At 42.0% G+C, this 65,412-nt stretch overlaps 3 protein-coding genes across 5 annotated transcripts; all 3 read left to right on the plus strand.

The window, feature by feature from the left end:
• Positions 1–5,658: 5,658 nt before the first annotated feature.
• On the plus strand, positions 5,659–7,770 carry LOC307247903 (gap junction beta-2 protein-like; the record flags this gene model as incomplete). Its single annotated transcript, XM_080024040.1, has 5 exons — positions 5,659–5,829; positions 5,958–6,110; positions 6,646–6,803; positions 7,215–7,421; positions 7,699–7,770. The coding sequence occupies 5 exons, from the start codon at positions 5,659–5,661 to the stop codon at positions 7,706–7,708; spliced, it is 699 nt and encodes a 232-aa protein (XP_079880166.1). The 3' UTR covers positions 7,709–7,770.
• Positions 7,771–19,581: 11,811 nt separating this feature from the next.
• On the plus strand, positions 19,582–23,789 carry LOC307247745 (gap junction alpha-3 protein-like; the record flags this gene model as incomplete). Its single annotated transcript, XM_080023867.1, has 3 exons — positions 19,582–19,650; positions 20,424–20,995; positions 22,955–23,789. 3 exons carry the CDS (start codon positions 19,582–19,584, stop codon positions 23,787–23,789), a joined length of 1,476 nt encoding a protein of 491 aa, XP_079879993.1.
• A 5,978-nt stretch (positions 23,790–29,767) lies between these two features.
• pspc1 (paraspeckle component 1) lies at positions 29,768–57,291 on the plus strand. Of its 3 annotated transcripts, XM_079996872.1 has the most exons (10): positions 29,768–30,245; positions 30,637–30,786; positions 33,700–33,851; positions 34,182–34,277; positions 35,760–35,956; positions 36,058–36,142; positions 37,674–37,761; positions 47,654–47,711; positions 51,937–52,085; positions 53,219–53,901. In XM_079996872.1, the coding sequence occupies exons 1-10, from the start codon at positions 29,859–29,861 to the stop codon at positions 53,417–53,419; spliced, it is 1,563 nt and encodes a 520-aa protein (XP_079852998.1). In that variant the 5' UTR covers positions 29,768–29,858; the 3' UTR covers positions 53,420–53,901. The 3 variants fall into 3 exon arrangements, 2 of the variants coding, with proteins under 2 accessions (XP_079852998.1, XP_079852999.1); XR_013844057.1 differs by lacking the exon at positions 47,654–47,711 and having other exon boundaries at positions 53,219–53,352; XM_079996873.1 differs by lacking the exons at positions 47,654–47,711; positions 51,937–52,085; positions 53,219–53,901 and adding an exon at positions 56,776–57,291.
• The last annotated feature ends 8,121 nt before the right edge of the window (positions 57,292–65,412 follow it).

The following is a 65,412-nucleotide window of genomic DNA, read 5'->3' on the forward strand; positions in this document are numbered from 1 at the left end:
CGTTGACCTTCCAAAGCTAATCCCTCGCCTCCCAAAAGAAGCCGGTGTTTCCTATTAACAAGTCTCAACACTTGGCAGGAAATTCTCCGTGGGGCTACAGGAATACGAACAAAGGGGCGAGCCAAGTCCACCTACACCAGTAAGACCCCATCCTCAGTCACATGCCCAGGGTACTCTCCTACTCTGCGTGTGATGTGAGAGAGAGAGAGAGAGAGAGAGAGAGAGAGAGAGAGTGTGTGTGTACACATCCTGACACTGGCCCTCTCTGTTCTCTGGCTGGCTCGCTGACCAGGAGCTACTCTGTCAACCCTGCTCTCTCTCTCTCTCTCTCTCTCTCTCTCTCTCTCCCTCTCTCTCCATCCTTCTCTCTGCTCAATTTACCCTCCTTTCTGTTCGTCGCTTTCTTTATTTTCTCGCCGTCTTCAATTTCTCCCCCTTCTGCTCTCTCCTTTTCTGTCCATTGTGGCCTTCTCTCACTCCCCCCCCCCCTCTCTCTCCAACCTCCCTATCTCTCAAATTTGACTTTTGCGCAGCGAGAGTCGTGCGCTACAATTATATTACACTTTTTTCTCTCTCTTTCAACCCTCCCTCTGTCTCCCGCTCCCTCTCCATTCCCCCCTGTCATCCTTTCCCGCTACAATACATTGAGAGCCTCTGAAACCCACGACCCAGCCTCCCATGTGTCCTCACCTCTCTTTCCATCTCTCTCTCTCTCTCTCTCTCTCTCTCTCCCCCCCCCCCCCTCCCTCCAACAATAGTTCTTTCAGCCTCATCGCAGGGCATTGGTATCCATTCACTGATACGTATCAGGAGTTAAGTGTCGTCGTTATTTCGTCCCCCAATGACTCGATCACGATCTCTGTGACTTCCCGGCAAAGTCTCCCTTTCCTCCGACCTTCGGGAGCAAAAGCGTTCGTTGGGAGGTGAACAGCGTCCGGTCGGCCCGATCAGCAGGGAGCTTTCTTAAGGTTTGTCCGTCTTGCAGAGGGGACGTCACGGGCTCAGCCAGAGCGGAAAGCTTCCCTCCTCCTGTGCCCAAACTCATTATCGCTTCATCATTTAGCCTTTTGGCGAAGCGAGCCGCACTGTTCAGGTTTATCAGAAAAACTCTCGCCATGAATCCACCGCCGGAAAGACTCGGTCTCCCTCCCTAAACCCGAATTCCGTGGGCAGAGACTCCCACAATCCCCGTCTACCATCACATATATACACCATGACACTCATACCAATAACTTATCTTGTGCTAAGAAGTGCATTTGTGCATTCTGTATATTTTTTTAGATATTTCACTATTTCCATTTAAGGTCTACTTGTGTATATTTGGCAATTTTTTTAATCACCATGACATATTCCTCGTAATTTCCAATTCTGATTCTATAACTAACGCTTCTCATAGAGGCAGGTACAGACGTGGTTTTGGGACGGACCGACTTCCACCCACTCCGAGACAGAAAGTAATCAAATAATCTGCCATCAATTCAAATTTCAAACGCATCTGCCCTTATTGGCAACTCGAGCGCACGGATTTGGTACTTCTCAGCTTACACCTAAACCAATGAAAAACTTTCAACGGCCTACATGCGCGTACTATCGTCCAGTGTACTTTAGTATGCGAGTTCAGAAGAACAAGGAATTCTCGGACACACTACTTTTTCATTAAACTGTTCAAAAGGAGCACGCCGACCAGTTTTTCCGGCCTTTTCCTTCCAGCTTTTCTTTAAGCGTTGTTTTCGCTAAAGTCGGCGCGAGATGACATTACCGAACAATTCGGCTTCAGTTACCCGGCTGAAGTGTTTTCTTCATTTTCTTTATATTATTATTCTGTCACTCAACCTTGCATTACGTTATTCCACTTTTTCAGTTTGTCACCCTGCCCACCAAAAACTCGGGCCTAGCTGAGTGAAGTGAGTTCAGCCGCATTCATTTTTATTCAACGTCCAGCCACAACAGCCATACTGTGCTGTATTATCCCAAACACTACCTCACACTATTCACATTCACATGCCACTTTAATTCACATGCCACTTTAAATGCACATATCTGTATATACATAGGCATATTCCTTCTACCTATTCCATTTTATTTCAATTTATTTTTTATTGTATTTTATTCTATATATTTTTTATCTTATTCTATAAGTATTCCACTTACTGTATTACGTTTTAGGAGTCAGTTAGTCGGTCTATAGAAAGGAATTTTCTACTTTTTATTTTATTTTATTTTTGTACTTTTTCCTAGGACTTATTGTGTGCTATCACCAGGTGCGTTGCATTACATTTCACTGCATATATGTATGAAAGTATGTATATGTATGTGACAAATAAAAATCTTGAATCTTGAATCTTGAATCTTGAAACCTCAGAATAACACGGGAGCCGTTGCCAGGCAACAACCCCCGACAGCATCGGAGAGCCGAATCCGCTGCTCCTCGGGCCGATCCGGCCCCCCGGAGCGTCACCGCGTAGCAGGCCGCCGACAGAACGCCGTCCCTTACCGTCGGCCGGACTCCCACAAGGTACAACCAAAACCAGCCGCAGACACACCGGCACTTTGGTGAGCGGACACCAAAGTGCACTGTCCACAAACCTTGTGAAGTCGGATGAAACTTCCCAACTCTGATTCTTCCAATCTGCTTCCTGATACGAGTTTATGTTAAATGACCTTCCCTTTTAGATAAGTTAACTGCCCTTAGCGTGCGTCTTGCCATTTGTGCGTTGATGAAAGAGCCACGTAACTCACCAACCCTCACTATTGTCCCCGAGTTAAGGTTTTGTAACAATTTAAAATCCTCTATTCACCTGCTTATTTTCTTCATCACACATTCTACTATCATTTGATTTGTCATATATTTTTGTGATAAATTAAATCCCATTTATCAGTGAGAAGTGTGCTTGTGTTCCTCCTCTTGGTTATCAAAATAAACGTCATTTGCTTTGATCATTTAATAGTCTAATAAACCATTTAACACTACATAAATTGGTACCAATGTTTGGCGAGGGCAATTTTTTAATTTCTCAAGTCATTATTGACGCTACACATCAGCGCTCAAAGTGGGCTGGTACTCACCAGTACACAGTACACCGTACCGGCACTTCTACATTTCAACTTTGGCATACTGTGAGTTTTTCTTGCTTACCGGAACTTCTCACAAGCTGCCGGTACTCTGTTCTGCCCTCTAAGGTTGACAAATGAAGTGGATATATTGTAAAATATGTCATATTTCGGTGAGTCGGAGCACGCTCTTTCTTTTAGTTATTAGAACGCACAAGCTGCGAGCCACAGCTTAAATAGCCACAGTGAATAAGGGGAGTACTGGCACATACTTTTTATTTTTCCCACTTCAAGCGCTGTGTGTGTCAGTGTGGTACTTTCACATACCGTATTGACCAGAATATAAGACAGGGTTTTGTTTTGTTTGGGTTTTTTTTTACGGAAATACATCTGAAAAAGTGGGTCCACTAATATTTGGGGTCCAGACTTTTTAAATGTCAATATTCGGTAGAATAACTGGTTCAAGTGGTTTGTTCCCATAAAAAGAAGATTTGGTCTTTAAAAAGTGTTTTTCCAATAATGAGTTTCGCATTATACTCGGGGCCGTCTTGCATTCGAGTCAATAGGGTACTATGTCATGCATACTATGGTTGTGGACACACTACAAATGCTCATGCAAATGCTACCCATTTCCTGCGCTGTGTACCATAGTATGTTCGCCATGTCGGACACAGCGGTAGCTTCCTCTTTGCAATCCCTCAGGTCGCCAGGGGTCAGGTTCTTGGTAAGCTTAATGTGATATATATATATATATATATAGATATATCAACTTTTATTGAATACTTTGATGGTCCTAGTAAAGTGTGAGTGGACAGCAGGGTTGCTCCGTGCCTCCATGTTTCCTGTTCTTTGAGTGGGCCCGGTTCAGTACAACATCCTGAGTGGGCGGAGGGGTTCAGCGGTTCACACAGATTCTGGCTTCTTGGCATCCATCCTCCCACTCTCCATTCATTATTTTCCGTCGTCTTCCTCTTTCATCCCTCTGTCAGTCCTGTTCTCTCTTTTCTCTCTCTCTCTCTCTCTCTCCCTCGCTCTCGCTCTCATCTCATGCCGTGCGACTTCCCCGTCCGCGCGCACGTCCTCCCGCTCCCCCCCCCCAACCTGCCTCCGGCGCAGGCACTGGGAGCTGAGGCGAGCAACACTGGGATGTGAAGGCAGCATGGCCGCGCTGGGCGCCGCAGGGTCTCCACAGGCCGCCGTCCGCTTCCCATTTGCGCCGCTGGGCGGATCCGTCCGGAGCCTTTGCTCTTAGGGTTAGGGTAAGCAACGCAGGTGCAATAGGTTTTTTTCGTCGGAAATCATTCCAATTTTGTTCAATTTCTAGTCTTTTCGATGTAATTGTTATTCTACCCTTTTCTATTTTCATACTATGTAACACATGATATATTATTTCTTTTATTATTTCTTTTCTTTTTTTTTCCTGACCATTTTTTCCCGTGGAGGTGCAATGGTTTTCTGCTCTATTCCATTTCTTTTGTATCCGGTTTTATTCTAGTTGTATTCTTTTTTTATTTTGGTTCCATTTATATTCGATCCTATTTCTATACAATTATCTATTGTTTTAATTTATGTTCCTACCTGCTAGTGGAATTTTTGGGGGTGGGCGCAATCATTTTGTTTTCTATTCCATTTCTATTGTGTTCAATTGTTCAATTCAATTTATTTCTATTCCATTCTATTCTTCTTCTAGTGTTTCCCATGCTGTTTGTATTCCATTCTATTCTAAACTGATTCCACCTCTATTATATTCAATTTCTATACTATTTATATTATCTTCCTATCTGCTTGTTGGATGTTTTTGGACCATTTTGGGGAAGGGGGTGGCAGAGGTGCAACAATTTTTGTATTCTGTTCAATTTGGCTCTATTTCTATTCTAATTTATATCTATTCTATTCGATTCATATTATGTTCTATTGTAATTAGCTTATTTCTGTCGTGTTCTAATAAAATTACTATTCTATTCATATGCTCTATTGTTTCTATTATCACCCTATCTGGAATGCTAGTTGGATTTTTCTGACAATTTTTTGGATCATCTGGAAACAGTTGCAATAATGTATATTATATTGTCATTTGATTCTATCGCTATTCTATTTATATTATGTTGTATTGTAATTTGATTTAATTGATATTCTCTTCAATTTCTGTTCTATATCGTTTCTATAATCGCTCTATATGCAATGCTAGTTGGATAATTTTTTAAACCATTTTTGGACCAATTAGAATAATTTGGAAACTGTTGCAATAATTGTCTAACAATATTGTATTGTAATTAAATTCAATCTCCATTCAATTTCTGTTATTTTGTATTCTAATTTGCTTCAATGTATATTATATTTTCTGTCTATCATCCATTATTTCTATTATGTTCCTATCTGCACTTATTTTTTTTTAATTTTTAGACCATTGGGAAACCATAATTGCAATAATTGTGTATTTATATTCTAATTTGATTCAATTTCTATTCTATTATCTTGCGATGTGCTAGTTGAATTTTTTTTTTTTTTTTGACCATTTATTTATTTATTTTGTTGTGGTAGGTGAAAACTCAAAAATTGCTAAATTATTTTCTGTCCTATTCTATTCTATCCCTCCGTTCAAGCAGGATGTCGTGGAGTGCTCTGCACGCCCAGCTGAGCGGGGTGAACCGCCACTCCACCAGCCTGGGGAAGGTCTGGCTCTCGGTGGTCTTCATCTTTCGGGTAGCGGTGCTGGTCGTGGCGGCCGAGAGCGTGTGGGGGGACGAGCAGTCCGACTTCACCTGCAACACCTTGCAGGTAACAATTAGGGACCCCGGAAAACCAGACTGTGTGTCTGGAGGGGTTTATCCTGTCAATGAACCATACATAATCAATCAATCAATCAATCAGTGAATCAATCTCTCTCCCCCCTCTCTTTTCTCAAGCCTGGTTGTGAGAACGTCTGCTACGACCACTTCTTCCCCGTTTCCCACATCCGGCTCTGGTGTCTGCAGCTGGTGTTTGTCTCCACGCCCGCCCTGCTCGTCGCCATGTATGTGGCGTACCGTAACCACGACGATAAGAAGAGGCTTCTCAAGGTTTGGGAGTGTCTGTGTGTGTGTGTGTGTGTGTGTGTGTGTGTGTGTGTGTGTGCGTGCGTGCGTGTGTGCGTGCGTGCCTGTGTGTGTGTGTGTGTGTGTGTGTGTGTGTGTGTGTGGATTTGATTCTATTCAGGGCCAGACAAAAAGCTTCAGTGTGAGTAGTATCCTACAATAGACTAAATTCCTGATATGGAGTTACAATAGGGCCACCAGAAACTTCTAAACTTTTCATTTCAAGCATTCTTATTTTCTCCTAAATAATATTTTAAAAGTGAAGAAAGCAGTAAATATACTAGTTCAAAATTCCACACAAAACCTAACATCTTGCTATTTTACCTACACCAGCTAAATGTGTCTCTTCACATATCTCTTCCCAACACACACACATGCGTACACTCGCGCCCTTGGAGCGCTCAAGGGCACTCGGCGGCGATGGATGTATCAGCAACCAATGACCCCGTGGTTGCTGGAAAGGCCATGCCCCCCCCCCCATTATTTCATTCTAAATCTGACGCACCAAACCGCCCGGCAGGCTCCCGGAAGGGCCGGTTTCCTCGTCAACAAGGACTCGGAGACCCAGGAGGCGGAGTTTGAGAGCCTGAAGAGGCGGAGACTCCCGCTCACCGGTGCCCTCTGGTGGACGTACGCCGGCAGCCTGCTGTTCAGGCTGCTGTTTGAAGGAGGCTTCATGTGAGTGCGTCCGCCTCTCGCCCTTTGTCCGTCTGCCTGTCTGTCACCCCAACATCAAGTTGGTCAGCCGTGAGGGCGTTGTCATGGTAACATCTGCTGTCAAAAAAAAGTTGTTGCAAATGGTGAATATTAGGTGCTTGCGATCATACAATCATGGGCTTATTAGTTGTTCATCTATAGGACTGTTGTTTGTGGCAGCATTATAGTTGTCCGTCACATTAGAAGGCCTACTGAGGTTATATAACACCTCCTGCTTATCTTATCAAGGGCAATAGGAGCAATCGAGGCCCTAAAATTAAGTTCCCAGGTATTCACTCTGTGCAGGTCCACCGAGCTCCGCATGACCGCGGCGGGATCACAGCGTCTCCCTTCACACTCTGGCCCCTGACTCTTCTCTGTCCCCGGCTCCAGGTACACTCTGTACGCGGTGTACGACGGCTTCCAGATGCCGCGCGTGGTGCAGTGCGACCAGTGGCCGTGCCCCAACCTGGTGGACTGCTTCGTCTGGCGGCCCACGGAGAAAACCGTCTTCACCGTCTTCATGGCCTCCGCCTCCTGCGTCTGCATGGTCCTCAACGCGGCGGAACTGGCCTATCTGGTCGCCAAGGCCGTCGCCAGGTCGGTGGTGACCATACCAGAACATCAGAATATCAGTCAAGCAGAAATGGTGTATTTTCGACTGCGGCCTAGGGTTGCTGTGTAACCCATGGAATCTTTGACTCATACGTGAGATGGGGTCGACCTGATGGCGGCATACGAAAAGAAAAAAAAATCCCCCTTTTGAGCAAACCTATTTAAGTTACCTTTCGAGAATCTGTGACGTTCTCCCACCAGAACGTTGTGTCCATAGTGATGTTGGTTGTTTTTTTTCTCCGTTGTCTTCTTCCACTTCCAGGAAATTCTAAAAGACCACACGGGCCTTCCCCCCGAACTTTGAGTCAGATGAACAAGAGCGTTGTAAAACCGGAGGACCCAAACTGTTGATGTCCGACGGGACGGTCTCCAGCTTAGGCTCCTGCAGGAGATCTGGAGTTGTTGCCGCCTCACGCGCGCACACACACACACACACACACACACACACACGCGCGCGCGCGCGCGCACACACACGCGTGCTTTTATTTTGAAGAAGAGACTCTTCTATCTCCTGGCTGTACTTTGTGGAATAGTAAACCAAGCAATAGATTCAAAGTATTTGGTTTCTACCTGACACATATCAGATGGGGCTATGAAACCACTATAGTTTAAATATCTGTTATTATGGATATTTTCTAATACTTTACTAATTTATGTGGAGGTAACTAACTTTACACATCAGAGAAAGTGTTTTTATATGATATGTCTGTTATTGTGTAATGATGCCCGTACTTACCCTGGTTTAGCCTCCTTGTGTTTTCACCCGTGAAGATGGTACAGTCCAATGGGCAGGTATAAACAAATATTTTTCGCAAACAAAGCAGCCGCCATTTTTGCCTTGACTTTTGCAAAAATCGCAAAAAAATAAAGTATTAAAAATGTTTGAATAAAAAACAAAATGGACAACAACCTCCTGACTTCAGACGATGTCAGGTATCAAAAACACAGAGTGCAGTAAAAAAAAAAAGGGAAAATAGAAGCCGCAAACACGAACAATTGTCTATATTTTTATTTTTAGTTTCATCAAATGACACCTACAAAAAGATCATCTTTTTTTTTTTTTTAGGTCTGACCCATAGTGTCATAAACAGGATTTGCTTTGTGAAATAGCATTTTCATCTCTGTTTGATTTATTTTATTTGACTTAATAAAATAAATAAACAGAGATGAGAGACCTTGATTTATTTTATTTGACTTAATAAAATAAATAAACAGAGATGAAAATGCTATTTCACAAAGCAAATCCTGTTTATGACACTATGGGTCAGACCTAAAAAAAAAAAAAAAGATCCAATCAACAACGAGATGCCGTCAGGATATCAATATTTTGGGAGATAACAGACATCAAATCACGTAAAATACACCTACAGGAAAAATAAGTAGTAGAAAAGGGAAAATAATATTTACATTAACATTTACGTTTAGTCATTTAGCAGACGCTTTTATCCAAAGCGACTTACGAGGGAGAATAACAATCAAGCTACATTGCGACAGAGACATTAGTGTAACAATAAATACTGCTAGGTAGTGCTAAGTAATTGTAAGGTAGTGCTAGGTAGTGCTGGTATATACAATATACAATATACAGTATATATAATATATACAAATAACACAGAACAGAACATGCATTTTACATTATTCTACAGTAAAGAGTTTTTTCTGCTTTTTCATTAACTATTTTAATCGATGTGTCATAATGTTTAATATGAACCAAAAAAATAATCCAGTATTTGGGGTCATTTGTCTCGATGTGTTTTACTGAAATGGGATGGATGAGGCGCAACGCTGATCATGGCTGTAACGGGAGGCACGGCTCCCCCTGGCGGTGGGCGATAGAATTGCCCTTTCCAAATAAAAAACTCCAGGACAGTGCGCATGCGTCTACAATGGCGCTCGTGTTTCTCCCATGGGGTCTACTCCGACCCCTCGGGGAAAAAATGTATTAGAAAATACTGGTTGTCAACATTGAGGTGCCCTGCGCTGGGCACACGCTGCTACGTGTATGGGCAGTCATGCCGGGCGGGTGTCTGGTCGGCCGTGGGGCCGGGATCCTGCCGTGCCTTGCGCGGTCCATGCCTTGCGCCCATGGCCCGGGTTCTACACCAGCGGCTGCGTCTTGGTGCCTGCACCCGGGGGTTGGTTGTATGTGTGCGCCCCTGGGGTGCGGGGTCTCCTCGTGCTCCCTGGGACTGGGTCATCCTCCTCGGGGCTGGGCGTGGGGGTTGCTCCACGGCCCTATGGCTTCTCTGGGGGCCCGGGGGTCTTCTGTGGCCACAGGGCAGGGTACTCGGGGCTTTCCTGCAGCCGTAGGGTGTCCACAGGGCTGCAGAGTTCGGGGGGCTTCGGGGCCCCTTGCCCTGCTTGGAGGCGCCGCAACATATTACCGACCTTCTACACCAATGCCAATGGGGATAAGTCATGTACATTTACCGGTGGACATCTTACACACACACACACACACACACACAAACACACACACACACACACCATCACACCTTCTTCAAGTGCACCCCAGCACCCTCCTGGTTGCAATCCTCTCCTTTCCTTCCTCATTTGCTGCCATAATTATGACTGATTATGAGGCCACGTGACCAGTTGTAGTTCCAGTTTTCCTGGACTTAATTCGCTGTTTTTCAATACATGTTGTCGTCCAATGTTCATGTTTTTGTGTAAATGTTGTTTATTTCTATGTTTATTTGTCTCACCCGTGGTGATTCTCCCCCTCTTGGAGTAGTGATCAGTAGTTTAAAGACCCAAACATGATAAATAGTTCTCCAAAGAGAGGGTTTGGTGGTGGTTCTCCATAACCAGAAACTGTGCTCTTGTCATCCTACAGGTCGTCCACAGGACAGAGTTATTGCAGCAGTTCTTGATGATTTAAGAATGAATAAAGAGTTGCATTGCAGGTTGAGAACTTGAACTCCACTTGCAGACTAACTCTGTCCTGAATGCCATGGCATACAGCACAGGTTAAAAAAAAATAAAAAATAATAAAAACATTTCATTATATATATATATATATATATATATATATAGCCTGGTGTAAATTAAAGGGATTAAAACAAGTTAGTTCCTAAAAGTTAAAAGGCAATTAAACTGAAATTAATTTAGTTTATTAAAGATAGAAAAAAATTAAAAATCAAAAAATAAATAAATAAAAAGACAACACACAACTATGGAAAGCCATTGGGGGAAATCCGTCTGGGGGAAAAACACTTTTACAAGACAAAATAAACGCGTTCAAAGTACCCGCGTTAACACGGAAGAAATGGCGGCGTTTGGGCGGCCAAAATGAACGCCTGACTTACACAGCGATTACGCACATCAGGGTTATATTCATGAGGTGATCGAGTATCGCACCCGGGTCTGGACCACGTGATGCTGAGAGAGAGGCGCACAACGCTTCAGTCGGCGCCACATCATCGTCGCCTTCCTTACTCCACCCCCTCGTGGTCGGGATAAAGGAAAAGACCTAAACCATTTATCCAAATAAGCATGGCCCTTCCTCGCTTTGCTTCGAGTTGCCAGTGGAATTTTTCGAAATGCACGAGGCTGGCTTTGTCGGACAATGTGCAGACAGATTATTACAATTATTTATGAATCATAAATAATTCCCTCTTGGCCAGACGATGCTCCGACACAGCCGACCTCAGTGGGACCGGAGGCACGGAAACAACGACGGTTAGTCAGTCCAGGTTTAAATAAGCATTCCAGTTGACACAATTTCGATAAGACATAGGAAAATATGAGTGTATGAGAAGGACCTCAGAAGAAGCCACATTCATAAATATGCGGTTTGATTTGACTCGATTTGGCTACGGACAACAATGTTGAGGTTATTTCACGTTGAATAAAGGAATGTTCGTGGCCCGATCAAAGGATGGAAAATAACCTTGACATCGGTTTACAATAATGGTTTACAAAGCCATGGGCTGCACTTGAAATTCAGAAACACTACAGCATCCTCATGCTCATTTGTAATTAAAACCAGATCAACCAAAATTGGCCTACTGGCTTAATTTAACACAAATGGTCAACCTTTGTAACTAAAACACAAAGAAATATTGTGTCGGAGGCTTTCGTAGCTGTACAAATTCTCCAACAACATAGGCTGCCGTTTTAAGGCATAGCCTCCGGGACGGTTTTGTCCCCGATGGCTTTCCATACACGATACATTTTAGAGACATGGAGGTGCATATAGAGATGCTCATTATATATTTGTGTCCACAGAGAAAGATTGTTGATAATTAGAAGAACACCCTTCTTGTGCGTTGTTGGGTCTCTTCGTTTTGCTGAGAGACCCCACTTGAGTAACAACACTACTAATGCAGGAATAACTCTGTGGCGGACAAAGGGGCGTGGTCAAGCCGCGACGGCAGCATGGCTCCCTTTCCCGCGGCCGCACCGCTGCCTCGAATCAGGGACTCGGTGCAGGGAGCTTTCTTAATGTTCGTCTGTCTTGCAGGGGGGATCGGCGCACAGGCGCGTCACCCGACCAGGAGGGCAGTTCGGAAGGCCGTTCCTCCTGCGCCCAAAATCATTAGTCTTTATTACTTAGATTATATTATAGTATATTATTATATAATTTATACTTGTGGCCAGCGAGTCTTTTTGTTCAACGTTATAATAAAAACTCTCGCAATGTCGCCAAAGCCACGGCCAGAAACACTCCTTCTCCCTCCTTAAACCCCTACCTGCCTATTGATGAAGAATGAAGTATGAATACCCTTTCAAGTGTTAAAACTCATCAAGTGATAACATTCAAATTGTTCTTTTTTCTGTCACGATCCACACATGGAACACCAACATTTACAATTTGTAGCGTATCAAACTGCTTTTGCGATGCTTATGGATGTTGAATTTTAATATTAATTATTAATATTTAATATTATTTAATATTTAATATATTAGGCCAATGATAATAATAAAATTCACTAGTTAGTCTTTAAATGGCCGATCCATAAAGCCGTCCCTATTGGGTGGATTACACTGCACGTCCCAGAATTCCATTCGAAACAGCAACATCCGGGCAACAGGGTGGTCACTACCTTTTCTCCGAAGTTTGCCTTCTTCTCATCAATTTCAGATTTTTTTCCTTTCTTGGTCACGTAGGGCGGTGGGGGTATGTTTTCATTCGAGGGGGGCTGTTCTTTTTTGACACTTTACTAACAACAACTGGCTACACTGCTTCATATTCCCCGTGGCTCCCTGTCACTAATTTTCTAATCTAATCTTTGCAATCTTGCCAGCAAAAGGCAAACCCAACATTAGTGGAACCAAGGTGGAGCACATACAAAAAAAAAATACACTGAATGGCTGTTTCTTTAAAGAGTGCCAGCTAAAAATGGATCAAATATGGAATATTTTTCCTTTATGAAAATAATTTCCACTTTCCTTTTGCATTTTCCACCTTTTCCCAAATCACCGATAAACTGTCCAAATTGTTCTGTCCTTTCCTCATCCTGTCTCTAGCCTGGAGTTCATGTTGGAGTGGGGTGTATGTGTCTGTGTGCGTGTGTGTGTGGATGTGTGGATGTGTGTGTGTGTGTGTGTGTGTGTGTGTGTGTGTGTGTGTGTGTGTGTGTGTGTGTGTGTGTGTGTGTGTGTGTATGTATGTAGTGTATGTGTGTGTGAGTGTGTGTGTGCGCGCGCGTGCATGTAGTGGGGGGTTTGTTACAGTTAGGTGCCCCCCACCCATCCACCCCCGCCCCCCGTGTGCACCCACGCATGGGTGACACAATGTGAAAGTGGCGATGGCCTGGCCACGCAGCACGCAGCGGCTGCGCTCTGCCGGACCCCCAAACCACAGGTTCCATACGCGCCCTTAGGACTTATTTCGCCTCCTCTCTCTCTCTCTCTCTCTCCCCCTCTCTCTCTCTCTCTCTCTCTCTTTCTCTTTGTAACTCTCACTGTCTCTCCATCTTACACCCTTTCACCCCTTCACCGGCCTCGAACCCCGTGGGAGAAGAGGAGAGAGAAGAGAGAAAAGAACCAGAGAAGCACGCCTCCCCGGGGCTGGAAGTTTCCAAAGAAGAGAGGGTAAGCACTTTGCTGCTGGGATGGTTTTAGGGGGGGAGTGAGGGTTAGGGTGGGGGTGGGAGGGAGAGCGAGAGAGAGGGGGGGAGGGATCATCTTTCCACCTGTCCGAGTAAGTCATTTCCACTTTCAAAATATGGATGCTCCTCTGTGCCCACCCTGCGACCGCCGTGCATCTGTGGGTGCCACCGAGGCTTGGATCCCACCGGGGCCGCGCCTTTGGAGAGGCGCGTCCTCCTCTTTGACGCACGGCGAGGAGATGCACCGATTGGGAATGAACCAATTACACTGACAATAATCATTGGATTAAAGTCAATGGGACAAATTAAATATGCTTTGAATTGTCAAACCTACATTTTTTTGAAGTGTTCTCAGCTTAAATTGAATGTTTAAATTCTATATTGTAATTTCTCAATTTTTAATTCATATAAATAAAGAATAATATAGGTTTAACAAATTAAAGCTTTTTTTTTTTTTTTTTTTTTTTTTGGTTGATCCAATGACTCTAATGCAGTGACAGCCCCCCCAGTGATCTTCGCGGTGTGTTTATGGGAACAAGCAGTGGAGAGAGTTAACCTTTCTGTTTGTTTGGCACACAAAGAGCTCTGATCCGTCCACAGTGCGCGCCGGGCCGGATAAAGCGCGTCCAGCGGATTCCCCATTGTTCACCCTGCCCGTGGAAAAGATCAACATCACGCGCGCACGGCTTGGAGAGAGAGGCCCATGAGGGAGGGAGAGAGAGAGAGAGAGAGAGAGAGAGAGAGAGAGAATTGCGTTCTGGTCATCCAAAGGGGGGGGTGTCAAAGACATGGTCCGCGGACCCGGATTCGGCCCGAAGTCGGGTCTTTTCTGGGTCCAATAGTGAAAAAAAGTGAAATGTGTTTATAAATTATAAATTTTACTTATAATTATTATTAGTAGTAGTTTTGTTATTTTCGTATAATAGTTATTTCCATTTCCGTGTAGTTATACCTATCTATATAATATCTGAATCACGCTGAATCGGTCGCAGTGTAGTTGAGGTCTTAAAAGATTTTAGAGTCAATCTGGTCGATCGTGATAATAAAATCAAAGAAAATTCTTAAAATGAAACACTTAGCGGGAGCGCGAGGGAAAAAATATCTAAATTGATGCCAACTTTAACAACACAGAAAGTCACGTGCATCCAGACAAAGATCTGCCCAACCACACACAACGTAATAATGCATAAAATGTTTCAAAAAGTAAAAAGATTAAATCCATTAGTTGGTTTCTTCAATAAGCTTATAAAATGGACACACCATTGGATATTTGTATTTGGGGAAATCAATTGAGTAAATCTTAATCAAAATTTTCACAAGTCTAGTTGGAGAGTTGAGTTCACTCTTAATTTTGTGGGAAATTTGAAGTCGTACGTTGTGATGCTGAGGTCCTTCAGACATGTGTGGCTATGATTTCTTGAATGACTTCATGGGAAAGAACTCTGCTACCGCTGCATGAGGGAGAATACTAAAGTGTGTATAAAGTGTGTAAATATGTGCACACGTGTGTGTGTGTGTGTGTGTGTGTGTGTGTGTGTGTGTGTGTGTGTGTGTGTGTGTGTGTGTGTGTACTTGCGTGTGTGCGTGCGTGCGTGACTGTGATTGCACAATGTCTGCTGATGGCAGTTTGATGAAATGTTTGTATTGGGGTGTGTTCAATGTAGGCTTTGATAGGTGTGTGTGTGTGTGTGTGTGTGTGTGTGTGTGTGTGTGTGTGTGTGTGTGTGTGTGTGTGTGTGTGTGTGTGTGTATGTGGGCGGGTGCGTGCGTGCGTGCGTGCGTGCGTGCGTGTTTGTGTGTGTGTGCGTGTGTGTGTGCGCACCGTGGCCTGTATGTGCCTATCAGTTGATCCCAGACAAACATTTGTCCCCTCAGCGTTTCTGCGATGTGATGAGTCGAGCATTCAACATGGTCGACCTGTTATCCGCTCATTCACTGTAGCACAGATGGCTGGCCATTGTCCAGCCACTGCACTGTGAAAAAAATGTGTGTGCGCGTGTGTGTGTGTGTGTGTGTGTGTGTGCGCGCACAAGCGCAGGGCTCCATTTCTTATTTCTTCTCTCTAACGCCACACCAATATACAGTACACACACTCTAAGAGACGGAGGCGCATGAGTTTGTTTTTGTTGGTTTGTTTCAACTATGTCCTGCCCTGGCAACGCAGAACACACCTGTTGCTGTGAAGAACACCTGTGGATGTTTTTTTAAGGCTTTCCCTCCAGATCTCTTGAAAGTTGACCACTGTTGATTGCTCTGGTACACTTTATAATTCCTCTTTACCTATCTATGAAGGAAGGAATCTCTGTCTGTATGTTGTATTTATGTATTTCTATATATCGTTCGAGTATCTCGACAACTGTTCATTTACTTCACACTTGGCGAGTGTATTGATGGGGACACGAGGACGTGCAGTACAATTTGGACAGGCCACATGTGTAATATGAATAAACTTTGAATAAACAAGGCAACAGGTACCGGGGGTGGTGGAGTGGGGCGATTTTGTGACATCATCATCCAATATGTGTAGCGCGACACGCATGCCTGGCAGGCAACACTGTGCACATTGCTAACATGAGGGCAGAGGAAGGGCTGGAGATGTGAGCCGAGTGCCGGGCGCGTGACCTTCAACGACACACACGCACATGAGAGGAGGAGACGTCTGCGCAGCGTCTGTATGTTCAGGAATCTGTCTGTCTCTCCGTATGTATGGCTGCATGCATGTATGTATGTATGTATATATGTATGTATGTATGTATCCATGCATGCATGCATGCATGTATGTATGTATGTATGTATGTATGTATGTATGTATGTATTTCCTTCGATTATGTCGACCATTCTGCTATCTACTTCACTCTTGGCGAGTGTATTTCTGGGTACACAAGGACGTTTGGGCGAGCGACACGCGTAATGTTAATAAACATTAACTTGTGTGACTTTTTTGTTGTGAATAAACAACAAAAAGTCACACAAGTGTCTTTCCCCGGTGTACGACTTTAACCGACGGTTTCATCTTCCATTGTGTAACACAGGACTGAATCATTCACATTTTGTTAAACTGGGCCAATAAAAAGTCCTACAAAGTCTTACATTTTGAACCGGCATGCACTAGTTTTATAATGTAATGATGAAACACACATTTAGGAGTTCGTAATCAAATGCAATGGAAATTAATTTTGAGTACAAGGCCAGAGGGCATATATATATATATATATATATATTTATTATTATTATTATTATTTTTTTGTTTTGTTTTATTATGTATGACATACTGTGTGAGCAGTAAAGTGAAATCTTTCCTACCAATGATTCTGACACAAATTTTTATTCGTCTGGCCGATTAAAATCATTTCCATTCTTGTGCGTTTATGCCCACTGATGGTGTTGTGATGCTGGACACATTGTGTCTTGATTTATCCAGTAAATTAGTCAAATTAAGGTATAAGAGATGATAACAATGTATTTAGTGAATTCCTCCTGGGATTATTAAAGTATTTCTGATTCTGATTCTGATTCTGATTCTGATTCTGATTAACCTCATGGTGGAAATCAAGTGTTACGGCAACAGAGGTGGACAAAACAGTGCAATTCAGAATAAGAGATAAGGTATCAAATCAAATCAAATGAAATAAAATGTGGGTATAAATATATTACTTGCTGATACACATTGGGCCATCTTGTAAATGAACCTATTAAAGGAAGTAAACCCAAGCACATTGCAGGTGTCTAAGCAAAGGCATGCTCTGAAGTGATTCTTTGACCATCCTTGGTCTGAAAGGTTCTTCGTGGAACCGGAAAGGGTTCCTCTGGGGCATCGCTTCAAAGAATATTTTTTTGTTTGGCACCTTTATGTTTCTGTTGGTATTCTACGCTCGTAACAAACTCACGACAGATACATGTTCCTGTAAAACTAGGTATTTGTGAGAATGTGAGATTTCCTCTTATTCTGTTCACACATCAGGTTAACAAGTTGTTTTTACCTCTTTTTTTTCCCCCAGATAAAATTTTATTTTCTTTCTGGTCTCTGGTCGATGGATTTAACACTGAGAATACAGCAGTATTTTAGTAAGTATATATTCCGCGTTGTTTTGACTGTCTTTTTCCATTTGCTTTACAGTACAGTATTTCGGTACGACAGCATTTCCTCTGTCGTGCATCGTCATCAATCGCCGACACAAAATTTGAGCTTGACATTTCATTCGAATTGGTTTGCCACATGGAAAGTGTGGGAGACTTTTGTTCACTTTTCTGTGCCAGAGTTTTGAATGTATCCTTAGGGGCAGGGGCCAGAAACGCTTGACCACATCATCGTAGTTGAATTACATCATTGGAAAGGAATGACGCAAAATAAACAGAATTGATGATGACGCCGTAAACGACGTAGAACTTCATGCAAGTTCAAACCTCACATTATGTCAAAAGCCATAAAAAGTGTAGGTAAATACAGTAAGAAGAAATCCCGTGCACTACTCTTGAATAATGGTCACACTTGGGCCTGGAATGAGCTTCATCAAAACATTGAATTGAACGACAAACTACTTAGTTTAATAACTGGACTCTGGGATAATGGTTGCTTTTAAAGTTTTGGGGAGTACAGTTGGGGCTAGAACATTCAAATAAAAAAAATGTTTTTTCTCTCCTTAGCTCTCGCCATAGCGTAAGGACAGGCTCGATATTGTGATGCGGATGGGGGATACATATTGCCTGGTTTCCTTATTAGTCTGTAACTTCAGGTTAGAGCAGGGGTCGGGAACCTTTTTGCTGGGAGAGCCATAAAAGCCAAATATTTCTAAATGTAGTTCCTTGTGAGCCATATAATATTTAATAAAATTGAATGCAACTCAATGCGTGCATTTTTTAAGTAAAGCATACATTTTTAACGTATAACACATCTCTGAGTACTTAAATAAGCGCTTTATATAATACATCTCTCTTTATTCTTCTGAATGATATTGTTGTTAAACTGCAGCTAACCAATAATAAATGAAATACTTTTTACCATTAATGTGACTTCTGGTGCTGCATGGGTTTGCTGATGGTGGTCCGGTTCATACTTTGTGAGGTAAAGCTTCATGCAGGCGTTGAGGCCTCCATCAGTTAAACGTGAGCGTAGCTTGGTCTTAATGTTTCTCAGATGCGGGAAAGACTGCTCCCATGCGTATGTAGAGCAAACATGGTCGATACGGCAATACTCACACGCTGCTTTGTGTGGTATGTGAAGGGAAGCCTGTTCCAAGTTTTAAGAATCAGCTGGTCTTCAGGTTCAAGTTCCAGTTCAAGTTCAAGAGATTATTTGTCACATACATATTGAAGTTTTTTCCATTTCTGTCCACTTATGTTCAGCTGATTGGTCCGACTCGAGGGGGGGAGTTTTCTTAATGTTGTCTGTCTTACAGAGGGGATCGACACACGGGCTCATAAGCAGCCCAGCAGTGGAACGCCATTCCTCCTGCGCCCAAGAGGATCATTATTATCCACAATTATTATAATAATCCTCAGTGATACACTGTATATAGTTGTGGCCTGCGTGCCGCATATTGAAATGAACAATAAAACTCTCCCCATGTCGGCGCACCACGGCCAGAAAGACTCCATCTCCCTCCCTAAACCCTTACCTGTGGGCAGAGACTCCCACAAGTGGCGCCTGAGCAGAGACCCGGGAGGGGCAGGGCGCAGAGTAAAAGGCCCCCCGGAGTCTTTCTGTGGTCCGCAGCCGGTGCTTGACTACGCCCCTTTGTCAACCACATCTATATTTTGAATTTTATTTTCAAAATTGTAATTTCTCTTACCTGTTTTACTTTAAAATGACACAGAATAATTATTTATTGCTTGTTAATTGTGATGAAAAATTTTAGCTCAAAATTGCCTGCGAGCCATTTACCGTCATCAAAAAAGCACCATCATTGGCTCGCGAGCCATAGGTTCCCGACCCGTGAGTTAGAGGAATGAAAACTTAAACATAATGCCCGCTGTTCAAATTAAGCCTTCTGCTCCGCTTTGCTTTATGTCTCAGGGAGAACATGTGCTCAGTCTGGTGCTGTTAACCCCAGGCTCTCTTCTCCTCCTCCAGGCTAGAAACGGTGTGAAGCATGGGTGACTGGAGCTTCCTGGGGCGGCTGCTGGAGAACGCTCAAGAACACTCCACTGTGATCGGCAAGGTGACTGATCTGATCTGAACTGAACGAATAATTGATTGATTGGTTGATTGATTGATTGATTTATTGACTGATTCAATGGTTGATTAACTGGCTGTTTGTTCCACTCTAAGCACACCTCGGATACCAAATGTACACATGAAAACTTAGACCTCTCCCCCAAGGTCTTTTAGAATCTAATTTATAGGCTGGGCTGAAATACCATTTAGAAATAGTTATACCTTCTTATCTCTCCTCCCTTAAAGGGGAGAACTGAATGAGTGAATTGAATGAATGACATGTATTGAAAGTGAATGTATTACTCTATCATGTCATTTTGCTCATCCCTCTCAAATTTGTCATGTCTACATTTCTAGAACTAGAGGGAGCAATAGTCTATCATAACCTGATCAATACAAACCAAGCATACCAAGTAAGAATCCAACTGGAGCCCATCTTGTAAATGCTAGTCCAATGCCTGGATTTCCCCTTCGGGTATCAATAAAGTAATATCTTATCTTATCTTATTCTACTCTTTTCTCTATCTTTGTCTTACTTCCCTTAACGCAAAGAACAAGGTGGTCTGTGTCTGGTTCCATGCATTTCACAGAATCCGCCATCTCACTACTTACACCGAAAATAGTCGGTGTCCAGAAAGATTGAGAGCCGATAGAATGAGCGTTGCAATAAACTCAGTCCAGCCAATTTAACCCAGCGACCATATTATGATGTTTAAATGTTGAGGGAAATGAAAAATTCGATAGGAATGTCAATAGCTTTAATCCTACACTGTCCAGGTTTGGTTGACTGTCCTGTTCATCTTCCGGATACTGGTGCTGGGCGCGGCGGCGGAGGAGGTGTGGGGCGATGAGCAGTCGGACTTCACTTGCAACACGCACCAACCCGGGTGCGAGAACGTCTGCTACGACGAGGCCTTCCCCATATCGCACGTGCGCTTCTGGGTGCTGCAGATCATCTTCGTGTCCACACCCACGCTCATCTACCTTGGCCATGTGCTGCACATTGTGCGCATGGAGGAGAAACGGCGGGAGAAGGAGGAAGAGCTCCGCAAGGCCAGCCAGCACCGCGAGGACCTGCTGCGACAAGACGATGGAGGCGGTGGCATTGGCGCCGGTGACGGCGACGGAGGAGGAGGGAAGAAGGAGAGGCCGCCGATCCGCGACGAGCACGGGAAGATCCGCATCCGCGGCGCCCTGCTGAGGACCTACATCTTCAACATCATCTTTAAGACGCTGTTTGAGGTGGGCTTCATCCTGGGACAGTACTCGCTCTACGGCTTCCGCCTGAAGCCGCTCTACAAATGCGCCCGCTGGCCCTGTCCCAACACCGTGGACTGCTTCATCTCCAGGTTAGACAAGTGATCTAGCTCCCCAACATGCTGAATTCACATTTATACATTTAAACGTTTGTGGTGTGTAACTGGGGATGACAGTAGTGAACTTGATGTTCCCATTGCTGTGGTGATTTGGAAGGTAAAACACTTTGTTAGCTCCCAACCATGGCCACATCAGCTATTCTGCACATTTGTTTTGCACAAACCTTCTTGACGTAGTTTAGTTTTGGTCTGAAGTGCGTGTCTGATGTAATTATTGTGTTTGAACTTATTAATTATTTATTTGTTTTATTCCTGTCAATTTTGCTCCAGTTTCTGTTGGAGGGTTTGTCGTGCAGTATTCCACGCTGTATAGCTTTCCATCGCTGCCTAATTGAAAACAATGAATATCCAGTTTGCTATTAACCACATTATGGGGACTATTTTTATTTTAAAATAGACACCTTGTCACCATAACCAAAGTAAGACATTTCCCCTATATTATTTTTTAAATTCGTTTTAGGCTTTCTATTATTAATTGATTATTCTCTTCACCCTGTGTCCAGTAGACACACAAACATGTCAACCAACAACTATTACCAGGCTTTTCGCAGGCTAAACATCAATTCTCAAATAAATTTGACTCAGTAAATAAATTTGAGGCACCTTTGGTATAATGCATCGTCACAGGCATTACAGTTTACACACACACACACACACACACACACACACACACACACACACACACACACGCACACACACACACACACCTTATTTAAGAACATAGCTTTGAACAAAAAGTAAGTCTAATTTGCTTTGTCCTTTCCCCTTGCCTCTACCCCAGCATCTCCTGGGTTATCCTTATTATGAGCATCTTCTCTCACATTCTTCTCTTACTTTGCTTAAAATTTCCATTTCAGTGCACCAGCTCTCCATGTGAGCTCTGGTTGGTTACTGGTTGACCCGCTTGACTCAACGCTTGGCCAACTCTGTCCTCACCTTATCAGACAGGGCTGGCCACTCAGCGGGGTTGACAGGTTCTGCCTTGATTAACTCATGGGTGGCTACCTACGTTTCCTCAACCCTATGTTCCCTCAGCCTTCAGCCCTTTGTTCGCTCAGCCCTATGTTACCCCCGCCCTATATTCCCTCAGCTCTATGTTCCCCCAGCCCAATGTACCCTCCGCCCTATGCTCCCTCAGCCCGATGTTCTCTCAGCCCTCTGTACCTTCAGCCCTATGTTCCCTCAACCCTATGTTCTCTCAGCCATATGTTCCCTCAGCCTTTTGTTCCCTCAACCCTATGTTTCCTCAACCCTATGTTCCCTCACCCCTATGTTCCCTCAACCCAATGTTCCTTCGGCCTTATGTTCCCAACTTTTTCTCACCGATCACATAAAGGTGCAGGTACCGCTGAGTGAACATAAGACCTTAATTTGTGCTGAGGGAACATCAGGAACCTAGACATTATCCTGTAATAGTAGATGGGAGAAATATGTCTTTCTCTACAGGCTGTACATACAGCTATATACAGCTCAAGAAGCTATATATTCAGGTGGGGGTGTGCATGGTGTCCGGGCAAAGTAAAACATACATGCATAAAATTTCAACTACTGTTGCTATGTTGTTATATATAACCTATCGAAACAAACATGTTATATGTACTGTAATACTATTGTATTAGGCATTGACCGAGACTCACTTATTACAGGCTTTTGCAGTGCCAACAAAGCATGAGAAATCTATTTCACTGCGATCTCGATCAATTTCAGTCTTCCCATATCTATCTACAGTGTATTTGTGTACAAGGACTAAATAGAGTGGAGCTGAAAAGTGTGAGCAGTTCAACAACAAATATAATTGTCCTGTTGTGCAAAAACTCTTTGTGGCTGGGCTAAACATTCATTTCGCTAGTTTACTTGTCTTTAGGAAAATTGGAAAATCCCAAACTTTCCTTAACATTCGAAACTTTCCCATTATCATTCCTTCTCTGGCAGGCCTACAGAGAAAACTATCTTCATCATCTTCATGCTGGTGGTGGCGTGCGTCTCCCTGCTGCTTAACCTGCTGGAGATCTACCACCTGGGCTGGAAGAAGGTCAAGCAGGGCGTCACCAACGAGTTTGCGGGTGACTGCGAGTCTCTCCGTCTGGGCTCCGACGAGGCCGTGGAGTCTGACACCATCCCCGAGCGCCTCTCACCGCTGGAGCATCGCTGCCTGTCTACCTATGTTGGTTCCAGCACAGGGGAGGGGGCCGCTGAGGGTGCTGGCTATGTCCCATCTGAGAGCTTCCCCTGCGAGCTCATCCTGGGGCCCAATGTGGCTCCCGGCGCCGCCATGTCACCCGAGCTGAAGTCCCAAGACGACGTCCCACTGCCCGTGGCCTTCTATGGCAGCAATAATGGCTGGGCCGACAGCAGGAGCTGTGGGAGCTGTGGGCAGCTGGCGGCCATGGAGCAGAACTGGAGCAACGCCGCCCTGGAGCTGAGCGCCCTGCAGAGGAAGAGCGGCTCCACCGACCTCCCGCCCCACTCCCTCCCATCGCCTCCCCCCGCCTCTGTCTCCTCCTCCTTCAGCCCCTCCTCCTCTTCTCCCGCTACGTCCTCCCCCGACCGGGAGAAATTCACCCCACCGCCTCTTCTGCCCCGACCCTCCCCGCTCCCAGCGGTGGCTGGGGCTGCGGCCTGGGCGCAGGTCCCCGCGCCCGGAGTGGCCGCCGTGGTAACCAGGGCGGAGATGCACAGGCCTCCTCCACCACCAGAGGTACGGAGGCCGCGGCGCATCAGCAAGAGTGGCAGCGCACGGGCGCGACCCGATGACCTGGCTGTGTAGCTTAAACACACACACACACATTAACACCGACACGCGCTCGCACGTATGTGGGTTTTTAAACATGAGCCTTGAAAAACACAGTATTTCTCCTCAGTCCTTAATGCCAGGGGCACACGTCACGCTCCCCCTCTACGTGCACACTGGAGCCTGCGGCAATTTTCTATCTTATTTCTGTAGCTTGGGTCGGCGGGGACAAGTGCAGGATTGGTTATTGATTGATTTGATTTTCACACATGCACACACGCTAACACGGATGAAATCCAGGTGTTTACAATGATGACGACCTAAATCTTAGACTATATTAGACTGACTCAAAAGTTTGGGAGCTTAGAGGAAGTTTCATTGAAATTTCCCTTTCTTTTATTTTTTTGGAGGAAATCAGAGGAGAGGTTTGCACATTTTTTGTTCCATTTTTTATTCCTTTCTTCTTTTTTTTTTTAGACAACACTGAGCTAGGAAGTTAAGGCCGTTGTCCTTCAGCTTCAGAGAAGAGAGGGATGGGCTTATAAAGCTAAAGTGGAGGAGAGCAAAAGGCAGTGGAAAGAGAGGGAACGTTCAAATTAGTACAAGAAAGTCCCGCCCTGCCACTGTCTTGAAGCTTCACAGATCTTGTTTGTGTGTGTGTGTGTGTGTGTGTGTGTGTGCGTGCGTGCGTGCATGCGTGCTTGCGTGCGTCCGTGTGTGTGTGTGTGTGTGTGTGTGTGTGTGTGTGTGCGTGCACGTGCATGCGCGCGCGTTCGTGTGATTGGTTGTGTGTTTCGTTCCCATGTTTAAAAAAACATTTTCTGCAGTTACATCAGGGTATTATACACATATATATATGTAAATATCATGGAAGATAGGATTGATAGGTAGTTTATATCGATGCTATACAGAGTTACATAAAGCATATTTAAACACAATTGTTACTTTTTGGTCAAACTGCCAGCGGGTCTAATATATAGATCTATATCTATATCTATATATTCATACTCACAGGAATGCTGTGAGCTTTTTTTTGTCTTTGCAGTGCAGCCAGAAAGTAACAATGGCGTCACTTCCCGAATGAGTTTGCAGTGCGATACAGATGTGCCTTCATTCACATATTGTAAAGATTTCAGTTTTTAGTTTTAAGACTGGGGCTAGAGCCAAGTGTTCACTAAACAGCATCTAGAAGTAGAAGAGTTATGGACAGTAGATTATTGCGAATAAGACACTTTTAAATGAAGAAAAAATATATATATAAAAATTATATATGCACTGTGTATATATATATATATATATATATATATATATATATATATATATATATATATAGAGGAAAAAATTGAATTTGAATTTGATTTGACATTGAAAGTCAGTCAGAAATTATAATTAATCTTCAGAATTTTCCTAGTTTTGAATTCTTAAAATAATTTGTTACTACCTTTAAAAAAAAGTATATATATATATATATATATATATATACTTTATTTTATTTTATTTTTTTAAATTAATCGATTTTGAATCAAATAGCTTACTAAGATAGTAAGGGTTAGGTAAGATAGTAAGTCAAACTGACCATGATATCGTTTCCAGCAAAACCTCTAAAATCCTCCTAAAATATCATCCTACTCATGTTCCCAATTGACCACAGTAACATTATATTTCACAGTAATATTGCAGAAATATTTTTCAAATCACGTCATGGTTTAATTCTAATACCAACTTTATCACAGTGGTAACAATGCTTTATTTGGTCATTTAAATGATGTATCTTTTTCTAACTAACACAGTGGGGTTTTTTTTTTTTTGCTGTAAGCTAGTTGATCGCATGCTTAACGTTGGAGTCAGTTACTAGTTTAACAATGATATGAAACCCAAAACTATGGAGAATTCATGCGAGAACAGTGTGAGAGGGTTTGCAAATTAGGCAGATTTTTGTGCCTCCGTAAAACAGGAAAAGGAATATTTATACCCTTTATTTTACACACGAGACTTGGGCATTACATCTTGATGTCGGTAATTTGTGCCGTTGAAGATGAAGATGTTTGCGTTACGACGCCAATGTTGTGGTCGTGCCAGCTAGCATGCTAGCTACAGTGCATGGCTAGTGGACTTGGATCTTCAGAGAAACACTTTATATGACACTTAGCTCTTTGGCCTCAAGCGGCAAAGTATTAACTTACAAGAAAAAAATATATAATATACGTTCACATTGATTTTCAGACTTTGAAGTCTAACTACCTACCTATCAAACTGAAGTGTACCCCTTTTATTTAGCCGATTTTACAAACAATTCTAATTCTCAACAAACAGGTAAAGGATATCAAAAGGTTATTTATTTTAAAGTGAGGCTCTTGTTCAAATCGTTGTTTACTGAAAGAAGTTATGGAGTTTTTGGCGAAGATGGCCGCCTTTCAACATAAACTGACCTCCGATAGAGCTCTGCTGTTCAAAATATTGTGATTTGGAAATTAAATGCATAATCAATGCATCGACGCTAATAGACACTTTACCATGGGTGCCAAAGCAATACGTGTCATCAGAGTCAAATGCGGGGTTAAAAAGTCCTCCATGACATTTGGAGCCAACCGTTTCAGTTAGCTAGCTAATTAGCTAATTAGCTCATTACCACTGTGGTGCTACTTACAAGCAGCGGATCAAAACAGGATTGTGTATGTTCTCCATCTCTGCATGTCATTTCCTTTGGTAAAGCCGGAGCTTTGAAACCAGGACAAACCAGAAACTTGCTTTGTCTCTCGCAATTTCGAGGGGACCTATTATGCACAACTAAATTTTCAGTGCTTGTGCACACACGTTGGTGTCTCTGATGGGCCTGCGAACACAAACACCGTGAAACATGACAACACAATCAGTTTCGTTTTTGATGACGTCACCGAGGGAGTCATTCTAATTAGAACCGCCCTCCATCTGAGTAACTCAACAAATAAATCGTTTAAGAGAAAGAGGAAGTAATGCCAACTATACACGAAGAAAGTGCTTACAAAATATTTACAAAATAATTCTGCTGTGAGTTTCTTCATAAAATAAATATAGTATGCAGCACATAGACTGTAGGCTGCAAAAAAGCAATAAAAATAGTGTTTTTATTGACGACGCATTTATTTTATTCCATCCGACGTTAACATGAAACAAAAATGTCCCTGTGTCCCCCACAACCTTGAAGCACGTCGACCAAAGTCGGAACAAACCTTTAAATTAGGTCTTGTAGATCTAATATGAGTGAAGTTCCAGCAACTGCATTACCACTTATTTCTCACCTCAAATTTGTTCGAAAACAGATTTTGATGGAGCGACGAGGGTGAAATCAGCGAAAGTTTACGGCCTTCATACAACGGAACCCGGAGGTGAAGCTCAAACCCCATTGGCTCACAGAGCTCAGGGCCTCGGGAGGGTGGCTCCCTCCCACGAAAAACGGCCGTTCAGGAACAGTACGGTTTAGAGGCACGTTAGAATGGCTAGAACGCTTCTGCACCTGAGCGGTATTCTCAGAACAAAACTTGAAGACGTGTTTTGGGGACCTCAGAGACCTATATCAACTTGTTTAAATAAGGAGCATAATAGGTCCCCTTCAAGATTTCACCTGTGATCTGTGTGACTAAACCAAAGATCGTTTTCGTGACTTTTGCCAAATAGGCGCGGTTGCATTTGGTTCAAAGGAAATAACCGGAATATTAGTTATTTCGACTCTTATGTCATAGATATACCATTCTGAAATACAATTCTGTTCCAAATGAAAATTCCTGATCCAAACACATGATGTAAATCTTTGTCTCTCACACTTTGTTTTGATGAGTTTTCGTTTCAGTGTAATCTGTAGTTTGGATATATAAATATACATATATATATATATATATATATATATATATATATATATATATATATATATATATATATATATATGAAGCTGTTCCTGGATACGACTTGGATACCTGGATACGAAAAACCCACCTAATTAATAAATAATGAGGCGAGAAACCCTTTCCTGGAGAGTGCGACGCCTTTTATTATAATAAGCCTATTTCCTAAAGCTGGAATTAAATATAAGCTCCACCTCGGCCCTAGTGTGTTGATTTCACTGTCCATAAAGAAAGTGCCTTACGTCTGCTCTTTATTGTTGAGGACATGTTGATGTAAATGTTCATTTACCTCAGATGTTTACAGTACTGTAACCAAATAAAATAAATTTTGTACCACAATTCTGCTCTGTCGCTGTAAATGCATTGCCATCTCTGTCGCTCTGTCGGATTAAAAATCTGAATTTGTTTTAAGGATTTTGTCCTGTACGGAGGAACTGGGAGAACCTGTCCCGCTTACCAACGTGTTTTTGTTGATTTTCCCTCCTTTTTAAACTATGTTGATAAAAGCCGACCGCATATTTTACAAATTTTGATGAGGCTCATTGAACACAGCAGTTAATTTTCGACCGTTTCAGTGAAACTAGACTACGTGGGTCTTCATTGATTGACAAAATAATAATAAATGTGGCGCTGCTGAATTATGTTTTTCTTACTGCCTGCTACTGCCACCTACTGCTGCTTCAACACACATATCCTGTGTGTGTGTGTGTGTGTGTGTGTGTGTGTGTGTGTGTGTGTGTGTGTGTGCGTGCGTGCGTGCGTGCGTGCGTGCGTGCGTGCGTGCGTGCGTGCGTGTGTGTGCTTGCTTTACTATACTTATCAGGACCGGCCTCCAAATGTATTGTATTTTGGTTTAGAAGTGCACCAGAAACATGGGTCCTCACTTACCAGGTTTATTTACCTCACTTTGATACCAGTACAAGAGTGTGTGTGTGTGTGTGTGTGCGTGCGTGCGTGCGTGCGTGCGTGCGTGCGTGCGTGCGTGCGTGCGTGCGTGCGTGCGTGCGTGCGTCCAACCCAGGAGGCTTTGCCGAGGCCAGCACTTTCTCTATGGCGGCGAGGGTTGAGCCGAAAAAAAACGTGCTCCAGGCCCCACATGAGAACACACATACAAACATTCTTCCCCCCCTGGATGACGTTGGATGTACAGGGTGTGTAGGTATGGCAAAGACGTGTCAGATTGTTCACATTTAGAAGAAAGAAAACACAGAAACGAGTAGACAGAGAACCAAAAATCTCACTCACTGACCTTTCCATTTTTGACCTTATTTCCATTATCTATTCCAACCATAGTGACCTTCTCGGACCTCTGACCCCAAAACCTAGTAAATATATGCTTCCATAACAGTGTGACACTGCATCTACAAAAATACATGGGAGGAGGTGAAGCACATTTCATACATTAAAACCAAAACATGACAGTAGTGTCTTGAACATTTTTGATTGCACAATTGAGTAAAATTAATAACTGCTCTTGGTGATCTGGCCCATGGCAATTTTCTTTCTTTCTTTCTTTCTGTCTTTATGTCTTTCTTTCTGTCTTTATGTCTTTCTTTCTTTCTTTCTTTCTTTCTTTCTGTCTTTATGTCTTTCTTTCTGTCTTTATGTCTTTCTTTCTTTCTTTCTGTCTTTCTTTATTTCTGTCTTTCTTTCTTTCAGTCTTCCTTTCTTTCTTTCTGTCTTTCTGTCTTCCTTTCTTTCTTTCTTTCTTTCTTTCTTTCTGTCTTTCTGTCTTCCTTTCTTTCTTTCTTTCTGTCTTTCTGTCTTCCTTTCTTTCTTTCTTTCTTTCTGTCTTTATGTATTTCTTTCTTTCTGTCTTTCTTTCTGTCTTTCTTTCTTTCTGTCTTCCTTTCTTTCTTTCTTTCTTTCTGTCTTTATGTCTTTCTTTCTTTCTGTCTTTCTTTCTGTCTGTCTTTCTGTCTTTCTGTCTTTCTTTCTTTCTTTCTTTCTTTCTTTCTTTCTTTCTGTCTTTCTTTCTTTCTTTCTTTCTGTCTTTCTTTCTTTCTTTCTTTCTGTCTTTCTTTCAAATCCCCTGCTCCGTACACTTCCGTCCAGTAGGTGGCGGTGATGCGGCCAAACTGCTGGTTTACTGAAACGGAAGTAGATCCTTCCGCCATTTTGCTAACAGCGCTAGCCCTGGCTAACAGTGTCGCTCAACCGGTCCCGGTTGTGTCGAATCGTCGATAAAGTACACGCCGTTGGGTTTGCGTCACCCCATACAAACAGAATGGCCAACCGAAATTTGAAGCAAGTCAACATGCTGGGCGACAGTACCTCCCCCCAGACGGGGAGACGCGGTACCGAGTCGCCGGCAGAGCAGAAGGGGCCAAACAAAGAAGGCCCCACGCCGCCTCCGCAGGCACCAACTGCGGCCAGCCCGGCGGGAGCAGCCGTCGCCGATGACGGCAGCGGGGAAGGCTCCCTGCGGATGATGCTGGACCTCAAGAGCTTTCGGAAACCGGGGGAGAAGACGTTCACCCAGCGCTGCCGCCTGTTCGTCGGCAACCTGCCGACGGATATAAGCGAAGAGGATTTCAAGAAGCTTTTCGCCAAGTACGGGGAGGCCAACGAGGTGTTCATCAACCGGGACAGGGGCTTCGGCTTCATCCGACTGGTGCGTTGACTGAACACTCGCTCACCTCTTTATTTTTCCACAATCTTGAGGAGGAATATTTGTGCTATTTTATGTGTGTGTAAACTTGCACTGTATTTTTGACGGTGTGAATTGTTAATACAGATGTTTTTTGACGATCTCCAGGTTTTTATAATACTATATTTTCTATTATCTCTTGTCTGTGAACAGCATATGAAAGCGCCAATATAATGATTATTGTAAATGTACAATAACACATTTTTATAATTACCCTTGTTTTCAATTGTTTAGAATTATGCCCATTGTTGACTTTATGGGTAACTATAGCGTAGGGTGATTTGGAGCTGATATTGAAATGAGATTGAGCCACGCATGTGACCTTTAACCTTTTTAAATCTCTTGACCACCACAGGAAACGCGCACACTTGCAGAAATTGCTAAAGCTGAGCTCGATGGGATTATTTTAAAGAACAGACCGATCAGGATACGGTTTGCCACGCATGGCGCTGCCCTCACAGTGCGCAATCTGTCTCACCAAGTAACCAACGAGCTTCTGGAAGAGGTAAGGTGATCACGCTAAACTTTATTTTTGTATACAAAGAGGTAGGGCTGGGCCATATATCCTTATAATATCTGCATATGAGACAAAATTTTATAATATCGTAATATAGTTACATTTATGGCTGCAGTTAAGTAATGCAATACTGACAACTGACATTCATAGACCATTCTAGGTGTTCTTACCCCTGGGCCACACCGGCAGCGACATGTCAGCGTCACAAAGGCAAGGCTTCAGATCTGCTTTTATGTTAATCAATGTGGAGGGTCACACCAAGCAGAAGCATTAGCGTCGTGAAAGCGGCATGACGCGGCATGGCTCCTAAACCCCTTGCATTTTTTTTAAGGACTCGCAAAGCGTAAACTGAGGGTTAGATTCCCATAGCGGTCAATTCAAAAGATGCCTTAAGTGAAAATATAAATATAGAATTACCAAACCTGGTATGCATCACACACGCAAACACACATAGATACATATATCAGAGTTTCCGTTTCTGTAGATTTAAGTCTGACCCAAAGCAGACAGTAAATGTTCGTTGTATAAAATGTGACCCACCGCAGATTTTAGGTACATTTCGTACTGTTTGACTTTTTTTTCGCATAATTTGAAAGCGAAGAACCAGAGCTTCAAAACAAGGTGTCACTTGTGCGAATCAAGCAAATATCTTGAAAACTATGGCTTGTTAATGACGAGGGTGCGGCATACTGTGTTTCTGAGATAATCACCCTCAAAGTTTTCCACACTCTTGGATTCATTCAGACAAAATCTAGAATGCAAATGGGTTAGAGGACCAACAAAGCCACATGGCTACTTGGCACCCTGCTGAATGTGGCAATCTCTGCATTATTTTAGTGTTTTGAGGGAATGTTGAACAGCATCATCGACACACAACACCTTTGTTTTCAAAAAGGCTTTTATTTTACAATAAGAATTAACATGTTTTATAAAAGTGGAATTATTTAGAAGTTTACACAGTGGTACTTTGACTTACGAGTTTAATTCGTTCCGTGACAGAGCTCGTAATTCCATCTGCTCGTATAGCAAATAAATTTTCCCCATTGAAATGAATTGAAATGCCATTAATCCGTTGAAGCCCCCAAAAAAAACTCAATTTTTTTTGTTATGTGTTTTTAAATAAGAATGTATTTATAAATAACTAATATTGTATAAAAACATAAAAAAAACATAATAAAAAAGAATGTGTAGATCATTTTTGCCTTCTTGCAGATGATACCCTCCGTCACGCTATCTGCTGTGAGCTGCTTCTCCGTCAACCATACCAACAGCAGATTCTCCATCTTTTCATGGACAGCGGTCCACAGCTTAGACATTATTTTAAAGCCCTTGGCTCGGGTAAAAAAAAAAGTCAATGGACATCATCTGCTTCATCCGCACTTGCTTTTTTCGGACCCATGGTTCGAAAAAAAGATTGGCAAAATAACTGCACAAAAATCACAAATCGCAAGCACCAAACACAAAAGAGATGCTTCCACGCTCAAGTAACCACCTGAAGTGAAGGAGTGAGACGCGGGATGCCTGGCGCATTCGCTCGCCACGCCCACCAGCGGCGGTGTACCAAAGGCTCGTCTGGTGACAACAGTGGCTGATCCATAGTGCCCTCCTTTACGTCTCCAACATCATTGGCGGCCATCATTTCTGCTCAACGTGAATCGACTTTCATCAGAGAACAGCACTGAGGCCAACTGGTGCCTCGTCAAGCGTAAATACTCCCTGGCCCATGCAAGACGATGATGCCTGTGCCTGGTGGTGTGGTCAGGTACCCTTGCAGGTTGTCTTGCACACAGACCTCGCTGATGTAAACGGTTTTCAATGGTCTGACGTGACACTTGGGTGCCTCTCACCTCCCTTAAATGTGCCTGGAGTTGAGTGACATTCATCATCCGGTTCCGCCGGGCACTGTTCACAATGAAGCGCTCATCAGCGTGGGATGTGGTCAAAGTACGTCCACTTCTATGCCTTTCTGTGACTCTTCCAGTCTCTGTATCTCTGTTGCAACCTGCTGATGACACTCTGTGACGCTCTAAGCTCAGTGGCCACTTCCCTCTGAGAACATCCTGTTGAAGCCTTGCAATGGCGAGGTACTGTTGATCAATTGTTAGGTGTCGTCTTGGTCTCATGATGTCAAAATGTGAACAGCATGATGAAGACGACTGTTTATATACCAATTCTAATCAAACCAGGAAATGTATTGGTCGATTCATGGATCAAACACCTGTTGTGAATTTTGCCGTTCAGCTTCTTACATTTACATTTTAGTCATTTAGCAGACGCTTTTATCCAAAGCGACTTACAATTATTCAAACACCGACGGACGCAGCCATCAGGAGCAATTAGGGGTTAAGTGTCTTGCTCAAGGACACTACAGCATGCTAGCAGGTGGAGCCTGGGATCGAACCAGCAACCTTTAGATCACTAGACCACCAGCTCTACCGCCATGTGCATTCAAAAGTTTAGAGAAGGTCAGATTAAGTTCACCTGTAAAGGTTATAGTGCATTTTAGGTTCATCCTGAAATCCCGAATATCCCTAACTTTTTGTGAGTAGCGTGTATACGAAATTCTGCCTCTAGCTGTTTGGTCATAATATCCACATTACTGATTATATCTTGTGTCTAAGTATCTTATGAAAGCACAATAATCGAATTATCGATAAGAAGGTATTTGTCACCTTACATAAGGTAGAGAATTGGCTGTATAAAATTGGTAGATGGTCAAATTGATTGATAGTGTGATGGGTCATTAGTGTAATGTCATCGGTGATGATTTCTCAGATAGACATAAGTTGCAGTATCAGCTACCATATACCATTTACACGTCATCTACATTTGAAAGCGAAAGCCAATGCCAGTGCGCTATCCTGTGTAAACTTTACCACATGACCTGTCCTCACCCTCCAGGCCTTCAGTCAGTTTGGGCCAGTGGAGCGGGCTGTTGTTGTGGTGGATGACCGTGGCCGTCCCACGGGGAAAGGCTTTGTGGAATTTGCAAACAAGCCAGCGGCACGCAAGGCTCTGGACCGCTGTTCTGAGGGGGCCATGCTGCTCACCAGGTAAGAGGCTCGTTGTGTGGCAATGTCACACTGGTGGCGGGTTCTGATAGCAATATTCATTTGTATTTATATTTTCTTTTAACAACTCTAAACATTGTTAGGCTGAGAGAGAGACTTGCTCTGGGATTTTGTTGTAAGCTACAAAAGCACAAATGGTGAAACAGACTTTTAATGGTCAGCCTATTACTGAATATACAGGTCCTTTTAGTTGTAGAAACTTTCTGGCATAAACATCGATGCTTTGCCAACAAAGTTAACCAATATATTCTGGTTCATGTTAAAACAAAAGCTCTGAGCCCATTTAAATGGACGTTGTCCCCCTGCCTTCAGCACCCCGAGTCCAGCAATTGTGGAACCCACGGAGCAGCTGGATGAAGAAGATGGACTTCCAGAGAAGCTGTTGCAGAAAAGTCCCATGTACCACAAGTATGTATTATGCTAATTAACCTAGCTCCTGGAGTTTTGGTTTAAAAAGTACATCTTTTGATTGATTCCTGGAGTGTGTGTTGTAAAAATATTTGGAATAAAAACAAAAAAGGAGATATGTGGCTGTGGCAGATCTGCCTGCCACACACCACCCGAGTGGCGTTTCAGGGCCCTCCAACACAGAGACACAGGCGATGGAAAACACACAAGTTTATTGTAGCGAGTGGGCTGAACAAGCCGTGTGTGTGTGTGTGTGTGTGTGTGTGTGTGTGTGTGTGTGTGTGTGTGTGTGTGTGTGTGTGTGTGTGTGTGTGTGTGTGTGTGTGTGTGTGTGTGTGTGTGTGTGTGTGTGGTTAACCTGTTGCTCGTTTATTACTCTAACGAGCAACAGGTGACCAGCAAAAGGCACACTAATCCTGGGCCCAATTACCTCGAACCAGGACCGATGTGGTTGATCAAACCACACCACCCCCACACCACAGTGGCCATCACATAGCACTTTTGTCAGTGCCCTGTGGGCAATATGCCATTCTTTTCTCATGATAATATAACAGTATGCTGTTGGTTATTATATACAAGGTCCTAGTCAAATGTATTTGATATATATTATATATATCAGATATATTTGACAATGAATACGATATATACAGAGCCTTATTCACTCAAATTATGCTCCTGAATATACTGTGCAGATTTGGCCAACAAATGGCTGCGTTGGCTTGAATCAACACAGTGAATGCGATGCAGTGAACTCCAACTGTTGTCGCGCAACTTTTGACCCTGCTTCCAGAAACAATATGGCCTCAGATTGGTTACTGCAACACTTAAGTTTTTTTATAGGCTGTTGAATTTTCATTAAAGGCAATGCAATTTCAAATGGCCTCCCTCCGCTTGTCCCCCCACCGCAACCATTAATGGTGGGTTCATATATATATATATATATGAAGCTGTTCCTGGATACGACTTGGATACCTGGATACGAAAAACCCACCTAATTAATAAATTAATAATAAAATAATAATAATAAAATCATGGATCTACTTTTCCTCTTCTTCCAATATTGAGCTTGTGCCCACTAGGGGTTTCACAACTAATGATTTTTACTAGTTGCCAAGTTTTTCATAATATTCATCGACTGGTCATCTTTTACCTATTATATAAGAAAGAAGCAGAGAGAGGGGTTTTAGGTAACAATGAACCGGGATCCAATCAGCGTTGACATCACTGCGCTTTGCTGTGCAGTATGCGCACACTAATGCCTGGAGCGAGGTGGCGTCAGGAATCCTTGTCCATTTATTTCCCAACGCAGCACCTACACATATTTGAATTAATTATTTTACTTATACAATAATTATTGTAAATCTAGTCCACTGCTACCAGCAGCACCGAGTAGTGCTTATAGTAGTTGACTAATTGGTGAAACCCCTAGTGTCAGCATGGAGGGTTGTCACCAAAACCTACATCTCATTTTGCTTTGCCCAGGGAGCGGGAGCAGCCCCCCCGCTTCGCCCAACCGGGGACCTTTGAGTTTGAGTACTCGTCGCGCTGGAAGGCCCTGGACGAGATGGAGAAGCAGCAGAGGGAGCAGGTGGACCGCAACATCAGAGAGGCGCGGGAGAAGCTAGAGGCCGAGATGGAGGCGGCCAAACACGAGCACCAGCTCATGATGATGAGACAAGGTAACGCAGCGCCGCTGTCAAGGTATCATCTTTGTTCCAGCCTCCCCCCTGATGCTTTAACTGATTTAAGATTTTCAAAATGTCTCTTTCTCTCAACCCAGACCTGATGAGACGTCAGGAAGAGTTGAGGAGACTGGAGGAGCTCCGCAACCAGGAGCTGCAGAAACGCAAGCAGATTGAAATGAGGTGTGTGTGTGTGTATGGAATAAAAACTGATTAATTGTGCAATTGAAGCTCAAGCTGTTATTTACTTAATATTTGACTTTTGACTTCAAACGTTAAGCAACTCTTTGTGACTCCTGTTATAGCCCAGGTTTTCCCCCACTGTATTGCAAGTCCGGTGGTCCACCAGGCTTAAGTTGACCCCCTGTTGGGCCTAAGCATCTGCGTATTTTTAGTTTTCTATGTATTTTTAGGATTGTTTAAAAAAAAAATTTTTTGAGCTGCAGTACCAGTGAGGTGGCTCGGTTGGAAATCTAGATATCATGATTAGGCATGCCATAGTGAGGAATTTTTCCCACCGGTTAATAAGCTCAACACCAGTGCTACCGGTAACACCAGACATTTTACAAGATAAAGAATTCATAGATGAAGCTCAATATATGAAGAACCTACTGCATGTCTGCACCAAACTCTGGGTGCCAGACCTGGTAAAATATCTGGAATATCGCACTCAATGGCTTAAATAAAAATTGTGGATTGATATAATAGTTTTTTCTATTTATTAATTGCATGGAGGCTGTTTGGTGGTTGTAGCGATAAAGCAGATGGAGGATTTGGACATGGTGGTCTCGGGTGGCGTGGTTGGTCAAGTGATTTAACCTTGAGTTGCAGCTCCACATTATCATTTGTATAAATTCTTATATTTCATAACAGACATGAAATATATTAGATTAAAGTATTTTATTCTTTGTACCTCACCATAGCAACATATCGTCATGCTTGTTAAGAAAGTGCCGCTACCGTCTATCGTGTTAACGTGGGCACCAATATGCCAAAATGAGCTAATTGGGTTATATAATCAGTGTATGCCCGAACACAACACCGCTTACTGCGTCAACCCCAAATGGTTGGAAAGCTCACCAGCGACATCTGTTGCCTGTCTGTCCTCTCCTTCATGAGCACTGATCTGAAGAGAGACTGGGTAGATTAATGCAACATGGTAGCAATACCACTTGGCTTGCTTTCACCTACCCAGTCTGTTTTTGACTCCAGTGCTCATGAAGGAGTGGACACAATTATAAGCAAATGGAATGCACAGAGTTACGTTTTTCCTTTGGCCTTAAAGTGATCATTTTGGATCTCTTGGTTGATCTTGCGCAGCCATTCAGGGCTTTTATTTATTTATTTATTTTTTATAAAGTGCAAAAATGTACACTGTCAGATTCTTTAGAAGACTGTGCTATAGTTGTTTATTTTTTAAATAAATGACTTATTTATAGCAACATATTACATAGTCATATTTTTTAATCTTTAGTCAGCTTTTAGCACCGACTTAGGGATGGAATGGAATCTGTATTAAAGCTTTTCTCAATTCCATGATTCCAGCTGTGATTCTGTTATCACAGAAAGTTTAGGGTTAGGGCCCCTGTCAGAAGATACTTGCCACCAGGCATAACAACTTTTCTGGAGAAAGCCTGTAGTGTTTAGATGCCCCTCTGCCATTCTTTTTTTTTTTTTTTTTGAAACGATCCCCCCTCTGTGTTTGTGTATGTAGGCATGAGGAGGAGAGGCGGAGGAGAGAGGAGGAAATGATGAGACACAGAGAGCAGCCCGAAGGCTTCAAACCTAACTTCATGGATGGGGTGAGTACCGCCAGATTAAAGAACTCCCAACCGTGCACGCACACTCAACTGGCCGGTCCAGTTCCACTCACACTGTAGAAAAGCACTCCCACAGTAAACAGTTTGTTTGGATAAGCCTTAGTGATTCCTGTTTGCTTTTGCAGAGGCAAATCAAAACATTTTTCATTATTTATTTTTATATTATGAATTACAAATGAGAATACAATGGGTTTTTTCTATTCATCTGCAAAATGTTAAACCTAAAAGTACATATTTATGTTTTAATGTTCTCAATAATTTAATTTGTTGTTGTTCATTTGTTACAATCAAATGTCTTAACCAAATAAAGTACATTGTACACAGCCTCAAAGTTGTCGCCCTAACATAGGCCCTATTTACACCTGCCATTAACATGCGTCTTGGGTGATTACCAATCGAATCCGATCAAGTGGACAGCTCTAAGTATGTCTGTTCACATCAGGCATTAACATGCGTCCTGGGCGATCCAATGACATGTGCACAGCTGTTTACGTCTATTTACACCCGGCATTAGAATGCGTCTCCACATGCGTCTCGAGCAACCACTTGTGAACAGATCTCACTTCCCCGCTCTATATGCAAATAAAGACGTACACCATTTCCCTTTGCAAGGACCAAATGCGTAGACCTTGGTGCACCGGCAACATCAAAGCAATACAGACTGAAATGTTGAAATGCCGTGTGTACTATACGCAGCCCAATGTTCAGGCTGAATAGATTTATTTAGTGTCCTGATTTTCTTACTTGTATGGAAAATGAAAAATGTGAACATAACTCAGAGAATTGGAGTGGAGCTTCTTTTCTCCTCTAGACAGGAGCGCCGGTTTTCCTCTGTTTTTATTTTTGTTTTATTTATTTTTGTTTGTTTCCTACTAGGGATGCAAACTCAAAGGAATTTCCTTAATCGATAGTTGTTAACTTTAAACAATCATCGATTAATTCATAACATAAAAGCTAATGACATCACCAGGGTGTGGCGCCATGACACATGGGGACCCGTGCAACGTCACGCACCTCCAAAATTTTGTGACTTGGTGCGAGGAGCGTTTCTCCTCATTTCATTTAAAAATGGAGATGTTTGTGGATGTGGAGATGAGGCAATTCAGGGCTCCAGACTGCGACCATTTTTGGAGATCGTGCGACTAAATTTTCTAACTACGAGCACCAGCGTGACTTGCAGACCGTTTTTTGTTTTTTTCTGATCATCGTATATTATGTGAAACACTAGAAGGGATCGGGATTTGCTGTGTGGTGAGTGATGGGGAGAGATGGAGAGCTGAGGCTCCAATTATTATTTTTTGACTATTTAAAATGGGAGAATAGCCCCTCCTCTCCGTTCACATTTTGAATCAGCTCACAGCTTGGGGGTTGTAATAATTTAAAGAGAAAGTGTGCTCCAGTTCAAAAGAGGAGAAGAGACCCACTTGCAGTAGTGTGCGCCTCTGTTCGTCTCTGTGTGTAAGTTTGTCTCTCTTCAGTGAGCCGGCTCTTACAGTTTCCAAGCATTTCTTTTAACTATGAAATTGTATGAAATATTTTGTTTATATTTATTCCAATACAAAAAATAACATTAATTATGATTTAATGTGACTGGACTTATATCCTCCAAAACTAATTACACAATTATAATGAAAGCAAGGCGTTAAATGAAACATATCCTATCCTATTGTTGAAATGTAATGTTATTTTCCCAATACTTTTCTCGTTCCATTGTCTTCTAACAGCGAGCATTTGAATGGTTTAGTTAGAGTTCTCATTTAGCTTTGGTCACTGGAGAGATCTATACCTCTAAATAGTAATTGTTTACTAGCCAAGATTGCTTTTAGTGAGGTAGATTTCGGGGAGGGGGGGGCTGCAGATGTAGGTGATACGTTCCCCTCAATGAGTAGAACACATGCGTTTGTCCCCCCAGTCACGTCAAAAATAAAATAAACACAAGATGAATTATTTAATAAAAATGAATAGAGTCCTACTCCCCCTGCCCCCTGACGATCGGCTCGTCTATCGGCGATCTTGAGTAGCCACGATTGGACAGTATGAAAATATAAACCATCACCCAACCTGTATATATATACTATACTGTGTATATACTGTATACCTTATTTATTGCAATTGTTACCTGTTAATTGTATGTTTAGTAGTTCAATAAATTATAATTATTTATTAGTTTTATTTATTTTTTAATAGGCCTACATTTTCAATTTCGGACAAATACATTTGGCTATCGGGCAAGTAAAATATTTCTAATGTCAAGCCTTGGGCCCAGACCACCTCCCAATGTGGTCTGAGCAATTGGATCTTGGAGTCCTCAGTGTGTTTTGGGAGCATTTACAACTGTACTTCCAGCTGCCCACTTGTGATCGGATCACCCAAGACACATGTTGATGCTATGTGTAAACAGGGCCATGGAGATGCCTAGTTGTAAATAGGAATGTATTTTATGTAATCGCGACCACATTCTTAGGCTGAAGCTGTTGTCTCAATATAGGATCAATTGGAAAGATTCTGATACCAAGCACCTGACTCGCAATGATGGAAATTGGAAAAAAACGTTTTGTTCAAATTATACCTGACTCTTCCTTTAAGTAATGCGGGCATTACAACCTACACCTATGGACCACTGATATTTTATTGATTCTTTTACTTATTTATTTTTTCAGATTCACCATGCATCTTTGCCTGTCTTATATCTTCTCTAGTCTAGGTTTCTGTATATTTTGTAATTTCTCACTCCTAATGCACAGTAGTTGAATATAGTCTTCCACAGAGATTTGGACCTTGCATTTGGAGAAAGCTCAGGGGAATTTTTACTGATAATAGTATTGTTTAATTTCAGATTTTTTTTTAAAGCAACACTATGTAACTTTTTTACCTAAAAATAATAAATGTTAAATATTTTATGGTACACTGACTTATATTATAATATGGAGATTGGCACCTCTCACCTCACCAGCCCTCACTGTCATTGCGCCGCGGGATTTGTTTCACCCTCTGACTTGCGCTCGCGAGCCGATCTGCCAGGCCGAGCACATCTGGTACCTTGCCCGGTAGGAGGGGAGTGAGGCTCCCCCGCAGCCACGGGGGAGAGAGGCGCTGTGGACTGAGTGCTCTCTGAAGCGGTGAGGTCTGTGCAAGGGGCGCTGTAACCTAGGTGTACATTATATTAGTATTTGCATTTGTAACATAGACTGTTATTGAAATGTGACCGATAAGGTTCGAATTTGTCTGGTAAAACGAATTATTTTCGGACACCAGACCGAGTAAACTACTGTAGGGGCGCCAATGACCAAAAGTGACATAGTGCTGCTTTAAATCAAGGAGGACCTAAAAAACGGGTTTAATTTTATCGTTTGTGCATTATTAATGCCTAAGAAATCCCCATTAAGTTATTATCGCATAAAAAAGCAAAGGAGCAAGTTTAAGGAGATTGTTTAAAATCTAATTTGAGCTTGCGGATCAGTTTGTGTGGTTTTGGAGTAGACAAGAAAAATGTAAGTATGTTTGAATCCATTTGCAGCAGCTGGTTTCATATTGTGGTTTATTTTTTTCTCAACCATAATTTTTGAGAAGCCGTGATATTGACACACCCGCAGTTGGATGGGTGATTTTTGCATAAAAAAATTATATTGAATTGCAAAGTGTGATTGAAATGAGTTTTAATAGTTCCCAAACTATTAACTGCTTTTTAAAATTCATTGTTGACAAAATGTATCTCTCCTGCAGATCTTTTCTTTTTATTTGAAGTGATTTTAATCAAAATATTTTGCTTCACTCTGCAAGGCTGGGTAGTAGAGCTGTCACAATTATTACATGAATACATTATATGAATTAGATGAGTTTCCATCATTTGGGTTGAGGCAAATTAACTGTGTAGCTAAATTTTATGTTTCAATGTCGCAATAGATAGACATGCATTATTACACTATAATGAAGTTATACACCAATAGGCCACAACATTTAAACCACCACTAATAACCACTAATATTGTGTGGAGAACCAGCTCTGACCCGTCGTGGCATGAACTCCACAAGACCTCTGAAGGTGTCCTGTGGTATCTAGCGCCAAGACGTTAGCAGCAGATCCTTTAAGTCCTGTAAGCTACGAGGTGGGGCTCCCGTGGATCAGGCTTCTTGTTCCAGCACTCCCCATGGATGCTCCATCAGATCGGACCCTAAACCGGCCATCCACATGATGTAGAAGAAAACGTGATTCATCAGACCAGGCCACCTTCTTCCATTGCTCCATGGTCCACTTCTGACGCTGACAGACAGGGGTAAGCATGGGAATTCTGCCTGCTGCTACACAGCCCCATACACAGCAAGCTGTGATGCACGGTGTTCTGACACCTTTCTATCGTAGCCAGCATTAACTTTTTTAGCAGTTTCTGCTACACGAGCTCTTCTGTGGGATCGGACCAGACAGTCTAGCCTTCCCTCCCCACGCGCATCCATAAGCCCATGGGTGCACATGATCCTGTCGCCGGTTCTCCAGTTGTCCTTCCTTGGACCACTTTTGGTAGTAACTAACCACTGCATACCAGGAACATCCCACAAGACCTGCCACAATTTGGCCCTTTTAAAAGTCGCTTATCTGTTTTTACTGCTTCCAACACATCAACTTCAAAAACTGACTGTTCACTTGCTGCCTAATATATCCCACCCCTTGACAGGTGCCATTGGAACAAGATGAGCAATTTTATTCATTTCACCTTTCAGTGGTTTTAATTTTGTGGCTGATTAGGCAACAATGATATATATATGTATGTAGGTAGCATAAAATTTACATTTTTTAAAATTGTTAATCAAATTTCTTTCTATGATTATCGTCAAGTAAAACGTTGCACTACTCAGTAGAGCAGAGACAATCTCTATCCTATGATGACATGATGGGACCCAAGGATTTAGTTGTTATTGTTTGAGGTTTTCAGAAATAGTTTCCATTTCTATAACAAATTGAGTGTACTGCACAGCAAACCACTAATCAATTGACCTGTCTTTCCTGGTTCTTGCATATCAGGACTTGGATTTTAACACTAAATTTAATTTACTATTGTCTTGAAGTTAATGCAATGGCGAATTTCTTCAACAGATTTGGGCAGAATGATTGCTGCCGAGAATTAAAAACTATAGTTTAATTAGAGAGGCAACCTTAATTGTAATTTGCAGAATGATAAAAGAAACCTTAGCAGTACTGTTTCCCGGCTCTGACTGGCTCATTCAAGTTTCTACCTGATACAAAATAATGATTAGCCCATACGTGGTATTTGATTGTTGTTGCCATTTGAAAATGTTTTGAACAATTCACTTTCCTAATAATTTCCTTTTTTTAATTAACATCGATAAAACAAATAAAACCCCAAATAAAGAATATATTAGCTCTCTATACTGTTTGCTGTCAGCTCTGTTTGCTTTTAAATTAAAAGGAGAATTAAATGATGTGTGAACATCTGAAATCAGAATCGTCTTTATTGCCAAGTGAGTTCACTCGTACAAGGAATTTGTCTTGGTGTTCGGTGCATACATGAAACAAATGTAAAGTAGTAATAACTAAAATATGTGTATGTATGTATTTGTGTGTGTGTGTGTGTGTGTGTGTATATATATATGTATATATATATATATATATATATATATATATATATATATATATATATATATATATATATATATACACACACACAAACAACCATATTATTATGTAAAAGTGTTGTCACCTCCCCTCAGTGCTTTTTAATGTCAGTCTGTAGAATTTAGTGGCATCTAGCGGTCAGGTTGCAGATCGCAATCAACTGAGAATTTCGCAACATGGCGGCCTCCGTGGAAGAGACGGTGCTCACGAAAACGCAAAAGGCCCTCTCTAGAGTCAGTGTTTCGTTTGTCTGTTTTGGGCTACTGTAGAAGAAACATGACGTGCAACATGGCGGCCTCTGTGAAGAGTACCCTGACCCATGTAGATAAAGAGCTCATTCTAAGCTTGAAAAAAAACCACTATTCCCTTTTTCATGGGATGAAAGACTAAAGCCCCGTTCCCATATGGATCCATAACATTGCTGGATAAAAAAATATTCGGCAAAGGAAGTAGGTAGTCATTCTACATTGGCCCCCTTTACGTAAAAGTTCTGTTTGATAGACGTATGAGTTCCAGATACTAGGCAACAGAATCGGTTTGGTTTTTAGACTTGTGCTTCGCGCTCCCTCTCCCCTCCTCACCCATCTCAGTTCCCTCTGCTGACAGAGACCCTGTCCCCAGACGCAATAACCCTTACCCAATGTTATTAAATCAGTGTGATTATTTTCAACCTGTCCTACACTCTCTGCCTCCACAGAAGGAACACTCTCCACCCGTTTTCTCTCGCCTTGTCCGGTCGCTCGCTCCCTCCGGTTCTGTGCTGAGGTGCAGCCGGCGGGCAAGTGTGTGTCCGATGTCCTCGCACCCTTAACTGTAAAAAGACACGTCCTGGGTCTGAGTGGCATTTTTTAGTAGAAAAATAATACAATTGAAGAATTTAAAAAATCTGTCCCCGTAGAGAGTGGATGTGTTTCAGTTCGGGTTTTGTTTTTTTCCAAAAACCCTTTTTTTTAATATATATATATTTGTACAAAATAAATATTCGTAAAAACCAACTGTGGCAGTTCCTCCTACCACAAACCACCCAAATGGTGTTTCCAGGGCCCTCCGGCACAGAGACACAGACAACGATGCATTGTAGACATCATTTTATTGTAGAGAGGAGGCTAGGTGGAATTAGCCAGGAGCAGATGGAACATGTCATGACAGGGCTCCTATTCTGAGTGAATGAAGATGGGGGTTTTAACCTTGCTGCTCGTTAGACCAACCAATGAGCAGCAGGTATGCAGCCACCCTGACCCAATCACCTGGATCCAGGTCAGGTGTGGCTGCTCAAACCATCCCATCTCCACACCACACACACTATTTGTGCTTTATTTGGAAGCAGCTCCATCCCTATTTTATGGCAATGTCAGTGCTTCCTTTCTCACGCACTTCCATTGACAGCCGTACCCGCATTTTCCCGGAAATTATACTTACTCAAGAGTGGGGAGATTTACGGAACATCGACACCTGATCCCTTTGCCACATGATGCCAATATGGAACATTGCCAGTAGATTTACGGCTATCAGTGCAAGTGGGAAGGGGGCTTAATTAAACATACTTATGAATATATTTTATTTCTGCCAAGCCTGTTCGGTAAATTCTACACACTGCACCTTCAAACTTACTCAGTTGCACAGTTATCAAGATCGTTTATATTATTATTGATTATTCAAATTTATTGTCAAATGTATTCCTAAAAGACGGTTACATCCCTATTTATGATGTTATAGATTCCTTTGTCACTTCTCTGCATATATAATAACTTCTCTCCTCTGTTCCTTTGCTGTGTTGAGAGGTCCTGCTGGGGTCTGACCGCATCTTTATTTGCAATGCTTTTTCTGAGTGACATCAGGAGTGATGTTTAATGGCCCTAAAAGTAAAATTGTAAGAAGCCATATCTAATTTGAATTATGTCAGTATTTCAAACATATTTATTCATCAAGTATATATTTGCATTTTTATAATTCAATTTAAGCATTTGAAAGAACCACAAGTACGTCTACCCAATTTGAAATGTTTTATTCATTAATTAATGTATTTTTTACTGCAATTCTACATTGGATAATGTTTTATTTCCACAAAATTATTTTATTGAAAATGTGCTGTAAAAATTAGAGCTATGATATGACTTCAAAACAATATCCCATTCAAAGCAAAACATCTAAATTGACAAATCTGATTTTGGTCACCATGAATGTTGATATAATTGACATGCATACTTACATACAGAACTGTGGGATGTTATCCTTCAGATGAGAAAAAATTGCTTCTAATGGGATGTCAATCCAAATGCTTTGTCATGGCCTCAATATGGAGGCCAAAGAAACCTCTAAAGTGATTAATATGCAGGCGACCCTGATTGCCGGCAGTGTTGTCATCTTATGTAGCGGAATCATTCCATATATTTTGATTAAAAAATAATAATAATAATAATAAAATACAAGTATTTTATATATATATATATATATATATATATATATATATATATATATATATATATTTGTGAACATTTGTTCACATACCAATATTATTTATTTTTAACTTACAGGGAATGCTTTTTTTCTTATATGATTATTGAAAGAACTTGGTACTCTAATGATTATTTTGACTATGGTTGAACACATTTGCGTGAGTTGAATGAATGAAATGTGTCAAATTTGTGGGTGAGTAACTGCTGTTGTGAGTAATGACATTTATGTTTCAAAAGGTAAGTATATTTAGGTGAATATCAGAGTAATTACTCACTTCTAATAGTAGTTCTTGAATGTGCCACATTTAAGTGCAAATAGAATATTGTCCTAGAGTCGAGACAAACATTTGTACAAGCAAATTTAATGTATTGGATTGAAAATATATTGAAATGGAAATCCTTTTTATATTTGAGAAATTGTATCATGATTGGAAATAGAATATTCTTTACAACAAAAACTTAAAACAATTATTCCAATTTGCTTAATGTAGTAGCATACATACGTTATGTTTTAGTTTCATATTTGTAGATGCTTCTTTTTGTGTGTGGGTTTTCAGTAGTGTCTGTTACACCATTGCATTTGCCTCCAAAAATGGTGTAATACCTATTTATTAAACAAGGTACTGCAAAAGTTTACGCAAAAGTGTCGCTGCACAAGTGGAACCATGTCTATAAATTGTGTTTTTCTAGTGGCACATTACACTCAAAAATGAGGACTAATGAAATTATCTTAAAGGTTCAAGACACAAAAGACGCATGGGACTGTTTGGCTTTAACTTGGTCCCCTAAACTTTTTCTTTGGACATGTAGAGAAACTTCAACAAAGCCTGGTGTGTGTGTGTGTGTGTGTGTGTGTGTGTGTGTGTGTGTGTGTGTGTGTGTGTGTGTGTGTGTGTGTGTGTGTGTGTGTGTGTGTGTGTGTGTGTGTGTGTGTGTGTGTGTGTGTGTGTGTGTGTGTGTGTGTGTGTGTGGCTAGTGGGATTCCTCACTAATTGTGTGATGTGAGTGTAATTTACATGGAAGGGCTTATTGAACACATGTGGCAGCATCCTCATACTGTCTTTCTTGGTGGGGTTTTGTGTGTTTTCTCAATGTGTATGTTATAACCGAGATTGTCACGTTGCTTTCACATTGGCTTTGTTGCATAAACTAATGATAAACAGTGTTATATTTCATATTATTTGTAGAACATAAAATATATAATTGCCTCTTTGTTTGTTTTATTTTCTCCTTTCTATTACACAATCATTTGACATGAGTGGGATTTTTAACTGTTCTTAATTTAGAAAGGTCCTGTATTTAGAACTACAATAGGTTTATCAGCCCAACAGTCTAAAAACAAGACACTTTACAGGCCATGCAGGAAGCTAAATGTAGTTTGGCGGCTAGTTGCAAAAACATGGTAGAAACAAATCTACCCGATCATGATTAAGACGTAGCCGTGAACCCAAATTAAGATATACAATTTTGATTGACACTAGAGAGGAATTAATTCAACAGTTCTGGCGTGTCAGGCGATGTAGCTGGAGAACTTCATGCTGAAACTGTTGAAATCCTATTTAACTTCTCTCGGCTCTATACAAAAACAGCATGTCATAATAAATTGTGAAGATTAGATCACCACGTTTAACATCGTTTTTCCGCCTAGCCGTAGATTAGCCACCATGATGTTCTCAGTACTGTGTGCAAGTCTATCCCCTGAAGTGTCAGTGCTGAGCAGTAAACGACCCACAGAAGAGCTGGTCTTAAAGGAGGGCTTTGTTCTCAAGTTTCTTCTTCACTTCTTCCAGAGGGAACAGGAAATGAGAATGGGTGATCTGGGCCCTCGTGGAGCCATTAATATGGGAGGTAGGGGCATGACCTTCTCAGGACTGGTCTCTATTGACAGACCCAGATCAGATAACCCAGTGTATTCAATGTCATTTTTCACATCCCAACTAGCTTCATTTCAGCCAGCTCTGCTGGGAATGCAGTTCTTGTTGATCTTATATCATTAATGGAGAAGTTTTACTTCTGTCCTTTTGAGTAAAGAAATGGAGTTCCTTGGGATTGAAAGCGAAATGTAAACATAAGCACAAATGGTACAATATATTTTCACTTAGAAAATGAAGCAGAGAAAACGTGTGTACTCTGTATGCTCTGTATTGTTTGGGTGGGGTTTGGGTTTCGTAGTTAAATAATCTGGCCTCTGAGCGCTCATCCTCCAATGTTTGTAGATGTGACGCTTCATCCATGTGGAATAATTGAAGTGTGCCACTACTCAGTATTTAAGGCTATATGTAAATCAATATTTTGTGGATGCTTATGAGTATTCGGTAGATGCTGACTACTTTATTCAAGACAATTTTAAGTCACACAATTATCATCTCTTCCAACCCTGAGGTTAATTTGTGAACATTGCATGGTGAGGGCCAGGGGCCAAGGCCAGGCAGGGACATACTGTAATGAGAACGGGAAGAAACTGTGAGGAGGTTCATGGTGGTTTTCACCAGATCAATACTTCCACCCAGGATTGCACATCAGCTCTATCAACAAAACTTGTATGGTAATTTATCTTAGGTGATCTTAACCTGGAGTCGAGATAAATATGGCAAATTGCAACTCTGAATGCTGTGTCATATGTAAATTGTGTATGGAGGCTGAATGCTGCTTGTGTGATTGATCTCTTTCACTTTTAATGGTTTGGAAGTGGTTAGTGTTGAGTGTTATTCCGTCAAACATCCTTCAGCTGTGTTTGTGTCTCGGGAGTCAAACACTTGGTTTAGTGGAAAGGATCTTACCTTGAGTTTTATGCTCTGCCTCAAATTGAATGAATGTTATATTGACAGATCTAAAAGGAAAATGGTGCCGTCTGAGGGGGTGTTCTTTTTATCACCTGAATCTGTGACCAGGGTGGTTACGTGTTAGAATGCAAATATTCAGCGTAGGCACTGTTCTGTTCTTGCTGTAAAACACAGAATCCGGTGGCATATACTGTATACCGAGCATCACAAGAGTAGGAAATCAGTCACAACTGCTCAAAAAAATTCTCAGCGATGCAAATTTTGTCCTACTTTTAGGCATTGGAGTAAAAGCGACACCCGATATTTCTTAACCTAGCAAGCTACTCTTACGTCCAGGAAGATTTGGTAAAGGTCCAAAGCTGTCCATACCCCAGTAGGAGTTCCCAGCAGATGTCCTTCAGCCATGTACATTCTGCGCAGAACAGATGTGTTGGTAGCGCTGGACAGCAATTTCACCATCTACAGGCAGATCCGTGCCCCCTGCAGAAACAAAGCATTATTGTAGCATTGTGTTTTTTGGACACAGGGAGGACCCAACTTTTTTTACGTCAACAATTTAGGTCAATCACAGCCAACAATTTCCTGAATCATCGATTTCCCTTACAGTGCCGATGATAATACAAAGATTAATTGATTTCCCAACACTTGTGTGTGTGTGAAGTAATGCAAAAACAAAATATTCACGCAAATCACGGGTCTCCCAGGAGTTGTAGTTGTCACACACTTGAAAAAAAATCTTTGTTGACAATCATTTATATTACTGAATGAATGGTCGACAGTCACTGAGAGTGATTCCATAACATCACTACTAAGGTTCTCATAATAGTTGTGACCAGTCGTCTTTTAGCTATTATGTAAGAAAGACACAAGGAGAGGAGTTAAAGGCAGTCTCAGAAGACATTGGCTACCGGTCTGACGACGATTTAGCTTTTTGATGACCTTATTTCAAAGTTTACTACTTGTGAAAGAGTCCGGTCGTCGACGTTTTCCCAGCTCTGTTCTCGCGTCTCAAGTTGCTAATCAGGCTGTCAACAATGACGGGCACACGGAAGAGCAAGTCCTGACGTGGAAATCCACTGAAATATTGGCAATTGTATCTTGTAAATTAATTAGAACATAGCTGAATTAAGATATTCATGTAAATACATATTTAAAAAAATATTTTACAAATACAATAATTATTGTCACTCTGGTGACATTGACAAAAAATGTCGTCCGCAACTACTTAACTGCTGCCATCAGCGCCGAGTGGTTATAGTAGTTGACTAGTTGGTGAAACCCCTACTAAGCAGTGCACTGTATTTTTTTCATGTGGTTTTGGATAGAATAGAATAAGGTATCTTACATGTTGATTTTCAAAATACCATTTATAACAGACAACCATTAACTAGTGCTGTTTGAATCAGTCACAACCTTTGTTTGTGCCTCATGCAAAATATCTTTCCGTCTGGAAAGAAATACTTCTGAATGGGGCATTATTTTTTACAGTTTGGTATAAGGCATTGTTAACAAATGCAGGCACAGTCACATGCTCTCGACTGGTTCTAGCAACATAGCGTGTTCCCTCACCACCACAGCGCAGACCGCACAATACTTTTTATCATACAAATTTTTCAACACTTTTTGTGACTTATCACTGGTTCTACTTGCTCCGTTGATCCATTAGCTATGCAACAGAGCTTTTGATTTATCTTATCCAGATTAAGAATTTTAACAAGCCTTACTGTAGTAGATGTTGTGTATGAAAAGTGCTCTGCTTATAAAGGTTATTATTATAATCATTATTATTATAATACTTCCACAGGATATTGCCTTTGATCAAAGTATTCCTTTGACAATGTCTATGCTCCTCTGATGTTGTGATGGTCAGCGTTGTCATGTCCATCTGATTTGCTCTGTTAACAAAGGTGATGTGCAATCCCGGGTTTTTGTAGCGCAAAAAGGCCATGAATGTTGCCACTTGAACTCAAATTGTTGTGTAAAATCCGAGAACCTCCCCAGTTTACTCCTTTCAATAATGGCTTCCTCCCAACTGTCTATGGAGATTTTGTCAAATATTTCCCCTCTGTGACTTAATTGTCCTAACAATTCTGCCTTAACGTTGGTTTTTGGTTGTGGTTCCATCGAGACCCACGAATACACATTCCTCCCAAACAAACACGACACCACATGATTTTGTTTTTTGTTTTCTTTTGGGGCGGAGAAGGGGTTGAGCAGAGCGAAATTCGATGCTTTAGAGTCATCGGGGATGAACAATCTGCAAATTCTTTGGCTTTTAAAGGCAAAGCAAATATATGTATTCACAGATGAAGGAATCATTTGTTGGGTCAGTAAGCATTTGCGTGCATCTTTAAATAGCATGTACAGTATAAAGTTTGGAAAGTCTAACAGTATGGGTATATTATTTCAGATGTAAATCTTTTAGTGGTATAAATTAGGGGTGCTAATTTTGAACTTTTTTCTGACCGATAGCCGACCCTTGTTAACTGATCATTAACCGTTATCCGACAATATTAAAATATTAGGACACTCTCTCCCAAAAAGGTGAAAAATTGGGTCTTTTTTTTATTGGGCAAATTATAAATAAGGGGAATCATAAATATATATTTTATACACGAACACAGCTTTCCTTGCGCCCAATATCCAATATCATCCAATTGCACGGCTGGAGAGCCGTGGTGCCGTTCCTCCAACTTAAAACACTGGTTTTTTTTTGTTGTTTTATTTGGAGAGATGGGGCACAGAGGATGGAAGGCAGTCAATGATGATAACTAAACAATGATTAGTGTTCATGTTTCATATCACTCCTGTAACTTTCACCAAAAAAATATATATATTTTATTTGCGGTGATGACTAATGAGCTCAACCCTGCATTGACGTCGTGTGACTGTAGGTTTCCAGGAATTATCGCAGCCCTAGTTGCAAGTGTTGCCCCCATGAGTTGTGTTTAAGAAATAGACTACATAACTTATTTAAAACATTTTTTAACTGTTTAGCTGATAGTGTTAATCGGTCAAAATTCTTATTGTCGGTTAATGGTTAAACGGTTGATTAACATCCCTATTACAAACACATTTTTTGAAAGCAGTCGGTTTATTTTGAATGCGCTAGTATTTTTCAGTTTTCAGATGACCTTTGCTGACCAAAAGCCAACGTTAACTAGCATTTGGAACACATTTTTATTTGTTGGAGAATTCACAACCTCAGTTCTTAAGTATGTGGGGGTGGGTGGTGAAGTAGATTTCCCCAACCCAAGTTACCAAAGCATGCTCCATTGTTTTGTGTGTAGATGGCTTTAATCCTGCCTCCGCTGGGGCCACTGGTAGCCAGGGGACCCCTCAAATGATGGGCATGGGCATGAGTGGAAGGGCCGGAGCCATGGGCCCAGAGGGAACTCCAAATATGGGCTCACCACTGATGCCAGAGAATGGCTCTATGGTAATGTATGCGCACAATATTTATTTTTGCGCTGTTTAGTTTTCTTCAACTTTCACGCATAAATCTTTCCGTCCAGTTTGCCAGGCATATATATATATATATATATATATATATATATATATATATATATATATATATATATATAATAAACTTTTGAAGTCTATATCCTCTACAGCTGAGACAGGCGGCTCATAAATTCAATTACTTGTGTTTTTATTTTGCCTTTGTAGGCTTTTGGGCCCTTTTTTGGCGTTTAAAGGGTTACTCACTCGCTTTTTGTGTCGTTCAGACGGGAAGGTCAATAAAAATGAGATCTTGGTCGTTTTAAATGCGGTAACATTTGCAGCCGTTTTCATGAACTAGAACTACATCCATTCTTTTGGGTGCAGTTATCAACTGTGTAGCACTGCTTCAAGTGTGTTGGGGGGTAGCCAGGTGAGAACTGCAATGCCCCACACCGCATCAAAACTTAACTTACTGAACTGGCAACCCTACAGCCAGAGAGAGAGCCTAAAAGGCGGCTTCCCAGCTGGTAATCATTTAGCCCAGTGGGTGGATAAATGATCAAGTGGTCAAAAAAAGTCGAGAACATAGCTGCATTTAAAACGACTAAGATCTTGTTTGTATATTTTTTTTAGCAATAATGACAAGATAAATCACTTAATAGCTCAACTTTTGAGATGCTGGAAGATGTATTTCCCTAATTTCACAAGAGCCAAGCTCGTTGTTTCGCTCTGCATTTAGCATGCAGCTCGTCGTGCATATACAATTTTAAAATGAGTATATACCTGGTTTGGTCCTGGTCCCAATCTTTGATATTGCCTCCAGTCTTATCTATTATCTATCTTATCTATTACAGATTAAAAATAAAACAATCCCTTGCAGTGAGGGACAGAACTAATGGTCATATCTCTCTCTCTTCTCTGTCTGCTTGGTTGTCTTTGCTTGGCGCTTCTTGTGGACGGCGACCCTGGGATCAAACGTTAACACCTGCTCAACACAATGACAAATTGGACAAACTGGACGCTGTTTACTACCGACCCACAAACATGCTCTTTCTGTCTCACACTAAAAAAAATAAATAAACTAAAAAATCACCCCCTCCTCTTCACGCTGCTTGTGCAACACTGCAGCGTAATGAGCGATACTCTCAGGCTGGAACAATGGCCGGCCGGCAGGGGGTTGAGTCCCCCCAGCACCAACAGCAGCAAGTGGGCCCTCCGGTGGGCCCTCCAGTGGGAGGGGTCCAAGGATTCGGCCGGGGCAATCTCAGTGTGGGCAATGCCATTGGGGGCAACTTTGACGGCCCCAACAACAAGCGACGCAGATACTGATCGGGGTTACGCTCTGTCACACCATCAGCGTTCAATTTTTACGGATATAGTTTTCCCCATTCTCCTGCCTCTTATAACGGACAGGACCGCGTTCTTCCTCCAACTAGTCATTCTAGCCGTCCTAATTCTCCATCGCATCCCTGCTACATGGGCTTTACATGGGCCTCTAGTTCCAATGAGCATCCATGAATGCTAGCTGTAATTGTAGTGTAATGGTCCTACAGCATGAAAGGTCAACTTGCCTCCTCAGTTTGCCTCCCACGTAACTGAAATGATCATTCAAACCCTTTCTCTTGTAGTGTTTACGGTAGTGTAGTGTAGTCTTTGTTTTTTTATTTTGTTGGTTGTTGTTTTTTTTTCAACTATTGGACTATCTTCGAGAATGATTTATGAATTTCCATGATATCCCTCCATACTGTTGGTGAATGTTTCTGTGGGTACAATGCATCTTGATCATGGTGAAATAAAAAAAGCAAAATCTAGATGTTGTTTTTCATTTTTTGATATAGAACATAACAATTTGTTGTAATTCATTCAAGAATAAAGCTATTTTCTGTTAAAGACAACTTTGTCTCTCAGCGCTGCTCTTGTTAAAACGGTTTCTATGTTTCCCTTCTCTGCCGTCATGAAGGCAACGGCCACACATCCTCCGTTTGTTTATGGTGAGGCATGATAGCTAATCAAAGGTATTATAATAGTTGTATGTTTGTATATAAAGTCATTCCAAATTTTTCAACACATCCTGATTCCCACATTAGGTCTCCCCTCCCAAATTGCCCCTTTTCTTTGGGTGTCTTCTGAGGTTCCACTATGTAAATGCTCCTCCTCAATAATCTGATGGGTATTTAAATACAACCATGACTTTATAGAAATCCTGGGTTTAAGTTTCTGGTTCTTGTGAACCAGCCTGATTCCTGTTGTGGGGAAGGGCGAATTATCCTTTAGCCCTACTTACAGTAGTTTTAGGCTAAAGGGTGAACCAATTTCATATCAGTATCCCTAGTTGAAGTCACAAATTTTTTTTCAATTTATGTTACGAATTGCAATGTGCTCGATTTGTGTACCAGAGTTTTGGATCTGTTAAGTTTGCATGATTAACACGCGAATCAATATCCATTTACCATTTAAACAATTGTTACCCATAACAATTCTGAACAATTAGAAATGTCTTGGAACGGCTGTGTACTTTACTTTGGAGTTTATAAGCAGGAGTGCTGTTGCTGCCTTAGCAGCTTTGGTAGCATTTGAATTTCCAGCATAGGTGGTCTTTAATAACATTAACACAACATAACCACTACTACAGGCATTAAAATGGCCAAAAAAAAACGTTTGAGTGAGTGAGTTGGGGGTAGACCATTTTTAATAAATGCTTGAGCATTAGTGTTTTCTTTTTTCCCCCCAATGACGTAATTGATTTATCAGTCAGCATGTTGCGTGCGTTTGTCCTTGAAAGACTGATTGATGTGTGGACTGGGCATATTGCGGTGTTAGTGTGCCAGTACTATATTATGTGCTTGGTTGACCGTGCTAGAACAATGAAGACGAGTTGTCCTGAGAAGATGTTCTTATGTCCGGTCCAGGGTCAATGGATGTGTTGACCAAATAACTAATCAAAGGTAAATCATTTCCTTGGCTTAGTCCTGTAGAAGTTCCATCAAACTGTCAAAATCGAATAGCCTCCTTATGAATTTGACCGTCTGCAAAATTTGATAAAAACGCTTGCATTTTTATTTTCTCTTTTTGTTCATTTCGTATTTTTTTTGTTTTTTCGAAGAAATTGCTATAAATCTACATAGATTTATAGCCTCAACAGGACGTCTATCTTTACAAATCGACATAAACATGCCTGTTCATCCACTTAAGGAATGGTTGTCCTTCATTCAAATCTACGTTTTCTGATGACGATCAGTCCTGTGCATCAAAGAACCGCCTTCAGACTCAAGAAGAGGTGAAGGGATTTATTTTGGGGCCAAACCTTTCGGTGGAAGGCCGTCTCTTATTCTGTACTAGTCTGCTGCTGGAGATTCTAACGGTTTGGGAGATGATACAAAAACCTTATTTTGAGGATGATATAGAACCCAGAATGGCGATTGTGGCGCCGCCCCTTGCGGCCGCCTGCGCAAGCACCGCGTGTCGATTACGCACATTTGAGTATTTTTTGAGCTTATAGAGCTCGTGCGTAATCACCGGGTGACATTTCACTGCATATATGTACGTATGTGACAATCTCTTGAACTTGATTTGTTGTAACTTTTGAAAATTAGAAAGTAAGCATCAAAACTTTTTTCCTCATTTTTTTTTTAAACCAAAGTTCTGACATGTTAATTTTTTCTCAAGGTAAGTATGAGGGTAAATTGCTTATTGTTGAACACAAAACCTATCGAGTTGCTGTCAACACATTGAACACCACAACAAAAATTCCTATGGATTGATTTTGTCCTAAAAAAAATCGTATAGCAGAGCAGTTTCCATCAGAGGGCTGATAAGTTGTTGTCCAGTTGTTGAACGTTCTGGTCAGGGCAGATGTATTTAATCTCTACCTTGTGTTAATTGTATTCCGCTTTTGTGTGTGTGTGTCTAAATTCATACACGTTGCCAGGTTTCATCTATTTTTTTAATTTTATTTTTTGCTTTGTATTTCAATTAACTCACATGCTTTTCCAAAAAAAAGGCACCACGAATTATATTGGCATCTTCTATGCCCCTACGCTTGCTTACACTATCAGCCAAAGAACAAAGTTATTCACAAACCAAATGAGAATCTACAGCACAAAATAATCAACTTCCTCACAGACTGATAAGAGAAGAGAAGAGAAAAGTCCTGGTGTTTCATTTTTACCCTTTTTTTTTTGGTGGTTTTAGGGCTTTTGTGCACTGAAGTGTGCCAAGCTGCATGTTGGTGCAGAGTTGTATGAAGTGTTTTCAGAAACTCTACTGAAGAATGCTTCCTGACATATAAATGAATGTTAAAAGTATTTAAGTTTTTAAATATTATTAGAACTTGCACCTGAGGGGCAGGCGAACCTTTTGAAATTCATGATTCATTAAACGGTGTCTTAGTGAGAGGACACTACTTTTAGACGACAAACGTAGACGCCTGCTGTTCCCCGCTTGACCACCAGGTGACGCCCTAAATCTCTGGTGTTCCTCAGCAGTTCAGTTTTTGTTAACAAACTGATATATGTAAATACATTGTACATTTTTGTTTTTCCCTTATGAGTAGAAGTAATACTCATTATGACTTACACTCGAGTGGAATTGGGTGGAATGTTGACCAGCATTGTGCCGGACACCAGATATTGTGCTGGTAAAAACGCTGTTTAATATGTAATTATGTGTGTTCTCTTGTCTTGTAGGTCCCCTATGCATCGCATCCTGCTGATCCATGGCTCGGAGGGATAGGTGAACCCCTGAAACATGCACACACATTCACTGACTGTCTCGTTTAAAACAAATCCCAGATTTGATTGTTCCTTGAGCTGCCACTTTTTAAGCAAAAGCCATTAAATTCATTAGCATGATGTATATGCTCCATTGTTGATGGGTGGGGTCAGCCTTTCTCACAAGAGTGCAACTATCAGTCAGTAAACTGGATATGGATAAGTGTGCACAAAAACATATCCCCGCCACCTCAAGTGACCACAAGAATCATATGAATTTGACCGTGTTAGAGAAAAGGCAACGGTAAGTTTTAAACAACAGCAGAACAAACCCGTCGCAGCTTCAGTTGGATTTCAGGGAAATGTAGCATAAGCCACTCAACACGGAAGATCTTATGAACGACCACTTTAACCCAACGTAGGGTGACACACTTGAATCGCCTCGATTCTTGTAAATAATTGCTTCCACGTTTAAAATGTGTGACCATTCGTCCCGAGCCGATGTGGGCAGAACGATTCCTTCCCAGCAGGTATGTCTTCCTCTCCGGTGTCTTGTAAATAAATAAAGACGACTTTCTGAAAACTGCTCTTATTGCCTCTGATTTTCTATCCAAAACTGGAAGATTATCCTTGTGTGCAGTCATGGCGACTTAAAAAGGTGAGTTTATGTGGCTAACTAAAAGTGGACAATAAGTTTCAACCAACATGTCGACATGGGATATTTTGTGGATTTCAGTTACATTTAGACACTTATACTATAGTACTGTGAACTTGAACCGGATTTTGCTGCCCTCTGGTGGTTCACTGCCGACGCTGCATCGCATCCAGTGAAACTTTGGAGGTGCGCACATCCAAGATCTCTGCAAGCACGTTTATTCAGTTTATACAGTATATTCTGAATTTGTGTATGGTATGCTCTGGTCCACACCGTGGGAAAGTTTTTAATCAGACAATGAAGTATTCACAACTCCACTGGTAATTTCATATTGCCTAATTTAACCTTTTTTTTTCCTGTGCTGATTGGGAGAATGTGTGACATCGTGAAACTGCTGCATGTGTGTTAAATGGGACAAGATGGAACACACTTTAGTCAGAACAAGTGGAGCATGTTAAGACTCATCTTTTTATTTGACGAATGTGACCAACCCTCGGATGGATGGATGCTTTCATTTAAACAAGGAAAAGGCCGATTGTGAACAGTTTTCTTTTGTAACGGAGACCTGGTACCAATACAAATGTAGAATGCAATACAAAAAAATACAACAGTAAAAAAAAATTTCATCAGAGCTATAAATGCAAGACAACGAGAAGCATTTCAACAAACGATCAGACAAACATTATGAAAACCATGCCAAAGAAGCCTGAAACCCCCAATATTTTACATAATGGATTCCATTTGAAAGGTGCAAAGAAATTAAATGCCCTCTTTCTTAATTCAAAGTGTAAAAAAAAAAACACCATCCATTTTCATTCATGTGGAATTTATATAATAAGTGGGGGGAAAGGGTACATTTTTTTTAATACTAAACCTTTCTTGAGCTCTATTGAGGTATCCAACTCACATGTATCAACTGATTGTTCGCTGTAAGAACTGGCTGGACCATGATGAATCAAACCCTTTTCAAGTTGTGGCGATATTTCCCAGCTGGAAGGCCTACATCAAGTGATTGTGTCAAGATGGATTGGAGGGAGTGCTGGAGTGGTGGAGGAGGTACGCTGGGATGGAGGGGAGGAGGGTTGCTTTTAATTTCCATGCCCAGGGCTGCTCATTACCAACATCAGGGGAAGTAATCATTAAAGTGATCCACTTTTAATGGGGCTGATCATGGCCAAGTTGAAGGATGGAAAAGCCATGCTCTCTCTCCCTCGCTCTCTCTTTTGTTCTCGATCACTTCTTGTCCTCGTTCTTTAACCCACTTTGTGGCCCACTTATGTTTCCAGAAGTACAAATTGATTTATTTATTTTGGGGGGGGGGGGGAGATTGGTGACAGTCCTTTCCTTTAATACTTTTGTTCCTGCAAATGAGCCCTCTTCACTATAGTTACGATGCGTTACCCCCACCCAGTTAAAACTGTTGTCATTGATCGACTGCGTCACAGCTGTTTAAAGGGAAAAAAAATAAAATAAATACGGTTTTTAACGGCAGGGTGACAGTACCACCGCCTGCATTTCCATCTTGTGGTACTTTCAAATCATTATTTGACGTTCTTATTTTGACGGGAGGACAACGTGCCATGGGGTCTGGGGGCACAGTCCCTACCTAGTTGCCGAAACGCTCGTACTTTAACATGCGTAATATATTATTTCATATATTATTTCCGTGATATCTATTCATATTGTTTCACATCACGACTGTGCATATACTACTCAGGTGGGGTCTAATTCCTCGGAGCAGCTGAGTGGTTGTCAAACTGCCGTCATAGTTGGGGCCAGCATGAGCCTCAGTCACTGAGGCCCCATATGAATTGAGTCAAAACATGCCTATTTTTTTGTGAATATTGTGTTGCTTATTTTAAAAAGCAAACATAGCCTTGTTGTACCTACGGTACTCAATTCATATTCCAATTAGCCTGATGACTCCCTAATTGCCACAAGATAACTCAAGATAAGTTTGCCTTCCTCTGATTGATTGATTTGTGTTTGTTTTCCTGATAACTTGAGGTGGTCTGGACGTGTTTTCATCCGAATGTTGATCCATGTCGACAGTTTACTCAATCAATGTGTCCTTGCTGGGCAAAGGCGGAACCCGCCACCAACTATAGACACTGCATCCAGAGGAGGCCACACATAATGTGAATATCACTGAAGTTCAAGTTCGAGAGATTATTCGTCACATATGTGAAGACCTGGTTGCCTTGCGTGGTATTTCACGCGTGTTCAGACGACGGAGCGGAGGAGCTGATGTGGCGTTCAAAGTATACCTGGAAAAAGATGAAGACTGTTTAAATTGTAACCCGTTCTGCTTTTCACAGAACACAGGGAGCAAATACGTCCCTAACACGGCTGAGCTGAACCCTGTGTGTTGCTGCCTGCAGCTATTATAATTAGTAATATAGCCGCAGGCAGCACAGGAGTCCAGTTTGGTCATGTCGGGTACGGTATAACTGGTTTCCAAGGTAATGTTTGTTTCTCAAAAGGTGCCACGTAAAACTTTCAACAAAATCATTTTACGGATTGCCACTTTCACGCACCGGGGAAAACGCTGGTTGCCACTAAGCCGCCAGTCTGAGATACTATCAGACAGACACACACACACACACACGCACACACACACACACACACACACACACACACACACCTGTTGGCACCGCCCCCCTCCATAGGCTTTGGCGCCGTGCGTAAAAGACGCGCAAAGTAGTGGAGCACCAGCAGCTCCACGTTATTTGCCACGCGTCCTCAGGATCTGCATCACTTTACAGCTTTGCTCTCTCTTTGGCTCTGGGTTTGAAAAGAGAACAAATAATACATCGATTTTTCTTTTTTTCTTTATTTGATTTGATTCTATTTACTTTGCTTTACCGTATGACATTTATTTGGATGAAAACATAACTCTATCCTCCTGCAATTTGCGATGGACCCCCTCCTCCTTCCTCTTCCCGCTCTTGTTCTCCCGGAACGGAACAGACGCGTCGCTCGTCCGTCCACCGGGCAGTGAAGGTGAACTGTGAGCGTGACGTGTTTTTTTTGGGGCGTCTGGATGGAAAACATGTCACCGCAGCAGCAGCATGAGAGCAGCCGCGCCACGGTGGAGGGAGAGGTCAGGGGCAGGGGACCGCAGGAGAACAAGAAGGTACCTGTCGATCTGTCTGTCTGTCGGTGTCTCTGTTTCTCTGTCTGTGTCTTTGTCTGTCTGTCTGTCTGTCTGTCGTCGGTCGGTCGGCCAGTCTGTCTGGAGGGTGGCTTTCTCTGTCTGTGTCTCTGTCTTTCTGTCTCTGTCTGTGTCTTTGTCTGACAGTTATACAGTATGTCTCTCTCTCTCTCTCTCTCTCTCTCTCTCTCTCTCTCTCTCTCTCTCTCTTATATATATATACACACACAGCGTAAGTATATATATATATGTACACACACACACACACACCGATCAGCCACAACATTAAAACCACTGACAGGTGAAGTGAGTAACATTGATCATCTTGTTCCAACGGCATATAACAACGGGATATATAAGGCAGCAAGTGAACAGTCAGTTCTTGAAGTTGATGTGTTGGAAACAGGACAATTGGGCAAGTGTAAGGATCTGAGCGAACATTGACAAGGGCCAAATTGTGTTGGCTCGACGACTGGCCCCAGACGGGTCAGAGTGCCCATGCTGATCCCTGTCCACTGCCGAAAACGCCTACAATGGGCATGTGAGCGTCAGAACTGGACCATGGAGCAATGGAAGAAGGTGGCCTGGTCTGATGAATGATGATGATTTTCTTCCACATCATTTGGATGGGTTAGGGTCAGGGTCTGATCCTATCTATCTATCTATCTATCTATCTGTCTATCTGTCTATCTGTCTATCTGTCTATCTGTCTATCTATCTATCTATCTATCTATCTATCTATCTATCTATCTATCTGTCTATCTATCTATCTATCTATCTATCTATCTATCTATCTATCTGTCTATCTGTCTATCTGTCTGCCTGTCCTGAGTTATTGAAGCATCATGGTTTATTTTTAGCAGATCAGTTTTCATTGTGGGCTTCAGCTCGTACCGACTGACCCGGGTGTGAGAGGGTGAGCAGCTTGGTGGACGGATTTAGAGCCACGCATGTTCACTGACTCACTGGATGGAGCCTACAGCATTCTGGAGCCAAATGCTGCCAACCACCACCACCACCACCACCACCACCACCACCACCATCCAAACAGGCCAGGGATAGGCCACACTTCAGTGCCAAGTTTTTATTTTTGTTTATTACTTTTTTTTTATTGTAACCAATACAACTAAACTAACAAACCGACGCCTGAAACCCCCAATTTTTTTTTTTCATTAGTGATTTTTATACCATTTTGAAAGGAGATGATATCTGCTTACATGTTCAAACCCCATGTATCATCATCACATTAAAACCCTACATTTAGAAATGGTCATATCTTCTCAATTGTATTCATTTACACATAATTATGCTCCACAACACTCGTACCCTTCTACTGACGATATTTTACAACTGAAAAACAATATAATCAACCACAGATACGATAAAATAATCCAGTTAACGCCAGCTGCTCGTCTGAATCACTGAAACATTTGGAGCAATTCCATTTGAGTCGAGTCCAGCTGGGTGAGTGGTTGGGCAAAAGTTCAGCGCCAGACGACCTGGGGAGCACACACGGGGCGGAGGAGGCGTCGTCAGGCTGGCAAACCCTAAATGCTCCGGACAAGCTGGTTGTCATCCTCCATTCCTTCGGCGGAGCTGGGGTGGCTCCCTCATTACGCATTGCGCCACTGCTCTGCGCTCGCCTCCTTCACGAACGATCAGTCTCAGATCAATTTTGAACTCAAAATAATTGCCGGGCAGTAGTTATTTTGATTGAAAGTGTTTCATCCAACCGACAAGGTCCCTCGTAAAACTTATTTTATCGCCGTTATACTCCGCCTGGTATTGGCGAAACAAAATCACTGAAGCGAAAGCTCTGTCACAAAGCTGTATTTTTTCGTATCCTTCTGCCTTTTTAAGTGGGCGTATGGAAATCCTGGAGCTTTCTTCGTGGGTATACGGTGTATACCTGCGTATCACGTAGACTACACCACCGGTTGGCAGGTTACTACACTGTTTCCCGAGGGATTCATTCTCGGCAACCCCGGACTGTATGTTACTTCTCGGCCACCGTGGGTACAGTAGGCGTGATATCACTCCTTGCAAGAGTGTGTTGTGTGTCATAATTTCCTTGAATATCCCTCATGAAATGAAATCAAAGAGCTGTAAGAAGCGCTCTCTGAACCCCTCTCTGGAACAAACCGCTGGTCTTCGGCCGCAGCCGCCTTGGAGGCCGGTCCCCTGGCTGTATGACCGTCTGGAAACAGTCTGAATATGGACAGACTCTCCCTTTGTATAGTGATTATTAACTCACCTTGACCTCCTTTGTATTTGCATCAATTCAACTATTAGTTTGGCTGATTACTGTTGGCTGCTGTTTCCATACGCAAATAGGATTTAGTCGAGATTATGGTAATATTTTCGAGATTTATTGGTCGAGGCAAACCCTGGATACCATTCCACGGTGTGTTCTGATACTGACGGACCTTCGCGTTGTGGAGTAAATCAGATCTGTTGGGGTTTTAACAGCTGCATTTTGAGGCGTCATACTTCTCCGAAATCAGAAATCTGCCTTCTCAAAGCTTCTTTCAAGCACTAGACCGTAGTTCCGGACTAAAACTTGTTCCATCCTCACCAACCGGTGGAACCATGGAGAAGGATATCATTTGTAACCTGGAAGTAATTTGATATTGTTGTTATTATTATCGATATTATCGTAGTCTTTCAGTGGAATTATACCGTCAAATAAGGACTGTGATATTGTGATGCACAGTTTGTAAGCGAATGACATCAAGAAGACACGACGGAGATCTGAAATATTTGAGGTTTTTATCTGAAGACTCGACAATCGCAGTCTGATGAATTTTAATTATTATTATTTTTTTTTACCCTGAACCAGAGTCAATTTCGGCCTCTTTTTTTTTTCTCCCAAGACGGCCTCTCTCTCGCTTTTTCACCCTTTCCCTTTCTCTCTATGTGTCTCTTCAGCGGATGAGGTCGCTCAGCCACCGCCGCCAGTCGGCCCCGTCGATGGTCATCACCAAGGCCCTCATCAGATCCAAGACGGTCTCCAGGTACGGTGGCCTCAATGGGACATTTTACTTTTCTCCGAGATAAATACCCCTTTATTCCCGAGAGGCACTAAGTTCACCACATTTCTAACTCTATTCATGACTTTCACACTGTTTTGTGGTTTATTACAACCTTTGGCGCCTTGGTCACCAAACGTTTATAAGGCTTTAAAAAAACATGAAATCTCCTTTTCGAAAAAACGCCCCACAAGCACAGAGCTTTTGGGCCGACCTCTATGCCGAAACGTATTGGCGAAGTTGAGCAATTTCCAATGCTTTGCTTTTTTTAGCCCCTCCTGTGCATAGGCTGTAGGCAAAGAAACCCTTCATTAATAACAAGTTAAAGCAGCCAAAGCTACTTTCAGCTTTAAATCTCTTGAAGTCCTTGAACAAAGACAGGGTCTTTCTGCGGGTTTTCCTCCTCTCGCTCTGGGCCTCGACTTTCCCTTGTAAAGGGTGTAAGCAACAGGGTGAACACCTCCGGCAGTTTGCGGCAAAGTATCTCCAAACAAGGAACTTACAGGAGGGGGATTCGCCATGGGAACGTGTCGTTGTTAAACTCAAGTTCTCCGTGGGGAGACACCGTTTTCTCCCCAAAGGATGAGGTAATAGCACTCAAAGATTTTCATGGAAACAAGATCCGTTTTGAAAGGAAGAAAATCCAATCCGACTGTCTGAAACCATTGTGTTCCATCCATCCATCCATCTCATTTTCATTAACCACTCATTTGCGTCCCAGGTTCGTTCGAGGTTCTCAGCAGTGTGTCCCAGCCGACTCTGAGTGCAAGGCTGGAATATTTGTTCAATAATGTTAAATCCACAGAGGTTACATTTTGGTTTCCAGTGGAGCACTTCAAAGAGGGGGCACTGGAGTAAAACCTTTTCAGAGAGGGGCAAGGTTGACTGCTCTACCTCTAACCGCTCTGCCTCTACTCTACCTCCACTCTACTCTACCTCTACTCTGCTCTACCTCTAACTGCTCTGCTTCGACTCTAAGTTTACTCTACCTCTACTATATCTTTACTCTACTCTGCCTCCAGCCTACCTGTACCGTACCTCTACCTCTTCTCAGCACTACCTCTACTGCACCTCTACTCTACCTGTACTCTACTATACTCTACCTCTAACCCCTCTGCCTCTACTCTACCTTTAACTGCTCCGCCTCTACTCTAGCTCTACTCTACCTCTACAATACCTCTATTCTGCTGTACCTCTACTATACCTTACCTCTACCCTACCTGTACTCTACCTCTACCTCTACTTTGCTCTACCTCTACTCTACCTCCACTCTACTTTTAACTGCCCCACCTCTTCTGTTGCTCTACTCTATCTTTAATCTTTATCTCTATTCTACCTCTACTCTGGTCTACCTCTACTCTACTATACTCTACCTCTAACCGCTCTACCTCTACTCTGCTCTACCTTGACTCTATTCTACATCTACTCTGCTCTACCTCTACTCTACTATACTCTACCTCTAACCGCTCTACCTCTACTCTACCTCTAACTGCTCTGCCTCTACTCTACTATACTTTATCTCTAACCACTCTACCTCTACTCTACCTCTAACTGCTCCGCCTCTACTCTACTATACTCTATCTCTAACCACTCTACCTCTACTCTACCTCTAACTGCTCTGCCTCTACTCTACTATACTTTATCTCTAACCACTCTACCTCTACTCTACCTCTAACTGCTCCGCCTCTACTCTACTATACTCTATCTCTAACCACTCTACCTCTACTCTTCCTCTAACTGCTCTGCTTCTACTCTAGCTCTACTCTACCTCTACA

Source organism: Zeus faber (genome assembly GCF_960531495.2).
Source record: "Zeus faber genome assembly, chromosome: 2".
NCBI lineage: Eukaryota > Metazoa > Chordata > Actinopteri > Zeiformes > Zeidae > Zeus > Zeus faber.

Coding starts and splice junctions, on each gene's coding strand:
- pspc1 (XM_079996872.1), top strand. CDS start 29,859: ATGGCCAACCGAAATTTGAAGCAAGTCAACATGCTGGGCGACAGTACC. Junction 37,762..47,653: donor AACCTAACTTCATGGATGGG/GTGAGTACCGCC, acceptor CACTTCTTCCAG/AGGGAACAGGAAATGAGAAT. Junction 47,712..51,936: donor TGGAGCCATTAATATGGGAG/GTAGGGGCATGA, acceptor TTTTGTGTGTAG/ATGGCTTTAATCCTGCCTCC.